General features: G+C 51.5%; 1 protein-coding gene across 1 annotated transcript; it reads right to left on the minus strand.

The window, feature by feature from the left end:
* Positions 1-17900: 17900 nt before the first annotated feature.
* Positions 17901-51986, minus strand: WNT9B (Wnt family member 9B). Its single transcript, XM_032162630.1, has 5 exons — positions 51851-51986; positions 31886-32142; positions 29241-29506; positions 28143-28451; positions 17901-19578 (listed from the first exon to the last, which is right to left on the minus strand). The coding sequence occupies exons 1-5, from the start codon at positions 51928-51930 to the stop codon at positions 19498-19500; spliced, it is 993 nt and encodes a 330-aa protein (XP_032018521.1). The 5' UTR covers positions 51931-51986; the 3' UTR covers positions 17901-19497.
* Positions 51987-59422: the final 7436 nt, after the last annotated feature.

The raw sequence follows: 59422 nt of genomic DNA on the forward strand, positions 1-59422 counted from the left end.
CACACACCCACCCACCCATCCATCCATTTATCCAGCCAGCCAGTCAGCCACCCACCCATTCACCAACCACATCCATCCACCCATCCACCCCATCCATCCACCCATCTACCCATCCATCCACCCACTCATTTACCCATCCACCCATTCATCCACCCATCCATCCACCCACCTACCCATCCAGTCACCCATACATCCATCCACCCACCACACCAAACAGCCTACCCACCCACCCATACAACCAGCTAGCCAGCCACCCTACACATCCACCTACCCAGCCATCTATCCAATCTACCCAGTCACTCACCCATCCATCCACCAACTCATCTATCTAACCCCCATCCACCCACCCATACATTTATCCAGCCACTCATCCACCTAGCCAGCCAGCCACCATCCACCAACTCATCTATCTAACCCCCATCCACCCACCCACACATCCATCCAGCCACCCATCCATCCACCCAGCCACCCACCCACCAACCATCTACCCACCCACCCACCCATCCATCCATTTATCCAGCCAGCCAGTCAGCCACCCACCCATTCACCAACCACATCCATCCACCCATCCACCCCATCCACCCACCCATCCACCCACACACACACCCAACCCTTTCATCCATCTACCCACTTATCTACCCAACCACTCATTCATAACATTCATACAGCCACCCATTCATCCATCTACCCACACACTCATCCCTACATCCACCACCTATCCATCATCCACTCATCTACCCACCCACCCATCTGATTTGGTGTACGGTACTGGAATCCAGAGAGGTGGAAGCCATGGTTCTTACCTTCCAATTGTTTTCCAGTGAGAGTGACAGCATCAATCAGGATACAAGTACGTGGAAGCCCTACCTGAAATAAGAAGGAAAATTTATTTCACATAAGAAGGCCAGAGGTAGGGAACCTCTGGATTGGTCAATTCAGGGGCCCAAAGGCATCATTGAGAATTTTTCTGCTTGACCCACCCTCCAAGTGCCTGCCAGGTCAGCTCATGGTGCCAAGGGGCTACCACACATCTGGGGACTGCAGACCATTCCTGTAATAACTGAAGTATAAGAGAAACAGTTTCTTCTTGCATTTTTTTTTTTTGAGACGGAGTATCACTCTTGTTGCCCAGGCTGGAGTGCAATGGTGCAATCCTGGCTCACTGCAACCTCCACCTCCCGGGTTCAAGCGATTTGCCTGCCTTAGCCTCCCAAGTAGCTGGGATTACAGGCATGCACCACCATACCTGGATAATTTTGTATTTTTAGTAGAGACAGGGTTTCACAATGGTGGCCAGGCTGGTCTTGAACTCCTGGCCTCAAGTGATCTGCCTGCCTTGGCCTCCCAAAGTGCTGGGGTTACAGGCATGAGCCACCATGACTGGCCCCTTCTTGAATCCTTTTTTGAGAAAGGAGACCTTTCTACAGTCCCAGGCAGAACTTTCCTTCAATTGTCATTGGCTAGCACTGTATCTATGTGCAAATTAGTCTCTGAAAAGGAAAATGGAATAACCACACCTGGCTTAGGTGAGTCATGATTTACCCCTTAGCTGGAGATGGTGATCCCTTCCCCAAGGGAGAATGGGTATCTGATCAAAACCAGGGCTCTCTCTATCAGGAAGAAGGGGAAACTGACCATTGGGTTGGCTACTCATGGTATCTGTGGGCAACCAGGTGAAAGATCTAAATGTTTTGTGTTTCTTCCTCACCCCAGAAGCAGCATGATAAACTCATTCCTGGCTTTCTCAGCAACCCCCCACCCAAGCACCCACTCTGCCTGTTTGTTTTTCCCCCTGGACTGACTGCTTGGCCACAAACTGCTCCTTGTTTGTTGTTAAAACTTGGCCAAGTGAAAACTTCCTGCCATAGCATTTTCTCTCTCTCTCTGTCTCTATCTTATACACACACACACACACACTATTCCCTTATCAAGATTTCAACTGAATTACTCTGAATATCTCATCTTATGGGGAACGTAAGTTTCAGCACATTGCACCCTCCACATCACAGACATTCCCCATCTATTTCTGACAAGGTTAGCACAAGTAGGCATCTATGAGCCTCCATTTCTTCACAATCAATTTACAGCTGAAGACTGGGCTTGATCTAAAGTACGGGAAAAAGAACACCTAAACTCATGTGCACCACCCGGACTTCCCAGAAGGAAGATGCTTCAGGAGGGCAGCATCCAGGGAGGGAAGGAGGCTGCTCACCTCATTGGGTCAACACCAGGCACCAGAAGGAATCCCAATGGTAAAGATCTTGCGGCCCGGTGCTGTGGCTCATACCTGTAATCCCAGCACTTCGGGAGGCTGAGGTGGGTGGATCACCTGAGGTCAGGAGTTTAAGACCAGCCTGGCCAACATGGCAAAACCCTATCTCTACTAAAAATACAAAAATTAGCTGGGCATAGTGGCGGGCGCCTGTAATCCCAGCTACTCGGTAGGCTGAGGCAGGTTGAATCACTAAAACCTGGGAGGTGGAGGTTGCAGTGAGCCAAGATTGCGCCATTGCACTCCAGCCTGGGCGACAGAGTGAGACTGTGTCTCAAAAAAAAAAAAAAATTCTTTCTCCATTTAGCCCAGAGACAGTACAAGGCAGCTGACATTGTGGGGGAAACCAAAGGATTTGTTGCACGTGACTCAATTGCCTTAAGCATGAAGAGACATCAGACTAGACCTATTGCTTGGGATTCTGATGTTCTCTTTAGCTTCTTTCCCATTAGAAGGCTGGAGAACTTTCCTATGCCACCTATTGACACTGAATACAAAAATCAAGTCCCTCATGCAGACCTGCTTGCTCTATGTAACAGGGCCCTGGCTCCCTCATGGGTCTTAGCTTGTGTCACTCTCCTTGGCTGCCCCAGCTCCAGCTGCATTGGCTCTCTTGCTGTTCTTTAAATGTGCTGGGCTGGGCGCAGTGGCTCACGCCTGTAATCCCAGCACTTTGGGAGGCTGAGGCAGGTGGATCACCTGAGGTCGGGAGTTAAAGACTGGCCTGGCCAACATGGTGAAACACCGTCTCTATTAAAAATAGAAAAATTAGCCGGGCGTGGTGGTGCAAGTCTGTAATCCCAGATACTTGGGAGGCTGAGACAGGAGAATCACTTGAACCCAGGAGGCAGAGGTTGCAGTGAGCTGAGACCGCGCCACTGCACTTCAGCCTGGGCGACAGAGTGAGACTCCATCTAAAAAAACAATAATAATAAAATAAAAATAAATAAATAAATAAATAAATGTGCTGGGCTTATTTTCACTCCAGTTCCCTCTACCTCAAACATCTTCCTCCTATCTTAGCTCAGAAACCAGTTTTTCAGATAAATCTTCCTTTAATGCCTATGTAGGGCAGTCCTTCCCCCTTTATTTGATTAATTTCCATTGCATTACAGCTGATTGGGAAATACATTGTTTTTTGTTTATTTATTTCTTATCCACCTCCCCTCCCCACTGGAATGTAAGCCTCTGAGCACCAGACCCTGGCTGTCTTGAGCCCCACTTTGTTTTAGGGCCCAGAGCACAGAGCTTGGCTTGTAGATGGTGTTCAGTAATGAGTAGCTAATGGTATCTCCAGGCCAAACCACCTTTCTGGGATGACATGGAAAGAAAAAAAAAAACACATACATCTGCCGCCGAAGTGCCTAATAAAGATTAGCTAGTATTATAGTCTCCCCACCCTACTTTGTACTGTAGTACTGCTGAACACAGTGGAGTGAGTTGAATGTGAGAAGCGGGTATAGACTCCTTCCTAAATGCTGCTCCTTCTCCAAACTCTTCACCATCCTCATCCTTTAAGGGTGATTGTACTTCCAGGGGGCTCAAGAAATAGAAAGGGCCAGGCACTGTGGCTCACGCCTGCAATCCCAGCACTTTGGGAGGCCAAGGCGGGTGGATCACCTGAGGTCAAGAGTTGGAAACCAGCCTGGCCAACATAGTGAAACCTCATCTCTACTAAAAATACAAAATTAGCTGGGTGTGGTGATACACACCTCTAGTCCCAGCTACTAGGGAGGCTGAGACAGGAGAATCTCTTGAACCCGGGAGGCAGAGGCTGCAGTGAGCCAAGATCACGTGACTGCACTCCAGCCTGGGTGACAGAGCGAGACTCCATCTCAAACAAAACAAAACAAAACAAACAAACAAACAAAAATATATATATAGAAAAGGATGGGAGGAGGTGGTGAAATCGTACTACTATTGAATTCCTACTACATCTAACAGTACCTATGCCTGTGCACTCCCTGTACCCCAGGCACTGTGCTGTGTGGATAAGATACAGATCCTTGTGCTCATTCTGCAGATGAGGACTCTGAGACCCATGGAGGTTGAGTGACTTGTCCAAGGTCCCTGAACTAGAGGGGAATGAGCTGAGGTTGTACCCCTATAGTTTGACTGAAGAGTCTGTGCCCTTAACTACCCCCACTATATATCTCCTTAATTCCACGTGGGGTCACTGTAAGAGTGAAATGCAATAGCAATCAACCTGCCTAACACAATTTCCTAGCATATTCTAAATAACAGTTCTATGGGGATAAAATTCACATAAAGTTCACTCTATTAAAATATACAATTCAGTGGGTTGTATGTACTCAGTGTATATTCACAGAGTTGTGCAACCATCACCACTAATTCCAGAGCATTTTTCATTACCTCCTCCCAAAACCCATACCTACTAGTAATCACTCCCATTCCCTCCTCCCCTTAGTCCTAGGCAACCACTAATCTGTTTTCTGTGTCTATGGATTTTTCTATTCTGGACATTTCATATAAATGGAATCATACAATATGTAGTGTTTTGTGTCTGGCTTCTTTCACTTAGCATTATGTTCTCGAGGCTCATTTATGTTGTCTGTGTGTCAATGTCAGTACTTTGTTTTTTTTTTTTTCAGGCAGGGTCTCATTCTGTCACCCAGGCTGGAGTGCAGTGGCATGATATTGGTTCACTGCAACCTCTGCCCCCCGGGCTCAAGCCATCCTCCCACCTCAGCCTCCTAAGTATCTGGGACCACAGGCACATGACACCATACCTGGCTATTATTATTATTTTTTGTTTGTATTTTTAGTAGAGGCAGGGTTTTCACCACACTGGCCAGGCTGGTCTCCAACTCCTAAGCTCAAGTGATCCGCCCACCTCAGCCTCCCATACTGCTGCAATTATGAGTGTGAGCCACTGCACCCAGCTGTGTGTCAGTACTTCATTCCTTTTCATGGTCAAATAATATTCCATTGTATGGATATACCACAATTTGTTTATCCATTCACAAGTGGATGGGCACTTGGGTTGTTTCCACCTTTTCCTTATTATGAATAATGCCGCTGTGAACATTCACATGGAAGTTCTTGCATGGATGTTTGTTTCAATTCCCTTGGGTGAATACCTAGGAATGCAATCGCTGGGTCATATGGTAACTCTATGTTTAACATTTTGAGGAACTGCCAGACTGTTTTCCAAAGAAGTTACACCAATTTACATTCCCACCAGCAATGGACGAATGTTTCAATGTATGAGGGAGGCTAGGTGCTGTTATTATGACTGGTTATTATTACTGTTGAAATATGCAATTGTCTGACTCCCTGTTGAATCTGGCTCCATTAGGCAAGGATCCCACCTGAAACTCGAGGATTCCCAAGGCAAGAATCACCAGCGTGACTTTCATTTTTTGTTCAGCTGTCATTCCTCGTCCTCTGCTTCCTATCTTTCCTCCTGGCCCTAGTCTCTAACTCTCCTCCATTCCCAAATTTAGTTTCCTTCTCCAGGTCTTACCTGTGCCCTCCTCACATATAGTGTCAGGCCAGAGACGAGGCCAGGTCTCATAAGAAGAGGCCATGGCCAGGGCGGGCAAAGAACAGCTGAGCAGCCCCCTTCCTGAGGCAACCTTGAACTTGGCAATGGAAACCCTTGGGGTAGCAGGCCAAGGCATCCCATAGGAATTATTTTAAATGTACAACATTTATTTGTTGATACTACTAAGATTTCAGTTGTTAACAGGTTGGAACTTTTTCTGTGCATGTTTTTGAGGCTCTGAGGCCGTCTATTTGTTGGCTGGGGGAGGGTGGGAGGTGGAAAGAGAAAAGTTCTTTCCCACATTTTCCTTGGGGTATCTCAGCAAGGTCACAGTAGTGCCCAACGCTGAAAAATGTGGAGAAAGGTTGGCCCTTGGGTGAGTGGGATGGAGGGGATGCAATTAGGATGGCCCAGGCCCCGTGATCCATTCCCAGTAATGCTGTGCTCTGTCTCCGGAACATTCATACAGCCTCCTCCAGGACATCTTTTGGCCGACTTCCCAGTGTATTTTCTGGAAAAAGAGGAGACCACATTAGAGGCCATGTACCCCCTCCCTCCCTGAGCAGTCCTCACCTGGGTCCTGGGTGTGCAGGACCCACCCACATGACACCTCTTGTTTCCTCTTTGGAAAGTTCACAGCCAGAACCCAGGACCCAGGTAGGAGAGAAGCAAGGGGTTCAGAAGTCTCCATGATATTTTGCTATGGAGCAGAGTCAAAAAAGAAAGGTAGCCAGCATGGTGGCTCACACCTGCAATCCCAGCACTTGGGGAAGCTGGGGTAGGAGGATTGCTTGAGCCCAGGAATTTGAGACCAGCCTAGGCAACATGATGGTGAGACCCCATCTCTACAAAAATAAAAAACAAAAAACAAAAAATAAAATTAAAAAAGGTACACTCAGAGCCTGCACAAGAAAAGCCATTCACCAAGCTCCATCACCCCAGGAAGCTTCTCAATCCAGTGTGAGTCCAAGGATGGACTCCACATCAGTGACTCTATGGCCCCCAATACTGGCTCATGGTGACCTAGAGTTCTAGTTTATGGCAGCTCTGGGTGGGCTCCTCCAGGGTTCTAGGTCCTATGTCCTGTGGTCCAAGTGGTTCCAGATGTCAACAACCCCAGGGGAAGGTGACCTTGGCTAATGGTAGCCTCGGATTCTAGGCATCGATGGTCCTGCTAATGACTATTGGAGACAGTGGCCCTAGACTTTGGTAGCCCTGGGAAATCTGGGTGCTGGTGATCCTGGGCATTACTGATGGAGGCTCCGCTGTTCTACATGCTGGCCACCTTCTGGAACTAGGTCTCAAGCCTGTAGGCATTGGCCGCAGCTGGTCAGAAACAAAGAAAGAGGAGCCAAGCTAGAGTCTGCCTGGTGATGCTGAGCTGCTGCGCAAGCGTTCCTGGTACTCGAGCAGTCGCAGGAGATTCTTTTCTTGTGAAGTTCTTCTCTTTCTGTTTATCTAGCGACCTCCTCCAGGGGCACACCCGCTAGCTTGTGGGTCTTCTGTAGTCCCCTCAGGAACCTGTGGGAGAGTCACGGTCTGTAGCATTTGACTTGAAGCTGGAAAGCCCTAGTAAGACCCAATAGTGTTGATTTGGGGACTTCTTTTGGCCTGGACTCTGGTGGGGGGTGTCTAGCCCTAGATGCCCTCAGGGGCCCAGGCCCATGCTGTGTGACTTTCTCCCCACACACTCCTCTCCTGCTTGGGCGCTGGAATCCAGGAGGAATAGGGGACAGTGAGTGGCAAAGACTGCCTTGTGGTGGGAAGGACGTCATTAGAAAGCAGCACATAGTCTGCAGATGGAGGGAAATAGGCAGGGCCAAGCTGTCGCTTTGCCTTGAGAGTGACCATGGCGGAGCTTGACCAGTTCACGACCTGTGCGCTAACCTTGGTCTTTTTTTTTTTTTTTTTTTTTTTGAGACAGTCTCGATCTGTCGCCCAGACTGGAGTGCAGTGGTGCGATCTCGACTCACTGCAACCTCCGCCTACAGGGTTCACTCCATTCTCCTGCCTCAGCCTCCTGAGTAGCTGGGACTACAGGCGCCCGCCACAACGCCCGGCTAATTTTTTGTATTTTTGGTAGAGACAGGGTTTCACCGTGTTAGCCAGGATGGTCTCGATCTCCTGACCTCGTGATCCGCCCGCCTCGGCCTCCCAAAGTGCTGGGATTACAGGCGTGAGCCACTGCGCCCGGCCCTTGGTCTTTTTTTAATGTGTTTGTTTGAAACAGGGTCTCACTCTGTCACCTAGGCTGATCTCAAACTCCTGGGCTCAAGCAATCATCCTGTCTCAGCCTCCCAAAGTTCTGGGATTACAGGCATGAGCTGACACAGTACCTGGCCTTGGTCGGTCTTTCTTTCTTTCTTTCTTCTTTCTTTCTTTCTTTCTTTCTTGCTTTCTTGCTTTCTTTCCTTTCTTTCTCTCTCTCTCTTTCTCTTTCTTTCTTTCTTTCTTTCTTTCCTTTCTCTTTCTTTCTTTCTTTCTTTCTTTCTTTCTTTCTTTCTTTCTTTCTTCTTTTTCTTTCTTTTTTGAGAGAGAGTCTCACTCTGTTGCCTAGGCTGGAGTGCAATGGTGCAATCTTGGCTCACCGCAACCTCCGTCTCCCAGGTTCGAGCAATTCTGCTGCCTCAGCCTCCCGAGTAGCTGGGATTACAGGCATCTGCCACCAGGCCCGGCTAATTTTTTTTTTGTTTTTGATTTTTGGTGTTTGGTTTTTTATAGAGATGGGTTTTCACCACGTTAGCCAGGATGATCTCGATCTCCTGACCTCATGATCTGCCCACCTTGGCCTCCCAAGGTGCTGGGATTACAGGCGTGCGCCACCACGCCCGGCCTGGCCTTGGTCTTTCTTAATCCCCAGATGGAACCCCCGCTGCCCCCACCAGCTTCCCCTTCAAGACCCTGCCCAGCACCAGGCTCCCACCCCTCATGCTCAGATCAGGCCCTGCCCCCACTCATCTCCTGGATCCTCAGACACCTGCAGTAGGACCAGGGGCTTGCCCAGCAGCAGATGGTTCCAAACAAGGCAAGATTCTTGGAGTAGCAGAAAATATTTCTGCACCCACCATGTACCAGCATGGAGCCGTGGGGAAGCTGCTTTTCTGCAAAATGGAAGTAACAGGACCTGCCATGTGACGTTGCTGTGAGGACTGGTTAAATCAATTATCATTAAGAAAATAAGACTTAGGAAATTCCCAGGCACAGCCTTTCTGAACCTCTGCACGACAGGGTAACGGCAATTATCTAGAGGCCTATTGAGAGAACCAAATAGTGACAATGGCGGGGACAGAATGCTCAGACAGGCCAGGCACCGTGTCAAGCACTTCACTGCATCATCTCAATCTTCACATCAGCCTCCATGGTAGGCACCACGGCCACTGACCCCACCTCACGGGTGAGAGCTGTGGCACAGAGAGGTTCCATCCTGGTAACACAAATGGGGAAGTTAGGATTTGACTCGTACAGCCCAGCTCCTGAGCCTGCGTGGTTAAGCCTTGGGCTGCAGCTACCTCAGAACTGGAAGCACTTCATAAGGCTCCGTGTACAAGTTAGTTATTATAAGTCACTGTGGGGCTGGGGTGGGGGATCCCAGCCAGCAGCCTCTGCACTGACCGGTGGCTGAACCCAGGCTGGGCTGTCTGCCCTGGGAGCAGGGCGATGCCTGGGGACTGATGGCCCCGTGTCCTCTCAGCCGGGCGCTGGGAGGGCCTAAGGCCACCTTCCTGTGGTCTCTGCTGTGGCGCGGGCAGGGCCCACCACCAAGGAAGGTGGGATCTGGCCTGTCTGGGCAGGTCTGCTCTGCCGAGTCCCGGCCAGCTCTCCAGTGGCTGGGATGCCCCAGAGCGGGCAGGCGAGCACGTCCCGTCCCGAGCACAGACCCCTGCCCGGGAGGCCCCGCTAATGACCCCGTGCATTCCGGCCTGCATGGCCCAGGAATTGGCTGTGGGCAGGCCCATTAGCTGGAATCCTCCCAACGCTCACACATCAGAGTGGAGGGGGGAGAAGTGAAAAGTTGAAAAAGAGCTAATTATCGCTTTTATCAGAGCGGGTGGGTTGATGGGTCCTGCCCGAGGGCAGCTGGGACTGCATTAAAGATTAAACGCCAGGTGGGGGGAGTGAGCTCGTCATTCCACAGGAGGGGGGCCAGCAGGCGGCCCCACCGAGACCTGGTGGCAGGCGGCAGCCTTAGATCTGTCAGCCAAGCCCTCTGTCCCAGCACCCACCACAGCCACATTCCACCAGGGGACCCCCGCAGTGCCGGCACTTCCGCCCCATGGGGAGGGCAGCTGAAGTCCACGTTTGCTCCCTCAAGGGCTGTAGGGTTGGGGCAAGCCTAATTATCCAATTGGTAGGTTTCCTGGCACCTGTCTTAGGGGGACTTAATGACCTCTGCACATCAGCCAGTGACCTTCTGTGTAAACCTACATTGGAATCTTATGAGGCCTGGCAAAACCCAAGGTCGGGTAGGCGGACCCCCCTTGTTATTACAGAGCAAGAGCCCAAGGCCCAGAGAAGGAAAGGGACTCAGTCAATCACATTGCCCACTGTGAAGTTAGTCCCGTGAGGTTGCAAGTCCATTGAGGACGTGGCTGCATCTTCAGCACTTTATACCTAAGGTATTGAGATTAAAGGAACAGGGCGACTAGCTCAGAACAAAGCCAGGGTGAATTTGTTATACCATCGCAACCCAACAGTGTTTTGTATGTTCGAGGTGTTTCACGGGTGTTTGTTGGCTGCGATCAGGGGCGGCACCTAAGTGGTCACAGTAGGCATTCTCCAAATCTTGGGGGCGAATTCACTGGCTGTAAATAGAAGATGAGTATCCTGGTCTGGAGTTACAAACAAAGCCATGGGTGAGCCAGCTGTGCTAACCCCGCCGTGCTCTGCATCATTGTTTGGGTCTTGAAGAAGATGTCCACCAAGACACCTCCACGCCCACTTGAAGCATGACATCCACTCTCTGGCCCCACCAGGGACCCTCAGCCTCTGGCCACCTTGGCTTTTTCCAGGTTCTGCCCTAGCTCAGGAGAATGAATTGGGCTCTTTGCTTCTTTCTTTTGCCGATAGTTACAGCAATCTTTCTAGACACCTCTAGAAGCCATGGCCTTCCAGTTTGCTTTTTTCAGGATTCCAACTTCAGCTTGGAACTCGATGGCTGTTCTTACATCTCCCCATGGTGAGGAGATTCTACAGGTGACATGTAGATACCCAAGTCAAGAGGGTCCTGGCCTCCCCTACTCTGCTCATATACACTGCCCCACGGGCAGACACCCTCCACCCAAGATGATCTGGGCTAGACTGCCCTAGGAGAGACTCATAAATGCCTGGTGGGGAGAATGAAAGAGTCTGAGCAAAGACAGATAAAAAGGGTCTGAGGTCCATTAAGGACCCCAAGCTGTAACTACACTGGCCACATGAAGATACATGAGTTTGAGCAAAGATAGATAAAAAGGATCAGAAGTCCATAAAGGACCCCAAGCTGAAACTACAGTGGCCACTGTCCAAGAGGCCAGCCAACATGATGCTGGATTGCTATGAAAGATTTGAATACAGGAACCTACTCCTCAGAACCAGGTACTTCTTAAGAAAGTTCAGGTAGCTGAGCGCGGTGGCCCATGCCTGTAATCCTAGCACTTTGGGAGGCCGAGGCAGGTGGATCACTTGATGTCAGAAGTTTAAGACCAGTCCGGCCAACATGGTGAAAACCCAACTCTACTAACAATACAAAAATTAGCCAGGCATGGTGGTATGCTTCTGTAATCCCAGCTACCCAGGAGGCTGAGCCGTGAGAATTCTTGAACCGGGAGGCAGAGGTTGCAGTGTGCCAAGATCGCGCCACTGCACTCCAGCCTGGGCAACAGAGTGAGACTCCATCTCAAAAAAATAAATAAATAAATAAATAAATAAATAAAAGAAAAAGAAAGGTCAGGTAGTCCTGGACTGCATAAGCCAGCACTCTGCCGTTCTTCAACAGACACTTACACAGTGGTCAACAGACACTTGATCAATTGTATGTATATTTGATGATCTACATCAGCCACTAGATTGAACATCCGTGAAAACTAGGACTATGTCTTTTTTTGTCCATCCCTGAGCTCCCAGTACCTGGCCTGGCACATCGCAGGACATTTTAAATATTTATTGAAGGAAAGAGGAGAGGAGGGAGGAAAGAAAGAAGGGGAAGAATTTTTTCAGGAATCGAGGTGGCTGAGAGCCAGTTCCGGCTCATAGAAAGCTCACAGTCCAGTGTGGGGAGAGAGAGAGATGGACAGATAGACAGACACCTACAATGCTAGTGCAGGCATAAAGGGAAAAACAGTCTGATGGTGGAATCTCAGAAGAGGAAGTGCTTTCTACGTCTGAGTCTTTAAGGCTGAGCAGGAGTGAGTTGGATGGACAAAGGCAGGAAAGTCATTGTCAGTAGGACTGGCACATACAAAGGCACAGAGCTGGGAACATGTGGTCAGCATTCAGAGACAGGTGAGTTGGCTCAGGGGATGGGGCTGTGGTGTACCTTGAGGGGCATTGGAGGTGTGGGTCTGGGAAGGTGGGCTGGATGGTGGGGAAGAGCTGAGGGACTTACCTGGGGTTTTTAGGCAGGGGTGTGACATTTCCAGCCACCAAGCGTAAAGGGAGGAGGCCTGTGCAGTGGCTCACACCTGTAATCCCAGCACTCTGGGAGGCCGAGGCAGATGGATCACTTGAGGTCAGGAGTTCGGGACCAGTCTGGCCAACATGGTGAAACCCCATCTCTACCAAAAATACAAAAATTAGCTGGACGTGGTGGCGGGCACCTGTAATCCCAGCTACTCCAGAGCTGAGGCAGGAGAATCACTTGAACCCATGAGGTGGAGGTTGCACTGAGCTGAGATCACACCACTACACTCCAGGCTAGGTGACAGAGCAAGACTCCATCTCAAAAAAAAAAAAAAAAGAGTAAAGGGAGGAACTTGGAAACTCAAAGGACTGCCATTAACCTTCACTAGAAATAGAGATCATTTAGTTTGGAGCCAAGAAAGCTCTGGGGTTCCTGAAGGCCCTGCAGAGGGGAGTCCTCTGGTCAGAGGATAAAGAAGGACCAGACCTAGTGGGAGGATGAGACTGGGCCACATGCAAGGACATTTCTGGCTGGAAGGCTGTCAGGTCGTGTGGAACGGGAAGCATTTCATGGCGGTGATAATTTTCTCCCTGGTGTTCTGTACAGACAAACTGACATCCTCCCAACTGAACTGATAGCCTTGGGACGGGGAAGGTTTGAGGGGCCCAGATGAGAGCCCCTGGCTGGGTACCCCTTGGAAGCCTCTCAGCTCTTGGCCCACCTGAGGACCTTGCAGATGGTGGGGTGAATGCCGACCATCCATCAAAGAGGTCAGAGTGCGGTGTCCTCACTGCACAGCTGGGCCCTGGCAACCTTGCTTTGGGTTCTGGTTGGGTCATCTTCCATCTGTGACCTTGGCAAGTGGCTTCATCTCTCTGAGCCTCAGTTTCCTTATCTGCAAAAGGGGACGATAAGGCACCACTGCCTGCCCTGTGGGCTATGGCGAGGCTCAAAAAGAAAGGCCACGGAAGACAGTTTGTAAACAGGAATGCGCTACATAAAGGTTAAATATGATTATTAACATGTAATATCCAAGTCACAGGACAAGGAAGACCCAGGCACAGAATTTCAGGGTCCGAACCCAAATTTTCTAGAGGCTGAGACTAGCCAGAGAACTCTGAGGCTGCCAGGGGTCCCCCTCCTGTCTCTCCCCATCAGGTGCTTTGCAACCTAAATTCAAAATCCTGCTCTTCCCCTTTCCAGCCTCGGGCAAGGGCCTTTCATTTCTCTGTGCCTCAGTTTCCTCAACTGTCAAGTGGTGATAGGTGCACCTACCTCGGGGGCTGTTAATGGAAATTAAATAGGATGAGGCGGGCAAAGTCCTGGCTCAAGGCCAGGCCCACTGAACATGAGCATTAAAACGGGTGGTTCTTGGCTTCCTTCCTTCCTTGCATCCAGCCCCCGCCCGTGCCTCTTGATCCTGCTTTTGTCTCTTCCTGAGAACCTTGCCCAGGGCTCCTGAGGGACCCCATGGCCGGTGGGATCCTTGGAGCTTGGGCCGATGGAAGGCAGGCTTGTGACAAGGTCCAAGGGTTACTATGGACAATGCCGTCCCAAAGAGAGGCCATGCCTGTGGCTGAAGGAGATAGACCCCAGTTCAACGGCTGAGCACAGTGGTTTTGCCAGGAGTCTCTCAGTTGCAAAATTTCACAGCCCTGGGAATTATCAAATGGAGTGACCAAAATGTGGTCCCAGAGCAGTGCTGTCACACGACACCAGTATGAGTCTACCCCGAGGCAGTGATGCTGGGATGCCAAGACCTCCCACTCCCTGGTCTCGGGACCTGAGCTCCTGATGGCAGTCCAGGAGGGACTGCTCCCCTTTGCCCACTCCCTACCATCCAGCCTCTTATCGAATTGGCAGGAAGGAGGAAAGCCCACCAGGGAACTCACAGACCCAAATTCTTCCTCCTGAAGCACCCTCCAGCTGGACAGCCCTTGTCCCTCGTGGAGCACTTTAGGCAGAGTTGGGAAACCACAAAAATTTTAAGCTGAGATGAAGGAACGTAATGGGCTCTAATTTGAACTGACAGCAGCATGATTAGTCGGCACAAGGCTGCAGGAGCAGCGGGGGACTGGCAGGGAGGGAAGAGGAGCGAGGAGGAGGAGGGACGAGGGACAAAAAGACATAGAGCAGACCCAAGAATGAGGCACGGCCTCAGGGGTGGAGATGCAGGCCGGACTGAAACGGCGGCATGGGAGGGGCTGCTCAGGATAATACTTACGGTAATAATAGTAATCGCAGAGAATGCTTGTTTAGCGCTGACCATGTGCCAGGCATTATTCTAAGCACTTGTTTTAACGAACGTGATCCTTGCGATGTAGGTGTGTTAGTATCAGGATCCTCATTTTACAGATGGTGTAGAAATAAAGTCACAGAGAGGTCCATCGATAAAGAATGTCAGCCCTGCGTGCAAGGCTGGGGTCTGGTTGCTAGTAGAAGCTGCCTTCTGTTTTCTAGGAGTCAAAAATCCAAGGTCCCGCTTAGGAGTCCATGAAATGCAACTGACACTTTCAGAATGAACAAAGGCTTGGGGTCTGCGGCAAGGAGGGTGAGGGAGGGCTGTGTGGACCCCCTCCATCCAGGGTTGGGAGGGAAGAAAAGGCATGCTCTAATAATCACAGCACAGGTATGGATGACAGAGGACCAAGAACACAGAAGTCAGAGGTCTTAATTAGCCTTTTAGGACTCAGAGGTCCATTTAGCCAACTGGGGGCTGACGGCCATGACCCCTGACAGTTGGGTGGTCTCCACTAAGGCCTTGATGAAGCTATGGGTTAAGACATGACTTCCTTGTCCTTCCAAGAAAGGACAGAGGGGACTTGGTCTCCAGTTCTGCTTCCCTGTGGCTAGCTGGCCCCACAGCTCTCTGGGGGTCAGACGTGCTGAGCCACCCCCGCCACGCCCAGGGAGGCACTTCCTGCCTGGCTGAGGCAGTCATACCCAGAGGTCCTGATTCTGAAGGGGACATCTCTGAGTGAGTGATTCATTGCCTCCCCATCCTGCATCTAGATATAGTCAACTCCTGACCCTCTGGTCCCCCTGGAAATCAGATTTTCAAAATCTTATTGATGCCACCATGGGTTCTAAGTCTAGGACAGGAATAACGGTTGAGTTGTACTTAGTAGGCTCTGCAGAGTCAGAAGAAATGGTTCTCTTCCTGCTGCAGGGAAGAACTGAGCGGGCAAGCAGAGGAAATTTTAGACATGAGAGCTCTGCTTTAGGGTCAGGAAGGGGCTAAGAGGCACCTGGAGTCAAAGCTTGACAATGTGAACTCATGCAGGTTACTTAACCTTTGCATGCCTCAGTTTCTTCATCTGTAAAATGGGGGTAGTGATTACAGTAGCTTGCTCCTGGTAGGGTGGTTGTGAGGTCAAGGATTTAATCAAATCCAAGTAAAGCATTTTGCACAGCACCAGGTGCTTTGGTGGTGCTCAGAAACACTGGTTTTCACTGCTATGAATAGTATGCTGCTGCCTTGGGTCTGGGGCTGGGAGAGAGTTCTGTCCCTTCCTAGCATGGGGAAATTTCTTGGTCTGTGACATAAGATGAGCAACCAGACAGTATGGGGTTGTTTTATTCCTGTGCCTGACAGGGAGCTGATTCTAGAAGAGCCAAGAACCCTCCTTAGTGGGCCACCCTGAGCTTCAAACTTCTTTCTGCCCTCCTGTACCCAGGATTGGATTAGTGTAAACTGTAAAATGCCGCAGCAGTGTTAGGAGTTCCTGTCACCAAGGGCCTTTCAGAGGCCCAGGAATATATCAGTAGAGTCAGTGGCAGCCTTCGGGTCCCCTCTCCCTAGCCTCTGCCAATGACAGCAACCATAATTGAGGAATAATAATAGCTACCATACAGTAAGCACATCCTGTGTGCCAGGCACTTTCTGGGGACACCTTTAATCCTCCCAGTGACCCTGCAAGGTTGGTGTTTATCACCCAACACCATAAACTTCCATTGACACCTGCATCCCTCTCCCTCCAACTCCCCACCTGACCCACACCTCCCTAAGCTTCAGGCTGCAGCTGGGCTCTCACTTCTCTGGGAAGCTTTCTCTGACATCCCCTAGGCCAGGTGGGTATCCCTTCTCCCTGCTGATGTTCCCATAAGCACACTCTACGTCCAGCTTGTGAAAACTCATCACATTTTATTTTTATTTATTTTGGATCAGGAATACATTCACATGGTTCAGAATTCAAAAGCAACAAGAAATGGAGTAAAAAGTCTCCCTGCTCTCCCTATCTCTAGCTCCCAGCCACTGAGTTTGGCTGCCCAGGGTGAGTAGGGTTGTCAGTTTCATCACATTGAATAGTGATGACTTGTTTATCTGTCTTCTGTGTTTTAAGAGCAGGAACTCCGCCTGTCTCACTAATTGCTTCATCCCTGGGTCCCAGCACAGTGGACAGTGGCTGGCACATAGTAGGAGTGCTACATGTGTTATCTATCTCTCTGAGAGATTTCTCTTTCTTTCTTTCTTTTCTTTTCTTTCTTTTTTTTTTTTTTTTTTTTTTTGGAGAGGGAGTCTCACTCTGTTGCCCAGGCTGGAGTGCAGTGGAGTGATCTTGCCTCACTGCAACCTTCACCTCCTGGGTTCAAGCGATTCTCCTGCCTCAGCCTCCCAAGTGTCTGGTGTTACAGGCATATGCTACCATGCCCAGCTAATTTCTTGTATTTAGTAGAGATGGGATTTCATCATGTTGGCCAAGCTGGTCTCGAACTCCTGACCTCAGATGATCCACCCGCCTCAGCCTCCCAAAGTGTTGGGATTACAGGCTTGAGCCACCACGTCTGGTCTTCTCTGAGAGATTTCTATAGAAAGATATCTATATACAGATTTTTTTTAAATGAATGAGGCTCAGAGAAGAAAGGTGACTTTGCTTGCTTAGTTCTAACTCCCAAGACTGTGCTCACTGGGAACTCTGTTTATCTGAATCTTAATGACCACCTGTCCCTTCTTCTTGGACATTTGACCATCCTCTGTGAAATGGATCCTAATTTCAATTTTTTTAGGCTTAATTTTTAAATGGAAACATAAACAGTATCCCTCATTAATTATCAGAAAATAGACCAACGCTATACTCCCAAAGTCCCATTGGTGCCTGCCCAATCCTGGCCTCATTTTACCATGGCTCCAACTTTGTGTTAAGGATGTTCTTGCTGGCCGGGCGCAGTGGCTCATGCCTGTAATCCCAGCACTTTGGGAGGCCAAGGCAGGTGGATCGCTTGAGCCCAGGAGTTCGAGACCAGCCTGGGCAATATGGTGAAACCCCGTCTCTACTAAAAACACAAAAATTAGCCAGGTATGGTGGTGCACGCCTGTAATCCCAGCTACTCGGGAGGCTGAGGCAGGAGAATTGCTTGAACCTAGGAGGTGGAGTTTGCAGTGAACCGAGATGGCACCACTGCACTCCAACCTGGGTGACAGAGTGCGACTCGGTCTCAAAAAAAAAAAACAGATGCTGTTGCTTATCTGGCCTCACTTTGCCCATCTGTAAAATGGTGTCAAAAGACAAAATGACAACAAATTTTGTTTAACGATCTTAATTGGCTTTTATTCATGATTCTAGAATTGGGCATCCCTCAGAACCACAGCATATTCAAAGAACTCCAACCAGCAACATGGTCACGCAGTATTTGTGGATAGAAAACAGAAGTAAGATGTAGATACAGCTTAATTGGTTATAGCTCGGCGTCCTTAATTGAATCACCTGGCCACCTACATTGATGAATGCTCAGCTGCTGTAACTGCCCCAAAACTCAGCTATTTGTTACAACTTTTTGCAACTTAGGAGTATACTCATAAGTTAATTGCATTTAGCATGAGTGACTCCATATTTGTTTGGTCTGTTGGGTCCATTACAGGAGCACAGTACAAACTAATGGCCTCCTACAATAATTGGAAGGGGCCTAATAGTTCTATGCATCTTTGATGTCTTCTCTAGTTTAACCTCCACCCTCACCAATTGATATAGGTTTATGCCTGCAGTAAATGGGATAGTTATAAAGCTTATGCTTGATACCAATGCAACTAGTGCCTGAAGTGGGTGAGGACAGCTTTCTGTCCTGGGCTCCGTATCAGCCAGACTGGCTATGTCCCCAGCACTAGCCCAGGCTTAGGGTCAAGTACACACAGCTGTGCATCCTCTGAAGCGCTGGAGGGAGAGAAAGAAGTTCATCTGGGGAAGCGGGTGGAGCTGAGGCAGGGGGGCCTCCTTGGGGAGGGTGGGTTGGCCCAAGCGCCGTCTCTCCCAGGGACCAGCAGGCTGCTTTCCAGCTGGGTTAGCTCATTCCCCACCTCATCTTGCAGAAGCTCCGGGTTCAGCCTTCTGCACAGCTTTGTTCTTGTGGTTGAGGCAGCCAGGGATTCTGAGAGTTGGGAAGGGGAAGCCAGGGGGAATGAAGGGAAGGAAAAGGAGGAGAGAAAAAGGCAGGTAGCATGGGCAATAAGGAGCCCATGTGTCAGGGAGGGATGTGGTGCCAGCTACACCAGGAAGCCTGCTATGGCAGGACACTGCCAGTGAGGGAAATGATGGGTAAACAGTATGGAGAACAAGATTTATAAATTCATTTGTTCATTCATTCATCCAATAAAACAAAGTATGCCAATATCGACAGATGGTTGTCGCTCAAAACATACACAAAATGCTAAGGCGGCCAGGCACGGTGGCTCACACCTGTAATCCCAGCACCGTGGGAGGCTGAGGCCGGCAGATCACTTGAGACCAGGAGTTCGAGACCAGCCTGGCCAACATGGTAAAAGCCCATCTCTACTGAAAATACAAAAATTAGCTGGGCGTGGTGGTGCACGCCTGTAGTCCCAGTTACTTGGGAGGCTGAGCCAAGAGAGTCACTTGAACCTGGGAGGTGGAGGTTGCAGTGAGCAGAGATCATGCCAGTGCACTCCAGCCTGGGTGACAGAGCGAGACTCTGTCTCAAAAAAAAAAAAAAAATTGCTGGCCAGGCGCAGTGGCTCACACGGTAATCCCCGCACTTTGGGAGGCCGAGGCGGGCGGATCACCTGAGGTCGGGAGTTCGAGGCCAGCCTGGCCAACATGGAGAAACCCCATCTCTACTAAAAATACAAAATTAGCCAGGCGTGGTGGTGCATGCCTGTAATCCCAGTTACTCAGGTGGCTGAGACAGGAGAATCGCTTGAATCCGGGAGGTGAAGGTTGCGATGAGCCAAGATCTTGCCACTGCACTCTAGCCTGCGCAACAAGAACAAGACTTCATCTAAAAAAAAAGGCTAAGGAAATATAAAAGAGGGAGCAAATAACTATTTGATGGGTTGCAGGAGTGGGGAAGTTGGGGGAGTTCACAAATTTCACTGGAGATATTTGAACCAAATCAGGAAGCAAATATAGGAGAAGCCAGGCCATAGTCCTCCCCAGCTCTACCGCCTCTCCCTTCCCAGACCTCCCAATCCCAGTCCAGCTGTCGCCCTCACTGGGTCTGAAAGCTGGCCCTGCCATATACATGCTGTGTGACCTCAGGCAAGTGGTCTAACCTCTCTGAGCCCCAGTTTTCTCAGCTGCAAAGGAGGGATGACACCATCTTAGAGGGTTGCCATAAGATTCAAATACAACAATGCACGTGAGAGGCACTCTGCAGAGCACTTGGTACCTGTATGAAGCCTGCGCAAAACAACTACTGTGGCTGTTGTCAGCATTGGCAGAGCAGCAACTTCACTTACCAAACCCTGGGCGTCTGTCATCAGGCTGGAAAGGAAAGCAGAGGCCATTCCAGGTGTCCCCCATCCCTGGCCCCCAGCCCTTGGGGAAACATGAGAAGCAGAGCTTGAGGATCTCCTGTGTGCCCCCTCACGCCCCTTAATCCTTCCTGAACTTGGGGAGGGGGCTGGGTGTGGGGTGGGGGCAGCACCACTGCAACACCTGCGTAGCCCTGACATCTCCCGCCTCTGGGCAGAGAAAGCAATTTCAGAAATGACATGTTGCCAACAAGCAGAAATCAGCTTCTGAATTAAAACGTGTCGGCGTCAGGTGACCCCGGGCTCGGAGGGCTGGCTGCATGAAGACAGCTGAGATTAGAGCCTGTCAGGCTCTGGTGGGGCTGTGTGGGAAGAGGTGGGGGTCCCGGGGGGCTACCGTTGCTCCCCAGGCTTCTGGCCACCCTGGACTTGTTGAGACGTGGGGGCAGGAATTCGGACGCTGGGTCAGGTTCTCCCGTGCCTCTGCCCGGCCTCCACCACTCCACTGCCCATTCTCCATGGCGGGAGGACGGTGGGGCAGGGGTAGGGGCTCGGCTCCCCTGACACGGTTCCAGTGTAAACACACTAATGGACCCAAGAGAGCCAGGGAGGAATGTGGGCCCCACAGCCCCTGGGGACTTGAGGAGGGATGGGAGTTGGGGGATAAGATGCGTGAGAGGCATCAGCCTCCTCTCTGCAGGTATGCAGGGTGGGGAGAGAGAGAGAGGAGAAGACAAGGAGGACCAAGTGGCAGGATTGGAAGATGCCACCAGTCACCCCGAATCCTTGCAACTCCCTCATACCCCTTCTCTCTGTCCCCAGGCCGTGCCCTGCACTCCCCGGGAAGAGGCAGTGAAGAAGCTATTTCATTTCCAGCCCTGCTACTTACTGTGCGGCAAGGGAACCTCTCTGAGCTTTAGTTTCCTCATCTATAAAATGGGAATCATAGGCCAGGTACAGTGGCTCACGCCTGTAATCCCAGAACTTTGGAAGGCCAAGGTGGGTGGATCACCTGAGGTCAGGAGTTCAAGACCAGCCTGGTCAACATGGTGAAACCCCCGTCTCTACTAAAAATACAAAAATAAGGCCGGGCATGGTGGCAGGCGCCTGTGATCCCAGCTACTCTATAGGCTGAGGCAGGAGAATCACTTGAATCTGGGAGGCGGAGGTTGTAGTGAGCCAAGATCGTGCCATTGCACTCCAGCCTGGGTGACAAAAGCGAGACTCCATTTCACAAAGGAAAAAAAAAAAAAAAGCCCGGGCGTGGTGGCTCATGCCTGTAATCCCAGCACTTTGGGAGGCCGAGGTGGGCGGATCACGAGGTCAGGAGATCAAGACCATCCTGGCTAACACGGTGAAACCCCGTCTCTACTAAAAATACAAAAACAAAATTAGCCGGGCGTGGTGGCGGGCACCTGTAGTCCCAGATACTCAGGAGGCTGAGGCAGGAGAATGGCGTGAACCCGGGAGGCAGAGCTTGCAGTGAGCCAAGATCATGCCACTGCACTCCAGCCTGGGATACAGAGGGAGACTCCGTCTCAAAAAAAAAAGGGGGGGGGATCATGGTTGTATGGACACCTGGGGTTGCCCAGAGGGGAGTATGAGGACATGGCCTGCACAGGAGTGCCTGTGTGGAGTGGAGCCTGCACAGAGTCGCCTGTTGGAGTGCTGGACACCGTGCATGCCAGCCATCTCTTTGCTTGTCTCTCCCCTTGTCTGGGACCTCCCTGAAGGCTGGACCTAGTCTCATTACCATGGCGTCTAGGACACTGTCATGTGCCTCGTGCCCCGTAGGCCACCAATCGGTGTTTGCTGCATGATCGGTTGCAAGAAGGAACTCCAGGTGAGAGATGGGGCGAAGTCAAGAATGGGAAAGAAATGGGAAGGGTGGGGGCAGGCATAGGATGCTTCCCCCCAGCTCCTCTCCCTCCAGAATGTCCCCATCCCCATCACAGGTGAGCCTGTAATCCCAGCTACTCTAGGGGCTGAGGCAGGAGAATCGCTGAACCTAGGAGGTGGAGGTTGCAGTGAGCCGAGATCGCACCACTGCACTCCAGCCTGGGCAACAAGAGCGAAACATCCTGTGGCTCCTTACAGCGTGCACAGAATAGGATACACATCACCCAAGCAGCTTATTGCCAAAATGTTTAACCTGAACCCAAGTATAAGGAAATGATCAGGCAAATCTCAGTTGAGAGGTGTTCTACGAGACATGCAGCCTGAACTCTTCAAACTATCACTGTTATGAAAGCAAAGAAAGTGGGGGACTAGTCTAGATTACAGGGAGCTGGAGAGACATGAAAACAACGTGCAATGCCTAATTCTTGAGTGGATCCTGGGCCAGGAAAACATGTTTTAAATATTTTTTAATTTTAATTTTTTAGAGACAGGGTCTCACTCTGTCGCTCAGGCTGGAAGGCAGTGGTGCAATCACAGCTCACTATAGCCTCAAACTCCTGGGCTCAAGCGATCTTCATGCCTCGGCCTCTCCAATCGCTGAGATTATGGGTGTGAACAAGCGCCTGGCCAGAAAATAATGTTATAAAGGACATTTTGAGGGACAATTGGGGAAGTCTGAATATGGACTATGTAGTAGATAATTTTTGTCAATGTTACATCTCTTAGATGTGGTGATGGCCTTGTGGTTCTGTTGGAGAATGTTCTTGTCCTTAGGAGATACATGATAAAGTATGTAAGTGTCTTGGTGTCTGCAAAGGTCTCAAAAATGATTCAACAAGATAGATTTGCATATGCAAAGAGAGAAAGCACATGTGGCTGTTTTTAAAGGAGGGGGATATTGTGGGTAGGGTACCCACCTAGTGATTGTCTCAACAAGCCCCGATCCTCCTGGAAGATGGTGGCACTGAGCAGCTGGAGGTGGAGGGGTCTGCGGGCCTGTTTGGGAACCAGTTTATGAGCAGGAACAAGGTAAGGCTCAGACGAGGGCAGGAGGAGGTGAGGATGGTGTATGGTAGAAAGAATATGGGGTTTGGAGGCAAAAGGCCTGGATCCGCTTGCTAGCGATATAGCCTTTGGTAAGTCACTTAACCATTTTTTGTCTAAATTCCCCTATCTGTAAAAAAAGAAGAAGGGTGTCCACCTTGTGAGGTTCAAGAGAGAAAATAGATGAGAAATCCCTTGATAAACTGGAGCCTGCTGCTGCATGTGGATGTGTCTGTCATTACTCAGAGCCAGCTGGTCTCCGGGCCCAGGAACACTGGGTAGAAGGAGCATGTTAGGACAGGGATGCTGGTGGAAATGTAGGCCCCTGCAGGGCTGGACTGTGGGCCCACCTCTGCCTCCCGCTCTGGGGAGCCCAGTTAAGGCAATGTGGACTCCAGCAGGGTTGAAGAACTGGGGCAGGGCAGGCCTGAGCCAGGAGACAGGCACTCTCTGCTGTGCTTGGTTCAGAAAGAGGCCTCCTCTCCCATCAGACCCCCAGGAGGATCCTGGTGGGCGAGGCCTCTCAAAGCATGTTGGGAAGGAACTGTGGCCAGAAAAGGGACACAGGGTTCGTGTGTAAATGATCCAAACCACTGCATAGCTGTGCTTCTCATCTCTCCTATTAGACTGTAGGTCCCTGAAGGCCCCTGCTTGGCTTCATCCCACCCCACCCGGAGCCATGCTGCTTGCCATAGCACGAGGGCTCCAGAAATGCTTATCACCTCCAGGAAGGACGCAGGCTCTGGTCTGTCTGAGTTGGTGTGTAATCCAGGATGGGTTACTTCCTTCCTCTAGGCCTTAGTTTACCCAGAATCCATAAAATGGGGCAATCCATCCTTGGCCGACCTATACCAGTGTACAGAGGAAAAAATCCCATACTTTGGAGGCCAGGAGATCTGTGTTCCAATCCTGGCCCCGCTGCCTGCCAGTTGCAATGAGGAGGCTTCTCATCTCACAGTCTCCATTTCCTTATCCATTACGGGGACCATGTCCAATGTGCAAAGTTATTGCAATAAATTGAGACAAAGTAAATGCAAATAACTGGCATGTCATTTATTGGTTTATTGTCTTTCTCACCCACTAGGATGTCGGCCCCATGAGGCAGAGACTTGGTCCTGTTCCTTGCTGTACCAAGCACCCAGGATGCTGCCTGGCGCTCAATAAGAGATCCCTAAATAATCATTGGTTAAATAAATGGACATAAGGGGCACTCAATAAGTGATTGTTTCCATTGTTATTCTAAAGTGTCCTGAGACAAAAAGCATTTGAAGTTCATGGTTGTTGAGAAAGGAAAGGTTCAAAAGCAAGTAATGTCCAGGGTTGGCATGGGGCTGTCTGTCTGCCAGGTGATGAAGGGTACCAGGAAAGCTGGGCTTATCTAGACCAGGGGACAGGACTATGTGCCCATGAGAGGCAGGCAGGAGCGTCCATGAGCAAGGGGGGCACTTGGGGCATCCTGTCCATTAGACTCCTTCGCTCTAGCTGCCTGCAGGAGGACACGCAGGCCCAGTCTGCCAGCGCAGCTGACTTTTGCAAAAGCAGCCAGAAATCCAGTGGAAAACAATTCATTTTTACAAGCAAAACACCAATGAGAGCAAACAAAATTCATCTGTAGGTTGGGAGGGGCCTGGTGGTGTAGCCCAACCTTCTTGGGCGATGTGAGCAGAAGGACCCCTTGGAGTGGCCTCCACGGGGTCCTGGTCTCTCCAGCCTTCTCCGGCAGCCTCAGCCCCTGAGACATGGGACTCCACCTGGGGGAAATGCCAACATGCCATCCAGATCCAAAAGGCCGGGATCACAGCCTGGGAAGGAACTGCTTCCCTGAGTTCTTGGGCTCACAGTGGTATCCAGGCTATCCAAATACCACAGTGGTATTTGGGTCTCCCGGGCTCAGAGAGCTCCTTGGGCTCACAGTGGTATCCAGGTATCCAAATACCACAGTGGTCTTTGGGTCTCCTGGGCTCAGAGCAAGTCAGCCTGTAGTGCCTCGTCTATGGAGATGTTCAGTAAATATTCATTGACCAAGTCTCTTCGGTGTGACTTTGAGCACAGCTCTCCATCTCTGGGCCTCATCTATAAAATGGCCACAGTAATGTGGCCCCACCAACCTCACAGAGATAACGGAGAAATCAAGTGAGATGAAAGGGGTAAAAGTTTTTGTTTCCAAACAGCAAAGTGCTTTACAAATGCCAGGTGTGGGCATTCTCGTTGTCATTATTATTATGAGCAAGACACTTTTGCCAGAGCAGAAGAAGGGGGCCTGGACCCAGAAGAGCAGAAAATCTACAAACACATCACAAGGAGGGTCTGGATGGAGCCCACCAGGGCTCATCACAGAGGGGACATGTGCTCACCAGCTCCGAGACAGACCCAGTCGCGGGATACAGGTTTGTCCTCCTTCCCGGCGACCTGGCCTCCTGCTCAATGGGGGACCCGGTCAGGTCAGGCTGTATCTCCCCAGACAGAGGGTTTCCGGGAAAACACACAAACCCCACCTGTGCTGTCCATGAAATATAGCAACTATATAAATAATATAAATACTTTCTCATATACCTTAGCTATATAAATTATTCTCCTTTGCTCTAAAAACTATATATTTGAGGTAGACAAAAATACCCTGTGAGTGTTTCCCTTAAAGCTGTAGAATGAGGGGTCAGTGGTCACTCTAGTCCCCAGGGGCCCCAAGAGGGCCGAGGTGGGTCTTTAGGGGTAACTGGAAAAGACAGGGATGAGAGCAAGGAAGGAGAAAAGAGGGAGAGAGACAGACAGAGAAGACCCCACAAGCCATGGAGTCCTCAGAACCTGCACTGTGCCATTGACTTGGGGTGTCCACGTTAGCGGCCAGCCACTGCCTAGATGCCTTAGAGCCTGCCCTTTGCCCTCCCGCGACCCTGTCACTGCCAGCCATGAAGTCAGAATGCAGGTGGCGTGTTGGTGGATCAGGGTGCTCTGGCCCCCAAGTTGCTCCCAGGCCCCCTGCTCTGCCAGTGAGGTCCCTGCTGCCTCACGCCCAGCACTGAGCCTGGGTGGAGGCAGAGTTGGGGCCTCAGAGGAGCAAGATGGATTGGGAAGGCAGAGAAAGTCTCCATGCTGTGGGGAAGTGGAAGAAAGGAGAAAACCAGCCCTCTCCCCATTTTTCTCCTCCTGGCAAGGTGTGGGCCAAGTGCTTGGGTCAGCAATGTCATTTTAACGAGAGGGGCTCAGGTCAGTTTGGCTTCTCAGCCGAGCCTCTGCAGTCGAAAATCCTTCCAGCATCCAGCAGACTGCCCTGATCCACTGGAGACTGGGCAGCTCCTCCTCGCCCTTGGAGGTCTCAGGGAGTTGGCTAGGGCACAGTCAGCGGGCCTTTGTCCTGGAGCTGGCACAGGCGAGGTTTCTGAGCATTCAGCTGATTCTGAAATTTCCTGTGTTGGTGAAGGGTCAGCAACTCTAGGTTTAGGGAGAAAGGAAGCTGACAGATGGGCGTGGCAGGGCCAGCAAAGTGGCCAAGGGCTTCCCGAAAGAAGTCACTTCCTCCTGGGTGGCATCGGGCCCCACTCTGGGGAAGTACAATGCCTCCAGCAAGGGGACCCCTGCAAGGTCTTCATCCTGAACAAGAGAGGCGTGTTCAACAGGAACCCCCAGCCTGGTCCAGGGGCTGTGCATCCATGTGTGCCTGTGTGGAGGTGCCAGTCTCTCCTCCTTTCACAGAGGGCCTTGGCAGGTGCTGCTGAAAATGTCCACAGGATCTGGGAAATTATCAAAGTCACGTCTCGTCCTCAAGTAAGAGCCAAAGTAAGGGCCAAGTGAGAGGCCATTAGGAACTGAAGGAGGCTACCCAGGAGCCAGGCTTAGCAAGGACTCAAGCACCTATAACCCCAGCCAGGGCAAAAGCCTTAATTAGATGAGCAGCCACAAGAATAGAAATGTAACTTCAAGTCATAGCTCATGAGCCAGCTGGTCTTCAGTATTGTGAACTCAGCTGGTGTGGGGGCGTCACAGACCAGGCAGGCCCCAGCCACAGGAAGTCACCAAAGCTCACTCAAGAGCCAGCTGAGAAACTGAGCTCGCTACATCACTGCCAGGAACCAGGAAGCTGTCGCCCTCCTCCTCTGGGCTGGGAGTGAAGATTCCTTTGGCCAGCAGGGAACGCAGGGAGGGGCCGCTGTCTCCCTGTTCAACCTCAGGTGCACCGAGTCCCGCCTTGGTGGCTAGTTCTCCCACCTGTCTTACCTGCACTGGTGGTGGTTTTGAGCACGGCTGGGTGAGTGTGCATAACCCAGCTCTCGAGACAAGAATGAGGCCTCAGGGGAGGCATATTTGAAAACCCATATCAAGGACACAGGGCTCCAGGGCACAGATCTCACTCGGGTCCACTCAAGCGCAGAAAGCTCTCCTTTCTCTGAACGGATGGCTTCTACCACCTGGGCTTTCTCCCCATCTCTGGCACAGCAAAACCAGGGGCGTGGTGGAGGTGTGTGACACCTGGAGCCCACTGCACCTGAGCAGGGCCACAGGACCCGACTGGCCCATCCCAGCCAGGCTCCCGCCTTCACTTCCCGCTGGCACTGCCTGCCTTGGCATTCCTAGCCCAGCAGTTCACCTCCCAAGAACATGCTGGCTCCAAGCCATTCAGCCCAGGAAGCAAGATGGAATAGCCCCTCTCTCCCCTCCAAAACTTCAGTCCCGCTGTGCGCTTGGTTTCCCTTATTTCCCTCCACATCCTTCTCACTCTGTCCTCCTCTCCAAGTCCTCAACAAGGTTGGGAATGCTTGCGTTAAGGGAGGAGGCTTTGCTTCTCTTTGTTGAGTATCGAGGGAGGCAAAAGGCTGGCCAAGGAATGGTGGTGAGTGGCACATATGCTGGTTTATGCATGCATGTGATGACTGCCTGCCCAGAGGGCCAGCTGGGCAGCTTGAAGGGTGCCACGGGAGGTCCTGGCAGTGCCAGACTGGCTTGCTGGGCAGCAGGCCTAGTGCTTGCAGGTGTACACAAGCTCCTCCTGCACACATTGCTGGCACTCCACGTAGCAGCACCACTGCACCTGGCAGTGGCAGGAGAAGGCCACCAGGCGGCTCTGGGTGTCATAGCCCCGCCCGCAACACAGGCTGCTGCAGCTGGCCTCCCGGGAGCACACCCTACCCGCCGTGCCAGGCGAGTACTTGCTGGGCCGGCAGAAGCTGGGTGAGTCCTCCATGTAGACCAGGTCCCCAGACCTCGGGGCCAGGCCTTTGGTGAGGCTGCCCTGCCTGGCAGGGGCCCACAGCTCTAGGCGGCCCAAGGCCTCATTGGTGGCGCTGGACACCTTGACAGCTGAGTCATAGCGCAGTTTCAGCACCTGGCCCGTCTCACGGAATGGGGAGAGCTGCTTCCAGCAGGTGCGCACAGCACAGGAGCCTGATACGCCATGGCACTTACACGTGGTCCTGAGGCCACTCTTCACAGCCTGTGCGGGGAGGCAGAACAGAGGCGTGGTCAGAGGCCTGAGCCCAGCAGCCAGAGCCTGCCCCCAGAGCACCAACCCCAGCAGGGCAGCAGCAGGAGAATGGGAAAGAGACCCAGGGTCTCAGCCCCAGCTCCTCCCCTTGTGGAATAGACAACTTACGCGACTGAACACAGCAGCCCTGGTTCACACCAACTCAGTGACTGAACACAGCAGCCCCGGTTCACAACTCAATAATGACAACTCAGAACTTAATCTCACAAACAGCTAGAGCACTGGCGTCTCCCAGCCTCCTCCCCTCAATAGACCAAGATACTTTTCACCCTCCAGACCTCCCACTACTGTGTAACCTCAGCCCCTTCTCTTCTCTGGGCCACTTCCATCTTCCCACTCATAAAATGGAGAAGTGGGGTTGCTGTAGATGGAGGTTTTCAAACAATGTTGGCTTCTAGGACCTCCAGGAAGGCCCGGTCCTTGGAGTGGAGACCCCTCTCCAAACATGTCCCTGCTTCACCAAGACCTAGCCCTAAGCCTGGCTCCCACTGCTGACCTCTGCTCCCACCGATGACACTCATGACCCTTCCCTACTTCCGCTGTGTTCGTGGCACCCAGTCATGGCCCAGAGTAGATGCCAAGGGAATGTTGGTTGAAGACGTGAAGTTCATCCTGCCTTTATGAAGTTCATGGCTCTTCCTGTATTTTGGGGGGTGGGGTGCTGGCCTCCTTCAAGCCATGCTCCCCAGCTCTGTACCCTGGTGGGAAGGCACTGTGGGCAGCCAGGGACATGCTCACCTTGATGCCCACGTGGGTGTTGTGGGCGTCTGTCCGTGCCCGCAGGTCCTTGTTGCCTCTCTTGGACCCCAGGAAGTTGCTCAGAAACTTGGTGCTGTACTTGAGGTTGTCACCGCACACACCCCACTGCCAGGCCTGCCGGCTCTCCAGCCCCGGAGAGTCATCACAGGTGCAGCGCTCCATGCGCCCAGCACTGCAGGCCCGGGCCAGGGTGTGGGTGAGGGCGGCAGAGGACACCGCGTACAGGAAAGCTGTCTCTTTGAAGCCTGGATTGGGCACCCAGGGGTACAGGGAGGGAGGAAAGGGGGAAGAGAGGAAAGGAGGAAGCTTAGAGGTTGCCTGCCACCCTCTGAGGGCCAGAGGCGGTGGCAGCAGCGCTATGATGGGCAGGACAAGGGAATGTGGCTTGAGGACACAGCTCCGGGTGGGTCTCCCTGTCAACTGCCCCTTAAATTCTGACTGCAAGTTGCCATTTAAATGGAACTTCCAGGCTGGGCACAGTAGCTCGTGCCTCTAATCCCAGCACTTTAGGAGGCCAAGGCGGGGGGCTCATTTGAGGTCAGGAGTTCTAGACCAGTCTGGCCAATATGGTGAAACCCCGTCTCTACTAAAAATACAAAAATTAGCCGGGCATGGTGGTACATGCCTGTACTCCCAGCTACTCAGGAGGCTGAGGCAGGAGAATCACTTGAACCCAGAAGGTGGAGGTTGTAGTGAGCTGAGATTGCGCCATTGCACTCCAGCCTGGGTGACAGAGGGAGACCCTGTCTCAAAAAAATTTTTTTTAATTTATAAATAAATAAAATGGAACTTACAAATTCACTATGGAGTATGTGCCCAGATTCCCAGAGGGCAGCAGGCCAGGGGCTACGGACTCCACGTCTCAGAGAAGAACACTGAGATGCAAAGAGAAGCTACTCAGACACCTGGTGTAGGCACAGTTGGGGCTAAACCCGCCATTTTGACTCCAAGTTGGTGTATGACCATTTGGATCGGCCCATTTCTGAGGCCCCTGAGATAAGCCCCATGGGCTTCCTATGACACATGATGGTTCTCAAATGTCATTCTCTGCTACCCACTGTGGAACAGACCCAGTGATAGAGTGACCTTGAGTCTCCTGGCTGACTTGCCCCAGACTGACCATCCCACCCACTCTGGAACCACCGATACTCCTGTCTGCTGGGTGTGGCCCAAACCTGGCCTCCCACCGGCTCACTACTTCCTACTTGCCCTCCAGTGCATCTGGGTGCTGGTGACGTCCTGAGAGAGACACAAAGAGAGGCCATTAGCTCGGCCGCAGACCGTGGGGAGCAGCTGGCCTAGGAAGGGCCTGGCTGCCCTGTACAGCATCACTGCATTTTTTTTTTTTTTTTTTTTTTTGAGACAGAGTCTTGTTTTGTCTCCCAGCCTGGAGTGCAGTGGCGCAATCTTGGCTCACTGCAACCTCCACCTCCCGGGTTCAAGCAATTCTCCTGCTTCAGCCTCCTGAGTAGCTGGGATTACAGGCTCCTGCCACCATGCCGGCTAATTTTTGTATTTTTAGTAGAGACGAGGTTTCACCATTTTGACCAGGCTAGTTACAAACTCCTGACCTCGACCTCCCAAAGTGCTGGGATTACAGGTGTGAGCCATGGCAACGGGCTAACTGCAGTGTTTAAATTTTTGTATTTTTAGTAGAGACGGGGTTTCACCATATTGGCCAGACTGGTCTTGAACTCCTGACCTCAAGTGATCCACCCGCTTCGGCCTCCCAAAGTGCTGGGATTAGAGGTGCAAGCCACTGCGCCCAGCCTAGAAGTTCCATTTAAATGGCAACTTGCAGTCAGAGTTTAAGGGGCAATTGACAGGGAGACCCACCCGGAGCTGTGTCCTCAAGCCACAGTCCCTTGTCCTTCCCTGTCAAAAGCCCTTTCCCCTTGGCGAGGGAGTCACATGGTGACCTGTGTTCTCCCTTCTAGACTGCATGCTTCCCAAGGGTAGCTGGGGTCTTGTTCAGCTCTGAACCTCCAGGATCTGGCACAGTGCCTGGCTCACTATGGGCATCCACGGATGCTTAGTGGGTGGGTGGAGGGGGGAGGGAGGTAGAATGGGAGTGGAAGGGAAGGAGAGACTGATGGATTGATGGATATGAAGAACAAAGGGACAGATAAAGGAGTGAACAAATGCATGGCCTGGCTGGTGTCATCGGGCCTGGAACCAGCTGCCGCCCACTCACGTCTTCATGTGCCTTGTTTCGTGTGTGTGTGTGTGTGTGTGTGTGTGTGTGTGTGTGTGTGTGTGTGGTGTGTGTGTGTGTGTGTGTGTGTGTGTGTGTGTGTGTGTGTGTGTGTGAAGAGGCAGAGGGAGACAACTGGGGGACCCCCATCTTATCTGTGAGCTCCTCCAGGAATAGGCTTGTGTCTCCTCCTCTCTTGAATCTTCCTTGCTCCTCTGCTCCCCTAAACCTGAGGCTGGGCCACCGCTGGCCTTCAACTGCCCCTCATTAACTCCTGGGACTCTTCTCATTTACCACCGTGCTAGGGCAGGAAGGGCAGCGTGGCCTGGGCACCGGAGCCAGGAAAAAGTAAAGGGCAGCCTCTCCCAGCCTCCACCTCCCTGAAGCCCTCTTCCCCCAGCCCTCCTCCTCCCCTAGCCCGCCTCCCCACCTCTCTTGAGCAGGCCTGTCCTGCCCTCCAGGCTACAGTTCCAGCGCTCATGCCGGAACTGAAACTGGCACTCAAGCAGGCCGAGGTGCGCAGCGTCCCTCAGGGTCTCAGCCAGGCCGGGCTCCCTCCGGCAGAGCTGCTTCTGCCGCCGGGAGAGCTTCAGCAGGTCGCACTGCTTCAGGTGGGCCCCGCCCTCTGCCGGGGCCGCCGCAGTGCCCAATCCTGGGAAGGGCGTCAGGACTTCCCGCCCGGTCAGGCTGGAGAGAGCAAGAGGAGGGGGAGACGGGTGAGCCTTGGGGATGGTGGTGAGGGGCCTCTCAGGGGCTTCATTTACTGCCCTCTGGGTGGCAGGCTGACCTCCTGGAGGTCCTGTCCCCATTTTACAGATTAGGAAACCGAGGTTCGTGTAACAAGGGTTGCTGCAGGACCTTAAACCTGTTTTCCAGATTCTGGTCTCTGTTCTTCTTATCCACCCTATTTTCCTGTTTCCCTATTGGCCCAGTTAGAAAAATCATCTGGGGTGCTTATTAAAAATATGCTTTCCCAGGATCCATGCTGGGCAATTCTGGGTCTGTTGGTTTGGAACTGGGCCTGGGAATCTGTACATTTACCACAGTCCCTAGGCAGTTTTTGTGATCCGGGAAGTTTGGGAAATAATGCACAGAGTATTGGTGGCTGCCTGGCCAAGAGAGCCACATTCCTAAGAGGGAGCAGGCAGAGGAGATGTGGACATTGACCGACACCCAGCCGAGGTCCCCTGACATCCCTCTCTCCCTTACATTATGCTGTTGCCCAAGTAATCCCATGCCAATCTAACATGTTTCCATAATTCCCAGATAGATCATCAACCATCTGACCACTTGGTGCCTGGTACAAATAGATGCCTGGGGAGAGAAGGGGATGGAAGGAAAGAGAAGGGAAGGAAGGAAGGACTGATGGATGGTTAGATGAAAGTGAAGGAGCTGAATTCCCATCAGGCCATCAATCCCAGACTTCTTGTTCTCCTAGATTGAAAGTTCATTGATTCTGGAGCCAAGCTACCAAATTCTAAGGCTGACGTTGTAGCTATGCAATCTTGACACCTTGGTTTTTTCCCTTCTGGAAATTGGGCAGAGTAATCTTCTCTACCTCCTAGGGTTGGTGGGAGGATTATACGAAATGGACTAACCACAGTGCCTGGGACATGCAGGCCTATCTTCCTGCTAGCTGGAGCTTCCCAAACTTCTCTCGTTGTGCAAGATGCTTTACTCTCCAGCTAAGCAGAGTCTCCCCTTTGTCCAGATGAGGAAACAAAGGATTTATGAGGAGGCAGTGACTGGCCTGGTCATACAACAGATCAGCAGCTGGGTGGGAACTGGAATTAGAGTTTGCCTTCCCTCTTCCCAGAAGCTCTCTGTGAGATGGCTCTGCAGGTTCAAAATGTTTGCTGTCCTATACCCTGGTGCCCCCAGTGTGGGTGGAATATACATCATTCCAGGACCCGGCCCAAAAGAAGTAACCCCATTCTGGGACATCCTGGCCTCATAGCCAGGGTAAAAGATCAAAGGTGGGCTGGGTACAGTGGCTTACACCTGTAATCACACACTTTGGGAGGCCGAGCAGGTGGATTGCTTGAGTCCAGGAGTTTTAGAGCAGCCTGGGTGACCGCAAAACCCTGTCTCTATAAAAATAGAAAAATTAGGTGGACATGGTGGCACAAGCCTGTAGTCCCAGCTACTTGGGAGGCTGAGGTGGAAGGATAGCTTGAGCCTGGGAGATGGAGGCTGCAGTGAGCTGAGATCACATCACTGCACTCCAGCCTGGGCAACAGAGCAAGACCCTATCTCAAAAAAAAAAAAAAAAAAAGGAAAAGGTGGAAGCAGGCAATGGCTCTTAGAGCTCCTGCTTAGATATGGCACTTACCACTGTTGCTCATGTGCCACTGGCCAAGGTAAGTCCTGTGGTCAAGTCAGGAGTGGTCAGAGAAGCCCCACGTTCCTCTGAGCCAAGGGCACAGCTCTCCTGTTTGGAGCCACCTGCCTTAGCCGGGACATCTGGCTGGAAGCCATGCCCTCTCTGTGTGCCCCTCACCAGAGGGTATGTGGCCTGGCCAGGCCCCAGGTGCCCTCAGAAATCACCCGTTGATTCCACACCCATCAGGTGCAGTCAACCCATCATGGAGCATATCTCCAAAACCTCCGAGCAGAGACAGATGCTATCGGGCTCCCCTTGGCCTAGCCTGGCCCTGGGCTCCTCTCCCAGACAGGGTGAGGGCAGGGACCCGTTAATCATTAATCTGGGGGCAAATGGGTAATTTTCCAGTCCACCAGGTCTACACCCAAACCCCTCCCTGCAGCCTGGCAGGAAATCCTCAGAGTTTGACCCTTGGCAGGCCCAGAGCAGAACTGGATGTCAGCTCCAGCTGAGGAGGCCACGCCTTGACTGGCTTCCAGTGTGGAGGGCAGCTTGGGGGCTGCAGCTACCTTGCCCTCAAATGTCCTCCTCCTCACACCAAGGGCTGGTGTGAGCAGCGACTTCTGCTCACACAATTCCTGTTTCAGAAACTGGACCTCCCTGATAGTAACTGATTGACAGAGGGGAGAGCAAGCAGGGAGTGATGGAAATTTTGGCCAATGAAGCTGTATATCCTTCAAGACCTGCCTCAAATGCCATTTTAAGAATAATAGCTATGATTGTTATATCATTATAGCTACAGTATGTGTCATACGATATGACATGATATATAACATATTTTTTTTTAGACAGTCTTGCTGTGTGGTCCAGGCTGGAGTGTAGTGGCGTGACCTCAGCTCACTGTAACCTCCACTTCCCGGGTTCAAGCAATTCTCCTGCCTCAGCCTCCTGAGTGGCTGGGACTACAGGTGTGCGCCACCATGCCTGGCTAATTTTCATATTTTTAGTAGAGACGGGCTTTCACCACGTTAGCCAGGCTGGTTTCGAACTCCTGACTTCAAGTGACCTGCCCGCCTCAGCCTCCCAGAGTGCTGGAATTACAGGCGTGAGCCACTGCACCCCGCCCAAGCTGTGTTATTGTCTGGGACTCCCCTGTAGTGTGGAGCGAAGGCTCAAAGTTGGTTTGTCTAACTAAGTGCATCATCCTTGATCATGACCTCTGACATGGGAAGAGTGCCAGAATTCCCTAGGCTGCACTTGGGAGCCAGACCCAGCAAACCCCTCCACTCATTCAACAGGCATCTGGTTTTTGTTGGCTTGTTCGTTTTTGTTTTTGTTTTTGGTGCTTCTGGCATGGAGTGGGTGGAGACCAGGGACGCTGCCCAGCACCCTGCAGTGCCCAGAACGGCCCCACCCCAACCACGATGTCCACAGTGCCCAGGGGAAGAGACCCTGGAGGGAGCAATGGGTCTTAAACGGCGCCCAGCTCTGCATGGCCAGCGTTGCCTGGGAGCTCGGTGGAATGCAAATCCTCAGGCCCCACCCCAGAGGCATCTGTTTTTTAAATTTCATCTAATGGACCCTGAGATTGATGGCTCAGAGAGTCCAGTATCAAGTCGGTTAATTTTATTAGTGGTAATGACACTTAGTAGCGATTAATGACCAGGAAAGGCAGCCAACCGCACAGAGGCCTCAGGCCACACTGGGCCCTGGTCTGCCCAGGGGTGCTCTCAAAGAAGGCTCCCTGGCACTGCCTCGGGAACCCCACAGAGCCCATGAAGACAGCCTGGGAGGCCTCAAAAACCCAGTTTCCCTCTGTTTGTTTTCTGTGTTGCAGTTTGGGATCATATTTCCTTTGAAGAAATAGTACCATGACATCATATTTAGAAAATGACCATCTATTTTCCTAAACAGTGAATTATCCTACACGTGCTCAGCCCATGGCTTCTGCTGGGAAGGTATCTTCCTAGACCCCGGAATAATTCTGGGTGTGGCAGGCTTCAGCCTGCTCAGAGATCAGCAGGAACAATGTCATCCCCTGGAAGAAGTGATACTGTTTGGCATCCCAGCCCTGCAGACACCACTCACTGGGTCCCTCTGTGAAATCTCAATTACCCACAGTTAGCTGAGTGCCAAGGGGATAAGATGGACAACTGGAGAAATTCAAGCGGGCTTCCTTAGTCTTATGAACCCAGAAAAATGTGTTTATTTTGGTGTTTTGTTTTGTTTTTTTATCGAGTCTCACTCCATCACCCAGGCTGGAGTGCAGTGGCGAGATCTCGGCTCACTGCAACCTCTGCCTCCCGCGTTCAAGCGATTCTCCTGCCTCAGCCTCCCGAGTAGCTGGGATTATGGGCACGTGCCGCCACGCCCAGCTAGGTTTTTTGTGTATTTTTAGTAGAGATGGGGTTTCGCCATGTTGGCTAGGCTGGTTTCGAACTCCTGACCTCATGTGATCCGCCCACCTCGGCCGCCCAAAGTGCTGGGATTACAGGCATGAGCCACCGCGCCCAGCCAAATATGGGGGTCTTAATGAAGATGCTGCCTTGTGGCCAATCAGATGCTATCAGATCAGTCAAATGAGTAACCAGGGTTCTGAACTAAAGGGCAGAGGAAGGGTTATTTGCCAACTTGCTAATTGCTCTTCTGGGCTGGGGGCTACTGCCTGGCTCAGGTGCTCCTGAGCCTCCTGGGGCCACCACTCTATCAGGCTGCACCTGCTCTGGCCCAGCTACCTCCACTATTCCTGTCTGTCTCAGGCTCCCCCAGGCTAACTTCCAGCATCTCTTTTCCCATTAAGAAAGCAATGACCTCAGGTGAACAGCGGCTGCCTCCGCCCCTTGCTGCCCCCAGTCGGTGCCCTTCTGCTCTCTGCACCCTCACCCCATGGTCCTTGGTGGTCAGGTTGATCATAAAACCAGAGCCCCCACCTCCACACATGCAATGACCTCTAGCTTGGACCCCAGGGCACCCCCAACCACTTGACAGACCAGCCTGTCTTTCTGCAGAGTGGGAGAAGTCAAGGGTGCCCTCAGGGCTTCATCTCACACACACTCTCACCCTCAGATCTCTTCTGATCCTCCTGGAACCTCCTGCCCCACCTCCTTTCACACTCTCCAACACACACCCCACCCACGATTGTGGCTAAAGCTGCCCCGTTGGGGTGACCTTGAAGCAAGCAGAAGATGGCTCTCCCAGGTTTTGGCAAAAGCCTCCCAGGAGACTGCTCTGTCCACCATCAGCAGGACCCCAGGGACCTCACCCTTCAATAATCACCCATCCCCTGCCTGAAGAGTGGGGCCCAAGGATCTCGTGCCCCAAGGCTGTTCTGGCTTAGGTAGTCTGGTCTCGGGTCTGACTCACTCAGAGGTGACCTCAGGGTTGTCCCCTCACCAACTGAGCTCATTCCATCAAACAAATACACCTTAACTCATGGGAGGGGATGGCTGGAGCCAGACTGCTTGGGTTCAAATCCCACCTCCACCTCTTCATAGTTGTGCTACCTTGGGCAAGGTGCTTTACTTCTCTGTGCTCTGAGAGCAGTGAGCACACAGTAAGCTCCAGATAAGTATTTGTCACTATTGAGCACCTACCATGTGCCAGGTACTGTGCTGGGACACGGTCCTGCCCTCAAGAAGCTCACAGTCTGGAAGGAAGTTGGTTGGACTCAGGAGTCCTCCAAACTCTCTCAGGGCCCCAAGAAGGGGAAGGAAGAGAAAGCTTTGCACTGGCCTGGCTCCTTGAGGAAACACCAGTAGCTGCTTAGGGACCCAGATCAGAACTCCTGGTACCATGCGGGTGAGAACTTGATCTTGACCAGTCCCATCCTGCTTGTAGGAGGCCTGGGGGTGAGGAGGAGGCAAGATGAAGCTCTCAGGGAGCACTCCAGGCTGTCTGGGGAGGACCAGGTTGGTGGAGAGCTTTTCTCATCACCTGAGAGTACCCCAGGCCCTGTTCTTCCACCTACTCCCATCCTAGTTTCTGCTTGAGAGGGTCTGATACTTTCAGCAGAGGCTATCCCCGGGATGTGGTGGGTGGGTGGCACAGGGCAAGGCAGCTGGTTTCCAGGGCACCAGGTAATGCCAGTGTGTCTGGACGCTTAGCTGGAGGGTCCAGGAGTGGTACATTACGCCAGGGCCATGCCAGCTGCAGGCAGCTGCCTGGGAACCAGGAAAGCCTTGTGCTGCCCGGGGTGCTGGCCTCCACCCTGAAAAACCCCATCAGATGCTCCTGATAACAGGCTTCCGCTGCAGGGCCATTTGCATGGTGAGTGCACCCTTTGTGCTTTCATCTCAAACGTCTCAGTCTACCTCTCCTGGCCCTCACTGATCCCCCTACACATACAAATACGCACACACACTCACACTCGCTCACACACACATCCACATCTATACACACCTACACTCACGCACACTCTCACACATACACACATTCTCACACACATACACACTCACACACACGCTCTCATACCCCCCTAGCCCCTCCTGTGCTCTCCGCTCCCGACCTCTTCCCAGCAGCGGGGAGTTCAGTGAGGGGCAGTGCCTGGCCCAGTAAGAGAGGGCACCATGGCTCTGGGCAGCCCTTCTTTGAGGGTGGCTGCTCAACACAAACTCCAACTCTAGGCTTCTCTCCTCACCTGCTGTTACACTGGGAGGCCCCAGATTTCCCCTACTGTGAGCACACCCTCCCCTCCACCTTCCGGATGCCTTTCTCTTCTACAGCACCCAGTGCCACCTTGCACCTCCTCCATGACGTCCTGCAGCCAGGCAAATTTGGAAGCTACTGTTTCCTACCTTCCTACCTTTATGCCCAACTCTCTCCACCCCCTCTTTTCACTCACTCGCTCATTCATTTATACCTCTATTAACTGAGTATCAATAAACAAAAGTGCAACTATAAAGGATTTTTTTGGTCGGGCGTGGTGGCACGCACCTGTAGTACCAGCACTTTGGAAAGTCAAGGCAGGTGAATCACTTGAGCCTAGGAGTTCGAAACCAGCCTGGGCAATGTAAGTGAGACACTGTCTCTACAAAATTAAAAATTAAAAAATTAGCTGGGCATGGTGGTATGTGCCTGTGGTTCCAGCTACAGGCTAGGAGGATCGCTTGAGCCCAGGAGGTCAAGGCTGCAGTAGGCCATGATCGCACCACTGCACTCCAGCCTGGGTGACAGAGTGAGATCCTGTCACACACACCAAAAAGGACTTTTCTAAGCATCAGCTCTGTGCCCGGTCCACCCACAGACCTCGAAACCACTCTTTCCTCCTGTCTGGCTCCCCAACCCCCACCCCTGGATCCAGCCTTCCTTCCCTCCCCAGCTCTCACCCTCCATCCCCACGAACCCACCCTGAGGACTGAATCTGGCCACACTTCCCCGCTGGAGCCCACCCCACAGCCTCGTCCGCCACCCATCCCTGACTCAGAGAGGAAAGAGCCGGGTCCAGCTGTAGGCTTCGTCTCTCCAAGCACAGCCCCACTTCCTGTCTCACAGCCGCAGACCGGGCTGCCTGCAGGGGCTGGCATCAGGGAGACGTGCTCAGGGGCTAAGTGGGTAGTGAGCAGCTCGCATGACGAGCATGCTTTGCATCGCAATAATCCCCGGCATTTTAGAGTGTGGCTAGTTCAACATCTGTGAAGGAAATCCTTTCTCTTCTTCCTCCTGTCTCTCTCCCTCTCCACTCAGGCTCGGGCTGAAGCCAAGGAGAGGAAGACTTTTTCCCTGGCACGCATGCATCAAGTGTCACAGTGGCTGTGGAGGGTCCCCAAAGTCATTCCTGCAAAGAAGGATCCATCACCTCTATGAGTCTGTGACTATAAATATCTCCCCCTGTTCCTAGGCTGAGTCCAAACGTACACCATTCAAATCATTATACGTTAGAGCTGGAGAAACCCTTTAAGGTCACCCGGCCCAGAAGTTCTGCTCTGCTGGCTCCTGGAAGGTGTCCTGGAGGCTGTGCGGGGAAGCAGGAGGGCAAGGGCGTGCCAAGTGTGCAGGTCTCTGGTGCCCCACAAGTTCATGCAAGATTGGTCATCCAAGGCGACCCACTGGCTTGGTAGCAGGGCTGGGTCTGTGGCCCAGGTCTCTTGATTACTTCCACCAAGGCTGGCGGTTTCTGCTTGCAGACCTAGCACGTCAGGGAAGCCAAATCAGCCATCACCACAGCAAGCATCTAAGGTGGTGGAAACGCAAGACAGCTAGGTTTTGAGGGAAGGAAGCCTGATCAGGACTCCTCTGACCCCCTGGGTGGCCCAAGGGTGGGCCCTCAGGAAGGGAGAGAAAGACCCTCTGTTTAAAGGCTACTTTCCCTGGTCTGAAACTCAGTCTCTTCAGCAAAAAGTCAGGAATCAGGCTTACAGAAGTGGCCTACCTCTTCATACTAAAGTGTGAGAGTCTGATACAATACCAGTGCTTGAGAACATACTTGGCTAGATAGAGGGAAGCTCAAGGGAGAGGGCCTGGTATGTGAAGAGAAGGCGTTGGGGGAGCTTGGTGTGGGGATGTAGAGGCAGTGGGTGGGAAGTTCAGGGAAAGTCAAATCATGGCTGAAACCGCACTCCTGGTGGCAAGTTCCTACCCAACCAGGGTACTGGGTGACTCCAGCCAAGTTATTTAACCATGACGCGTTGACCAACTAACTAGCTTGACAGGCTCTTGAACGCACCCTGGGCTCTGATCACCCTCTTCCCATGCACAGGCGGGCTCGGGCTGGGCTTGGGCCCTGGAAGGGCCAGGCCTCTGGGGAATGCCTTGTGTGTGACCCCCTCAATGATGAGGACAGTGCCATTGTTTGCACAGGCTCTAGGCAGAGATGTCCCATGCTGCAGATTCCACTTGTTCTCCTGCAGGCCCCACAGATGGCGCACACCCTCCGCCCAGCTGTAGGGACAGCAGGAACCTCCCTGCCTGATCAAGGATCCACCCCCAGAGTAGTCTAGGACACCCCCTGGGATGGATGTAGTTGTGAGCGGCTTCCTTGGGAATAGAACCACTAGGACTGTCCTAAACCCAGAGCCAGCCAGGGCTGGAGTAAGAGGACCCTCCCCCCAGCCAGGCTAGTCTCTCCCTTGTCCCCTGCCATGTCTAACTCAGTCTGACCTCCATGCTGTAACCTCTATTTGGGATACCTTCTCTCAGTCCAAAAGCCCTCATGGATCCCCTGGAACTTTTATAGCCACATCCTTTTTTAACACTTGATCACCCTGAGGTCCCAGACAGCTCTAGTATGCTGTGATGTTTGTTTGCCTCCTCCAGGAAGCCCTCCTTACTTGCCAGCCCCATCCCCCTCTAACCATCCTCTTTCTTTGTCTTCTCTCACTTTTGTGTGTATAGTACCATCAGTTCTGCATGGCTGACACTTCTTTCTTCCTCTTCAAGGCTGTATCCTGTAAGCTCCTTGGCAGAGGCCATGGTTTTTCATACCCTGAGATCCATTCTTTCCCAGTCCAGATGCCTGCTCCTCCCAAGCAGATGCTCTACAGACACCTGCTGGCTGCATATTATGCCCCTTAGGTGTCTAACCCCACGCAAGGAGTGCAGCTCAGGGCTGTCCCTCAGCCTCCCTGCAGTCCCACCCTGCTGGCCTCGCTGTGGTCTTGTTCTCTGGCTGCAGAAGCTACCACCTAAGGCCCCTCCGCCAAACCTTCCCAAGCTGGGGCTGGGTAGGCTTTGGGAGGGCGTGGCTCTGGAGGAGGCTGCCTGTGGCCATGCCCTCCCTAGCCTGCGACTGATTGCTGGTGTATGCTCTCCCCAGTGCCAGATCTCGGGGCCATCCAGCCCTGGTCCTCAGCCCCTGTGGGGCCCTGTACCTTGGGGTATGAGAGCCAGGCCGATTCCCTCTGAACCTCAGTTCCTGGGGAAGATCTGTGCTTGGGTAGCCTGGTGACACCCAGCGAGGACCAGCCAAGCAACTGGCCTGAGTCTTTGCTTAAAACTCAGCTTAGGCCGGGTGCACAGTGGCTTACGCTTGTAATCCCATCACTTTGGGAGGCCGAGGTGGGCGGATCACTTGAGGTCAGGAGTTTGAGACCAGCCTGGCCAGCATGGTGAAACCCCATCTCTACTAAAAATACAAAAAATTAGCCAGGTGTGGTGGCAGACACCTGTTGTCCTAGCTACTCGGGAGACTGAGGCAGGAGAATCGCTTGAACCTCGGAGGCAGAGGTTGTAGTGAGCCAAGATCCTGCCACTGCACTCTAGCCCGGGCAACAGAGCAAGACTCCATCTCAAAAAAACAAACAAAACAAAAAGAAAACTCAGCTTGCACAACCTCTCGTGGTGACTTGGGCTCAAAGTTTGCCACAGGTTCACAAACCTTTATCCACAATTCCAAATTCCAGGAAACTCAGAAAACTACAAGTTTTTTTTTTAACAATTGTGGTGAACTCATATGGTAGCAAGCCCTGACCCGAACCAGGGAGAATATTATGGTCTTTGTTTATCCCAACCTATAGATGTCTTCCTGCAAAATCAATAGAGTCTGATTACAGGTGCTGCCCTAGATCTTGCCAGAGGTGCTGTTAGCCACGGAATATACAATACATTACCTTTCTATACTTTTAATTTTTTAATTTTATTTTTTTCTGCCTCCCCTACCTCCTATACTACTTTTCTTTCTCTTTTCTTTTTTTTTTTTTGAGATGGAGTTTCACTCTCGTTGCCCAGGCTTCAGTGCAATGGCGTGATCTCAGCTCACTGCAAACTCCGCCTCCTAGGTTCAAGCGATTCTCTTGCCTCAGCCTCCCAAGTAGCTGGGATCACAAGCGGCTGCCACCACGCCCAGCTATTTTTGTATTTTTAGTAGAGACGGGGTTTCACCATGTTGGCCAGGCTGGTCTCAAACTCCTGACCTCAGGTGATCCACCTGCCTCAGCCTCCCAAAGTGCTGGGATTACAGGCATGAGCCACCGCACCCGGCCTACTTTTCTAAAATTCAAAGAGAAATGTTGAATTCTGACAGCATCTGGCCTCAAAGGGATTGTAACATCAGGAAAAACAAACCCTTTGGTCTTGCCCTAAAACCAGCCTCTTGGAAGTTTCCAGGACTGACCAGAGCTTGGTAGTTGAAGTCTTTCTGGCTCTAAGACTCTTCACTCTCCTCTTCAGCCTTCATCTCTCCAATGAGGGGCCTGGCTGTGGAAGAGGCCACCCTATCCCCCCAGCTCATGTCTGCTGCTACCAGCATGCCATGAGGTGGTGGGTGTGGCTGATTTCTGGAGTCTGATGGGGATAAGTCTCTGCTCTCTGCTTTGTGTCCAGTTCCTATCCTGACAGAAGCCAGGCCATGGCTCCCAGTTGGCCAGGCCTAGGTGAGGTAGTATGTGCCCCAGAGAGCCCCATGGAGGCAGAAGATGAAGGAGTGAATGGGACAGGGCACAGAGGGAGATTCCAGGCGAAAGGAAGGGCCAGTGAAAGGGAGAGGGCGCTGCCCACCAAGACATTTACTGCAGACCAGGGAGCAACGCTAGGGACTGTGGGACTCAGCCAATAGCAGGGCCCCGAGGTCTCTCCTGAAGGAAACTGCAAGTGAATTGAAGACCTGAGCACCTGAAAAATTAGCTAATGAGCCAAGAGTTTGAGACACACAGGGCAAGACATACCCAGGACATGCGTGAAGTGCAGGGCCTGGGCCACAGGGTCGGGGCTCAGAGGGACAGAGCTGCCCTAAGGGGGCAGGCCTCCAGTTGGGGTTCCACTGCCAGCCTACAGCAGAGATGAAGAGGTTGGCTTGGATTCTGACAGTTTCCCCCCAACACTCACACCTATAAATGAGGATAACCGGCCAGGTATGATGCCTTGGGCCTGTAATCCCAGCTACTCAGAAGGCAGAGGCAGGAGGACTGCTTGAGGCCAGGAGTTCGAGGCTGCAATGAGCTATGATCAAGCCATCGCACTCCAGTCTGGGTGACAGAGCAAGAACCTATCCCTCTAAAAATAAAAAAAAAAAGTGAAATTTTAAAATAAATGAGAATTATATCAGCACCTACCTCCTGGGTTGCCACAATGTGAGGTGAAGTAATGCACATAAAGTGCTGAGCACAGAAAAGGCTGGGTTTGTTCTGAATTGTACAGTGGCTGGGATACAGGCACAGAGAAGAAGGAACAGATGTCACCACCAAAGACTCTTCTTAACTTGGGACGCTGTAGGGCAGATCACTAGATTTCTTGGAATCCTTATATAGAGATAGAATTTTAATACTTATATATACATTCATTTAACCCTTACAACAAGCCTAAGAGATCAAGATTAGCCCATTTTACAGATGAGAAAACTGGGGTCAGAATGGTTATCTGACTTGCCCTGGGTCAGTCAGTAAGTGGTAGATGGAGATTTGAACTCTGATCTGTGTGACCCCAAGCCCAGTGCCCCTTACACTATAACAGGGCCTTGGGCCATGTCCCATCCTGCTCATGCTGATGCCAGGGTGGGAGTCACCCTCACAGCACCTGGCCCACCTCCTCTTGAGCCCAACTTCCACCTGAGCACATAATCCCAAAGGCACCAGGACCTCTCTTCCTTAGGAGATTCCAGCCCGGGAGTCTGCCGGCCCCGCTTCCCTCCTCTCCTCCTTCCCGTCCTCAGCCACAGAAAGTCCACCAGCATCCATTGAAGAGGTTAGGATGACTCTCAGCCCAACTCTGGAGCCCAGCTCCTCAGGGGTTACAGCTCAGCCAGGGACAAGCTGGCCTAAATTCCTTCCCAAAACACAATGATTCTTATCAGCGATGTTTGGCTTTCAATCCACCACCCCTAAAGCAGTAAAATTTCTTTTACCTTTTCTTCCCTCCAACTATGTTTTTCTCAGGCCCCAATTCAATTTCTAAAAATGTGTTTTTATTTTTATTAAAAATAAAAACAATACTATCTAAATACATAGAGCACATAGGAAAAATTTCTTTTTTACAATTTTCAATGCCTGCACACTGAAAACTAGAAAACACTGCTGAGAGAAATTACAAAAGCTTTAAATAGAAAGATATGGCCTGTGTGCAAATCAGCAGACTCAATATTGTCAGAACGTCAGTCTTCCATGAATTGATGTATAGATTCAATGCAATCCCAGTGAAAATCCCAGGAGGCTTTCATGTGGATATTGACGAGATACTACTACTATGCCTAAATACAGTGACCCTGAATAGCCCATGCAATTTCGAAAAAATAGTGCAGTTAGAGAATTTATAGTACTTAGTTTCAAGACTTACATAAAGCTATAGTAGTATAGGAATATAAAAGGCTTATTGGGGAAAAAATTTTTTAAGGCTACAGTAATCAAGGCTTGTATAGTATTGGCATAAGGATAGGCATATAGATAAATGAAACAGAATAGAGTGTCCAGAAATAGGCCCACACATATTGAATCAATTGATGAGCAACAAAGATGACAGTGGAGAAAACATCATCATTTCAACAAATGGCACTGAAACATGTGGACATTCATTTGCGAAATAATAAGCTTGCCCCTTTCTCCATGCTGTACACACTAGTTAACTCAAAATGAACCATAGACTTAAGAGTAAAAGCTAAAACTGGCTGGGTGTGGTGGCTCCCGCCTATAATCCCAGCACTTTGGGAGGCCGAGGCAGGCGGATCACCTGAGGTCAGGAGTTCAAGACCAGCCAGGCCAACATGATGAAACCTTATCTCTACTAAAAATACCAAAATTAGCTGAGCATGGTGGCGCATGCCTGTAGTCCCAGCTACTTGGGAGGCTGAACCATAAGAATTGCTTGAACCCAGGAGGTGGAGGTTGCAGTTAGCCAAGATCATGCCATTGTACTCCAGCCTGGGATACAGAGTGAGACTCCATCTCAAACAACAGCAACAACAACAACAAAATATATAAAGAACTCTTACAATTCAATAAGAAGACAAATAACCCAATGAAATGATATTCAAATGACCAATATACACATGGGAAAATGTTCAACACACCATTCATCAATGGGGAAATACAAATTAAAACCACAATGAGATACTACTACATACTTACGAAAATAGCCACAAGTTAAAACTGAGGCAGGAGAATTGCTTGAGCCCAGGATAGCTGACCATAGAATATGGAGCAACTGGAACTCTCATACATTACTGTGTGAAATGGTAAAACCACTCTGAAAAATGCCAATTCTATAAGTTATGCATATATCAATGATCTGATCCAACAATCCACTCCTAGACAGCTATTCAAGAGAAATGAAAACATGCACCCACAAAAAGAGATGTACATGGATGTTTATACCAGCTTTATTTGGAATAGTCCAAAACTGCAAATAACCCAAATATCTTTTTCTTTTTTTTGAGACAGAGTCTTGCTCTGTTGCCCAGGCTGGAGAACAGTGGCACGATCTCGGCTCACTGCAACCTCCGCCTCCTGGGTTCAAGTGATTCTCCTGCCTCAGCGTCCTGAGTAGCTGGGATTAGAGGCATGCACCACCACCACCACACCCAGCTGATTCTTGTATTTTTAGTAGAGATGGGTTTTCACCATGTTGGCCAGGCTGCTCTCGAACTCCTGACCTCAAGTGATCTGCCCGTCTTGGCCTCCCAAAGTGCTGGGATTACAGGCATGAGCCACCACACGCAGCCAAAATAACCCAAATATCTATCAAGTGGGGAATGGATAAATAATTTGTGGTATAGCCATACAAAAGAATACTCAGCCATAAAAAGGAATTCGCTATTGCTATATTCAATGACATGGATGAATCTCAAAAGCTTTATGCTGAGCAAAATAATCCAAGCATAAGAGGCTATATACTCATGATTTCATGATATAAATTTCCAGAACAGGCAAAACTAACACATAGTGACTGAAAGTGGAGAAGTGGAGTAGCCGTGAGCTGGTGGGAGAGGGTTGATTGCAAAGGGGAACAAGGGATCCTTTAGGATGGTAGAAATGTTCCATGTAGTCATTGGAGTCACCACAAATGTGTTACAGAGGTGTATAATTTGTTAAAACCCATACTGTGCAATTTAAAATGCATGTATTGGCCAGCTGTGGTGGTGCACGCCCATAATTCTAGCACTTTGGGAGGCTGAGGTGGTTGGATCACCTGAGGTCAGGAGTTTGAGACCTGCTTGGCCAACATGGTGAAACCATGTCTTCACTAAAAATACAAAAATTAGCTGGGCATGGTGGCGCACACTTGTCATCCCATCTACTTGAGAGGCTGAGGCAGGAGAATTTCTTGAACCGGGAGGCGGAGGCTGCAGTGAGCCGAGATTGCACCACTGCATTCCAGCCTGGGCGACATAGTGAGACTCCATCTCAAAAAAAAAAAAAAAAAAAAAAAAAAAAAAAAAAAAAAAAAAAAAAAAGGAAAAGAAAAAGCATGCATTTCATTGTATATAACAACGATTTGGGGGGAAAATAAAGATTATGTTTTGTTTCTCCAATGGAATTATAGTAATGACACTTCCACCACCTGGGATGATGTTTAGAACCCCAGCAACCACTGAGAGTGAGCCTGGACTGAGCACTTAGCACGTATGTGCCAGACACCCTATCCAGCCCTTTCATTCATTGTTTCAATTAAGCCTCACCCTCGCCTCTCAGATGGGTATTCTCATAACCCAAAGCTCAGCAAGGTTAAGACATTTGTCTAAAGTCACACAGTTAGCAACAGGCAAAGCTGGGATTCACTGTCTTGGGCTTTTATAAACTTCTCTGTACTGTCCCTAGAGAGGAAAGAAACTCAACCAGTGCAGAGGTCACACACTGAAGACACATCATCAAAGTTAATTATGATTTAAAAACTTGCATCCACAGAAACTATTTCTAGTTACAACGCCATTGGGATAACTTAAAGACTGGATTGGGGGCCAGGCATGGTGGCTCACACCTATAAGCTCAGCACTTTGGGAGGCCGAGGTGGGTGGATCATTTGAGGTCAGGAGTTCCAGACCAGCCTGACCAACATGGTCTCTACTAAAAATACAAAAATTAGCCAGGCATGGTGGCACATGCCTGTAATCTCAGCTACTGGGGAAACTGAGGCGGGAGAATCTCTTGAACTTGGGACGTGGAGGTTGCAATGAGCCGAGATCGCACCATTGCACTCCAGCCTGGGTGACGGAGTGAGACTCTGTCTCTAAATAAATAAATAAATAGACTGGATTGGGTAACTGGGCCTGTCTTGTGCCCAGCTCATCACATAATGCAGTGCATTTTCATTTATACAACATCACTGAAGTTAACATTTGTGGAATTCCTATGCATTCAAAGCCAAAATAAAAACTCTTCAGCAATCCTAGACTTCCAGAGCCAGGATCAGCCCTGTTAGCATTAGGGAACCTTAGCACCTCCAGGTGCTGCTGACCTTGGAGATGAGTGACTTGATCAGGGACAACACAGAGAGTGTCCCAAAGCCAGGACTAGCTTGGCCCCTCACCTCTGGTCCGCCTCCTGTCCCACTGCCATCATGCTGTTCTGTGAGCCAAACTGACAGTCTAGCAGGGGTCAGTGCATCCCATCCCGTCTCACTACTGAGGACAGAAAAGAATGTGTGGCCTTATCCATCTCACTACAGCCAAGAGGGTCTAAAAGAGTCAATTAAGCAGGGAGGGGAGGCTCCCTCCACCCTCACCCCCTGCGGCCTCTCTGCAGCCACTGCTGCCCTGGGGGAATCATACTGTCTTAGCACTGGAGGCTGTCCCTGTAGGTTGAAGGGCCCAGACTGGAAGCAGGACATGGTTTCTATTCAGCCTCCGCCACCAATTCGCTGTGTGACATTGGGTGACTGACTGAACCTTTCTGACCTTCAGATTCCTTGTGGGAACTATTTACACCCATCCTACGTGGCTCTGGAGGAATGGCTCTGAGGATCAGATGAGAGAGGCGGCTGTATGAGAAAGTGATTTGGGCCGGGCATGGTAGCTCATGCCTGTAATCCCAGCACTTTGGGAGGCCCAGGCAAGTGGATCACCTGAGGTCAGGAGTTCGAGACCAGCCTGCCCAACATGGTGAAACCCCATCTCTATTAAAAATACAAAAATTAGCGGGGTGTGGTAGGGGGCACCAGTAATCCTAGCTCTCGGAAGGCTGAGGTAGGAGAATTGCTTGAGCCCAGGAGGTGGCAGCTGCAGTGAGCCGAGATCATGACACTGCACCCAGCCTGGGTGCAGCAAGACTCCATCTCAAAAAAAGAAAAAAAGTGATTTGTAAACTGCAATACTAGTTATGTTTTTTTTTTTTTTTTTATCACCATTAACAGAATTAGGCTCTAGGCTCACTCAAAAGCAGCAGAACCAACAGCTGGCTCACTGTGGTTTGGGGTTGGGGGGTTGCCTCATCTGAAAAATTGGGATAATAATACATGCTGCTTGAAGCAGTCAGTTTTGGACCCGAGATCTTTCTGGGGTCACTTCCAGCTCTGAAGTCTATGATTCTATGATTTCAAAGAGCCCAAGAAGATCGGCCTCACCTGCCCTCCTGATGTTTGCATATTCTCTTATCAGGATGCCAAAGCACTTCGTGTTATAATCAAATGCAAATGACTGCGGAGGAAGAAGCACTTTGCCTCACTTTCCCACTACAGTGTAGATGACTGATACCAGATTCCTCCCAGACAGCGAATGCAGATGGGAAGCTGGGAAGCCTGGTCTGAGTCACCAGAGGGTTTCTTAACTGAGAGCTCAGGCTGAATCCTGTCTCTTCCCTGAGACCAAACACTTAACATCACGAGGCCCCAGTTTTAGCTGATTCTCTGAGCATCTGTCCTGCTCCCCAGATTGGGATGGTGGTGGCTTTTGTGTCTTTTGTCAGCTCTTTCCAGCTGGGCTCCTGACCTGGAAGAGGTGGCTCCGATACTCATCCCTCTCAGCCCTAACCCAGGCCTATTTGACCATCTCACCTGTCATTTTCAAGGCTGCTCCATGCTCAGTTCCCTCAAAATTCTAACCCCATGCACTGCTGAGAACACCTTTCCCTTCCCATACAGCAGCTAGGGTGGTCCTCCTGGAACCCCTCTCCTCTCATCTCACCTGACTCTTGCCCCATTTCCAACCATAAAAACCAAGCAAACAAATGAATTGTGGAAATGAGCCAGTGTATAAGAGGATATAGGTACCATTTGTCCCATCCCTTTCCATTCCAGCTCAGAAAACTGTTAGGGCCAGGACATCAAGATTCTATACCTGGTTTCCTTAATGAAAACAAACTAGCCAGGCCTGGTGGCTCATGCCTGCAATCCCGGCACTTTGGGAGGCTGAGCTGGGCAGATTGAGGTCAGGAGTTCTAGACCAGCCTGGCCAACATGGTGAAACACTGTCTCTACTAAAAATACAAAAATTAGCTGGGCATGGTGGCACGCTCCTATAGTCCCAGCTACTCAGGAGGCTGAGGCAGGAGAATCGCTTGAACCCAGGAGATGGAGGTTGCAGTGACCCAAGATCACATCACTGCACTCCAGCCTGGGTGACAGAGGGAGACTCTGTCTTAAAAAAAAAAAAAAAAAAAAAAAGTCACTAGCATTAGTTGAGCACTTATTGCATGCTAGACACTGTCCTAAGTGCTTTACATGTACTAGCTCAATCCTCTTATAAAATAGGCAGTAATCTTCATTTTACAGATTGAGAGACTGAGAGACAGAGAGGTTAAGTGACTTGGCCAAGAGCACACCTAGCAAGTGGCAAGACTGACCCCAGAGTATGTGCCCTAGTGATGACGACATCCTGCCTGCCGAGGGAACAACCATTCCTTCAAACCTGAAATCTTCGGGAAACAAACAAGTTGTGCACTGCTGTTGGGGTGGATCGCAAAAGGATCAGTCATATCAAGTTCAGCCCCTTCTTTGTACAAAAGGAAAAAGTGAGGCCCAGAGACTTAGTGGTCTTCTTATGTCATTAGTAAGCTGAGCCCAGAGCTAGGGTCTGGGACGATACCCTCCTCCACAGCCCAGACATGTTTTCACCAGGGGTCATGACCTGGAAATTAGCCCACAGCCCTTACTCCAACCTGTGCAGAACTTCTCAGACCTTTACACACCTCTCCCTGGCTACTTCTTCAAAGCAGCCTCTAGCAGGTCACTTGCTTGGTGTTTTCCTGCCTTTGCTGTATATACTCAGACTGTAAGCCTCCTATTGATTTGGGGTGAAGATTTTAAAAGGAGGCAAGGCTTAAAGTAACAGGCTGTACATATTGGAGTTGGCTTTGGGTGGAGGGTGGGAAGGTGCCTTCTTACCCATGATACCTGCCCCCATCCCTCACCAAATCCCTGCAATTCAGGGTCAGAGAAGAAGGGACTTGGAAACAACTGCCCTGTAACTTTTGCTCCAAACATTCCCCTCATAGTTCCTGTCCGTCTCTCTCCCCAGTGTCACCCCCCACTGTGATCCTCCTTTTCCAGCCATGTACACACACACACACACACACACACACACACACACACTGTGGGCCCTCTCACTCTTTCCAGTGTTCTCCTGAGAAATCACCCCATGCCAGGTCTGAGATGTGGTCGCATTTCCCCAGCGCACGGTTCCTTCCTGCGTCTCCAGCTGGCGCTCTCACGGTCCGAGGCTTCCCCCATTCTCCCTGGACCCCATTCTCCCTGGACGCGCACGATCCTCTGCCCCGAGACCGGGAACAGCCCGTCCCACCCATCCACCCAGCCCTCTCGGTCTCCGCTCCGCAGGGCGAAGGCGGAGGGTGGGGAAGGAGTCCGAGGCAAGGACGGCTCGACGGAGGCCAGGATGGCGGCAGACGGGGCACCGGCGTGAGGATCCCGAGAGGGCATCAGAGAGCGGGACTGGCGCCTGAACGGGCGGGGCCAAGGCAGACGGGGCCAGGGTCCGAGGCGTGCGCAGAGTCCGAGACCCGGCGGGATGAGGAGAGCGGCGGCGGAGGGGACCAGAGACTCGGACACTGAACAGGGCGATGGATTCGGAGCCGGGGAAGCCAGAGACCGAGCTCAGGGCACGAACTCCGACTGCGAAGTGGGCTGGGTCTCGCCGGGCTAGGGTCTGAGTTCGAGACCTCGGCGGGGCCAAGGACAGCGGGAGGGAAAAATGGGCCCAGCTGTAGCGGAGGAGGGAGAGGCAGGCAGGCTGGGGAGCGGGCGGGGGGCGCGGCGGGCACTGACCCGAAGTAGGAGGCGGCGGCGGCGGTGGGCAGCGCCAGCAGGCAGAGCCCGGCCAGGGCCAGCGCGGGCGGGGGGCGCATGGTGCTGGCGGCGCGGCGCCCTCTAGCATCTCCTCGCGCCGCTCAAGCTCGCAGCTCCGCCACCACCCGCCCGCGGGACTTTAAACCCGGGTGGGGCGGGGCAGGCGGCGCTGGGAAAGGAGGAGATTGGGAGGCTCCCCAGCCCGGGCGGCGAGCCCCCCGTCCCATTGGCCCCGCCGCCCTCGCCCCGCCCCGTCGCGGGTGGGGCAGCCGCCCCAGGCCCGCCCCCATTGCCCCGCCCTCCGGCCCCAGGTGAGCGCTCACCTGGCTCCGCGCCCGCCCGAGGTCGTGGTGGCTGAACGTGAGGCCCCCCGGGCCTGGAGAGGCGGGGAGGAGGGTACGAGGCGGGGACGGAGGAGATTCTGCCTCTCGGGGTGGGGCAGAGGCAAGCGCAATGGCTTCTCCGAGGTAGAGAAAGTGGAGGAGTAGGAGGAGGGACACATCTGGAGTCGGTGGAAAACCCGAGTCCTTGTCCGCCCTCCTGCCTGGCAAGTGTGGGTCTCTTCCCTGCAGCCCCCAGACTCAGGGCAGGGCCGGGTCCTGGCGCAGAACCGCTCTCTGGAAGCGGGGGAAATGCATGTCCAATGGCTCGGGGGACCCTGTTGCAAGGCAGAGTCTTGGTCAGAGGGGAGAGAGGAAAGGGCGCCCCGTTTTTAAACGGGAGAGTGACTGTCACCGGCGAGGCGCGCAGCGTGGGCCTCCGTGGGCTTTTGACAAAATGCTACTGATGTTCCCCAGCGCAGAAATCCAGAGTGGACAGTGGGGCAGACAGAGCCCTGCGGGAGGAGGGACCCACTTTCCAAGGTGTGTAGATGCCAGAATCTCTGGTAGATAGGGTGGGAACTTCAAGTGTTGGGCCCCAAAGTTCTGTTTTGCTTATCATTTTTTTAAAGTTTAACCCCAATTTCTGCTGCGAAGGTGCAGAGATCAAAGCAGCGGGTGGTACCTGTCTAGAAAGGAGACATACAACCAATGACCCAAGTGAGATTTAAAATGTTTTTGAGAGTCTCGAACACTGGGTCAAATCAAGCAAAACAAAATATAACTTGCAATGAATGTCAAGATCTGCATGCAAAGTTTCCAAAAACTCAGCCATGCGTAGAGAACATCAAGTGACCGCGACCTTGGCTTTTCAGTGGACACCAGCATGGTAGGGGGCTGGGAGAGGTGTTGGGAAGATGGTGGCTACCGTGTTAGGTGGCATTAACAGAGGAAGCCCCCACCTCTTTGAGCCTCTTTGAGCTCAGTTTCTCTGTCAAATGAGCGCAGTGATTAGATGATCTGATGATTCCTAACAGCTCTGCCAGCCCTATCAAATCCCATGGTTCTACTTATTGAGGCCACATGGCCCAATGTAATGTGCAGAGACCTGGAGTCAAATCACGTAAGTTATGAGCCCCATATGAAATATGGATGATGAGAAATATCTAACAGGATTTTTGTGCAGGTAAGATGTTAAATGCTGGCCAGGCACGTTGGCTCACGCCTGTAATCCCAGCACTTTGGGAGGCCGAGGTGAGAGGATCACCTGAGGTCAGGAATTGGAGACCAGCCTGGCCAACATGGCGAAACCCTGTCTCTACTAAAAATACAAAGACATTAGCCGGGCATGGCGGTGCATGCCTGTAATCCCAGCTACTCGGGAGGCTGAGGCAAGAGAATCGCTTGAACCTGGAAGGTGGAAGTTGCAATGAGCCGAAATCACGCCATTGCACTCTGGCCTGGGCAATAGGACGGGATTCCATCTCAAAAAAAAAAAAGATGTTAAATGCCTAGCAGGTGCCGGCACCTAATATCAGTGATCGTTATACCTGCAGGCAGGACCGGAGTGTGATGGTGTTTACAACTGGTTCTCAAGGAGGGTTGATGGTGGTCTGATTTGTATCATTTGTTGATCTCTGTGCCTTAAATATTCCCATCATGGCTGACTTCATGCCACCAATGTGGCATCGTTTCTGATCACTGGAGTTAGGAAGAGATGTGCACAGCTAGCCCTGCAGGCCAGCTGGACCCAGCTCCAGCATATCACTGGTAAGACTTTGAACCATGATCACAGAAGCTAGAGGATGAGGGTCCTGAGCTGGACCAGTGTGAGTCAGAGAGAAGGAAGAGCCATGGACTGGGGTGGCAGATAGACCCCACCAGGCCCTAGCCACACCCCCTAGGCAGGTGAGGATGGAGTGGGTTCGGCTCAGGCTGCCCAGCTGCTCCCCCGTTCTCATGCCCCTAAGCACACACAAGCATGCTTGTGCATGGAGAAGGCAGGGCACATTCTCCCAAAGTGACACCTTTTCAAAATTTCATGAAAGTTACATGTTGATGTCTGATGGGTAAGCCTATGAATCAGAGACTGGAAGAAGCACCCAAGACTCGATGGAGACATCAGTGGCTGGAGAGTGAGAAACACAAGGAAAATATTTAGATGGATGCTCTTGAATCCTTGCCAGCCAATGGCATGGCCCCACCCTTGGGCTCCCTCCTCCTGATGTTAGAACTGTACCAGGTTTCTGTCTGCTGGGGTGCCTCCCAGCTTGCCCATGGAGGCTTCAGAGTTCTGCTTCTGTCTTTTTGGCCAATAAGGCTGCACAGAACTGCCCAGATAATAGCTCCTTCTTGCTAATAATAATAATTCCACAGCAGCTCCTGTGTACCAAGCTGTGTGTGTGTGTGTGTGTGTGTGTGTGTGTGTGTATGTGTATGTGTATGTGTGCACACACACACATGTGCCGGGCCTGGCTCACAATCTCACTAAAGCCTCAAGCCCTCTGGGAGGCTGGGACAATCATAACCCCATTGCACAGATGAAAAAAACAGAGGTAGGCCGGGCGCGGTGGCTCACGCTTGTAATCCCAGCACTTTGGGAGGCCGAGGCGGGTGGATCACGAGGTCAGGAGATCGAGACCATGGTGAAACCCCGTCTCTACTAAAAATACAAAAAATTAGCCGGGCGTGGTGGCGGGCGCCTGTAGTCCCAGCTACTCGGAGAGGCTGAGGCAGGAGAATGGCGTGAACCCGGGAGGCGGAGCTTGCAGTGAGCGGAGATCGCGCCACCGCACTCCAGCCTGGGTGAAAGAGCGAGACTCCGTCTCAAAAAAAAAAAAAAAAAAAAGAAAGAAAAAGAAAAAAACAGAGGCTGGGAGAGCTTACGTAGCAAGTGTAGGTGGGACAGCTGTAGTGGAGGCAGGAATTGAGCCCAGCCCTAGCCCAGCAGTACTGTCAGTACTGGCTGTGGCTCATGAGTGGCCGTGGCTGGCTCAGAACTGCCCAGGCACAGCCTGACTCACAGACACCTTTGCATTATACATCCTTACAGAGCATTGTGTACCTCCTAAGTGTCCATCCCCAAGGGGCTTATAGCCTGGAGGGGGAGATGGCAGTGAAAAAGATCATCCCTGCAATTGTGATATTACAGGATCCCTGAGGAAGGACATGAAGAGCAGCCCTTTGGACCTATAGCCTGTGCCATAAATGATTTGTTGCTCTGCCACCTTCCCTCTGCCCTGTGGGCTCAGGGCCGGCCTGAGTTTCACTTCTCCCTGTGTCTCCAGAGCCTGGCACAGGTCCCAGCACACAGCAGGTACTCAGGAAACAAGTGTTGTTTTCAGCTTATAACCCTGGTTTGTGGCCTTTTTATGGCTTTAAAGATGTAAAGTATCATACAAACACATGTGTGCTGATGGAAGCACTCCTTCCTGGGCTCGGACACAGGCTCCATGGGGCAGACACACTACAGCCCAAGTCCAGGCATTTGGTGACACACAGATCCCCACTGCTCCCCCACGGGTGTCTACATTCCTGGGCAGCCCCACAGCTGGTCCTGGGTCCACACGTTCACACAGGTATGCAAGAGAAGCATTCTTAGATATCCACATGCAGCTACCTGTCTCCATTAACTAGCCCAAGGCAGCCAGCGCTCAGGGTTGGAGCCCTCTCCTCCTCTTGTGCACACACGCATGTGCGCGCACACACACACACACACACACACACACACACTTTGGAAATCACAAACATGATGAGGCTGAAAGCTTTGCTATGGCCACATCGAATCTAGCTCCAGGATGTCTGCAGACCTCTCCTTCCTCTTCCCGGCACCACCCTCTTCCAGGCCAGCCCACCCTGCCTGAAGCAAACCCTCAGGAACCATCCGCCTTTGGTTGGCTCCATATCTCCTGTGCCTCCCAAGTGGAAATGCAGCTTCCTAGGATGGCTCTCTCCTCTGATCTCCCTCAAACTGCACTGGAAATGAACTCTGGACCCAACAGGAAGTGGAACAGATGATGCCCCAGCAGCTCTGAGGGAAGGTGCCCATGCTGACCTAACACACAGCTGCCCAGGAGGGCTGGTCCTGGGGAGCCCAGACAGGACTGGTGTGGGTGTGGGCTCACCTGTCCCTCTCCCTGTCCTTCCCCATCCTCCCTGTGACCTGGCCTTCTTGTCATAGCCTTATGATGACTGGCTGTGTCCTGACCACTCCTGTCAGTCCTAGCCCCACATATTTGAACTGTATTGGCAATGCCCTTGCAACATTCCACTAGCATTGACTCTGGAGCACTGTGAGGTAATATGTGGGCCATGATTATCCCCATTATACAGATGAGGGCACTAAAGTCCAGAAAGATGGATGACTTCCTCAAGGTCATATAATTCACTGGCTCTCGGGGATGGGAGACTTGATTTTTCTGGAACACCAGACTGAAATAGGACTGAAGCTGAGTGGGGGAAAGTGGGCTTCAGAATCCCCTCCAAGGAACTCACAGACATGCCCGAAAATGACAAAAAAAGGGGACAAAAAGGACACCAAAATGTTAACAGTGGCTGCCTTGGAGGTTAGGAGTGTGGGTAAGAAACATTTTTACCCTCCTTGCATTTTCCTAGTTTTCTATGACAAGCATGTTTGACATTTGTAATGAAAAAAATTACTGAAAGTGGGGAGGAGACAAATACATAACAATAAATCTCCCATGGTGGAACTTTAAGCATTTGCAGGAAAGGTATTTGGGAGTGGCAGGGCAGTATTTCTGGACTGGAGTCCTCTGTGACCTTCACTCATCTGTCCTTCTGCGGGAAGGGCCCCTGTCCTATCTTGGGGAGCTCACTCCAGAGCTGGCAGAGCTCACCACTCCCCATGGCACTTCAAGTTCGAGGCCTTCTCACTTCTGTTCCTCCTCCCTCCCTCTTCTTCCTCACAGAACACTTTGAATTGTGTTGTGAGGAAGGTGTGGGACAGACCTTCTCTTGTCCCTTGCCTGTCCGAGACCATTCTCCAGCCCTTTATCCAGCAGCGTCTTTGAGTTCAGCCAAGGCAGGCTGAACGCAGAGAAGCAGCCCTTTGGTGTCCCTCCACCCAGCCATGCTTCTGTGGCCAAGGGCAGAAGCACCTTGACTGACAACTCTTGCCTCTGTTCACTCCCCACATTAGTTCTACAACCCTCATGGGCACAACTGTACTTTGTGCCAGTGCCTATGTTGATATACACTGTCCTTGAGTTTGGGAAATTAGGCATCCCTGCTATGTGTAGATTGCAGACACCTCAAGATCTGAGACCCTGTCCCCTGTTTCTTTTCTATCCCACACTTCCTCCCATAGTGGTACTGAGTTTCAGCCCACAGTAAAAAGATTGTTAAATAACTGAATTAATGAATGCATAACTGAATGAATAAACATTGGACCGTGGAAGGTCAGACCTGACTTATTGATGGCTACAAACCCTGCCCCTGATTTTATAATGTTCATGAGAGACAGGATGAGCCATCTGTACTGACATGGTTGAAACTAGCAGGAGTGCTTTGAGCAGTCCAGTTCTGTCTAGTAGTTATAGGTAAGTAAGTAGTGACCTGGAGGGGAAATCTCAATTTCAGATAACATGGCCAGGCGCGGTGGCTCACGCCTGTAATCCCAGCACTTTGGGAGGCTGAAGTGGGTGGAGCACCTGAGATCAGGAGTTCAAGACCACCCTGGCCAACATGGCAAAACCCCATCTCTGCTGAAAATACAAAAATTAGCTGGGCATTGTGGCAGGTGCCTGTAATCCCAGCTACTCAGATGGTTGAAGCAGGAGAATCGCTTGAACTCAGGAGGCAGAGTTTGCAGTGAGAGGAGATTGCACCACTGCACTCTAGCCTGGGGAACAGCGAGATTTGATCTCAAAAAAAAAAAAGCCAGCACAGTGGCTCACGCGTGTAATCCCTGCACTTTGGGAGGCCAAGGTGGTTGGATCACGAGGTCAGGAGGTTGAGACCAGCCTGGCCAAGATGGTGAAACCTATCTCTACTGAAAATACAAAAATTAGCCGGGTGTGGTGGTGGGCACCTGTAGTCCCCAGCTACTCGGGAGGCTAAGGCAGGAAAATCGTTTGAACCCAGGAGGCAGAGGTTGCAGTGAGCCGAGATTGTGCCACTGCACTCTAGCCAGGGTGACAGAGCAAGACTCTGTCTCAAAACAAAACAAAACAAAATTCAGATAACTCACTCCATTGTCCCTGTAAGTCGACTCATGTATGTCAGGTGACATATATGTCCAAGCTCTGTTTGGGCACTGGGCTCACCGTGAATATAACCCCTACCCCAGCCCTGGTTACCACTTCCAGGAGCATAGAATACAGTGAGCTGACCTGGAGACCAGGAGATGGCTGGGCAGGTGGCACGGAGCAGCGGGGCATTCTGTTTTCAACCACCGTGAAGTTCCCTGTGGGCAAAGCACTAGCGAAAGACTCTACATTGGGGTGTTTTACAACAGAAAGGCATTCCACACAGGACACAGCTATGGATACTGCTCAAAAGAAGGAGGAAGGAGACCGGGCACTGTGGCTTACGCCTGTAATCCAAGCACTTTGGGAGGCCGAGGCGAGTGGATCACCTGAGGTCAGGAGTTCCAGACCAGACTGGTCAACATGGTGAAACCCCATCTCTACTAAAAATACAAAAAATTAGCCAGGTGTGGTGGTGCATGCCTGTAGTCCCAGCTACTTAGAAGGCTGAGGCAGGAGAATTGCTTGCACCTGGGAGGCGGAGGTTGCAGTGAACAGAGATCCCACCATTGCATTCCAGCCCTGGGGCAGCAAGAGCAAAACTCCATCTCATTGCATGACCAGATTGCCACTGCACCACCGGAGACCAAAAAAAAAAAAAAAAAAAAAAAAAAAAAAAAGGAAACATTTTTTTTTGTAATTTTAAAGGGGTCCCATCTTGAAGTTCATAGGTGCCTAGAGGAATGCAATCCTTTGCAGTTAGTTTTAGGAATCAGCCACCACCAGACCATTTCCTCCAGGTCACATTATCAGAACTGCAGGTACCAATAAGTTTACAGGAAGTGCTCATTAACCATGTCCTGACTGGTAGACAGTTGGACCACATCACGTTTTCCTGAACTCATGGTAGGACTGCAGTGGCCCAGCTAGATATTTTTCTTTAAACAAAGGAGAGACTCGAACCTTGGTTTATCTCTGGGAAGCAGTAAGCTGAGGCTTAACTTATCAAAAAAAAAAAAAAAAAA

Source organism: Hylobates moloch, unplaced genomic scaffold, assembly GCF_009828535.3.
Source record: "Hylobates moloch isolate HMO894 unplaced genomic scaffold, HMol_V3 SCAFFOLD_10, whole genome shotgun sequence".
Lineage (NCBI taxonomy): Eukaryota > Metazoa > Chordata > Mammalia > Primates > Hylobatidae > Hylobates > Hylobates moloch.

Coding starts and splice junctions, on each gene's coding strand:
- WNT9B (XM_032162630.1), bottom strand. CDS start 51,930: ATGCGCCCCCCGCCCGCGCTGGCCCTGGCCGGGCTCTGCCTGCTGGCG. Junction 32,143..51,850: donor GCCGCCGCCTCCTACTTCGG/GTCAGTGCCCGC, acceptor TGCTCTCTCCAG/CCTGACCGGGCGGGAAGTCC. Junction 29,507..31,885: donor GACAGGCCTGCTCAAGAGAG/GTGGGGAGGCGG, acceptor TGCCCAATCCAG/GCTTCAAAGAGACAGCTTTC.